The 72089-nt window shown below is 33.6% G+C and overlaps 3 protein-coding genes across 3 annotated transcripts; 2 read left to right on the plus strand and 1 right to left on the minus strand.

The window, feature by feature from the left end:
• Positions 1 to 11468: 11468 nt before the first annotated feature.
• On the minus strand, positions 11469 to 12934 carry LOC105771723 (zinc finger protein 11). Its single transcript, XM_012593127.2, has 2 exons — positions 12445 to 12934; positions 11469 to 12306 (listed from the first exon to the last, which is right to left on the minus strand). The coding sequence occupies exon 2, from the start codon at positions 12289 to 12291 to the stop codon at positions 11695 to 11697; it is 597 nt and encodes a 198-aa protein (XP_012448581.1). The 5' UTR covers positions 12292 to 12306; positions 12445 to 12934; the 3' UTR covers positions 11469 to 11694.
• Positions 12935 to 25344: 12410 nt separating this feature from the next.
• LOC128042428 (uncharacterized) lies at positions 25345 to 26706 on the plus strand. The gene is made up of 3 exons (XM_052633465.1): positions 25345 to 25536; positions 25633 to 26148; positions 26254 to 26706. Exons 1-3 carry the CDS (start codon positions 25345 to 25347, stop codon positions 26704 to 26706), a joined length of 1161 nt encoding a protein of 386 aa, XP_052489425.1.
• Positions 26707 to 28174: 1468 nt separating this feature from the next.
• Positions 28175 to 29755, plus strand: LOC105797480 (uncharacterized). The gene has a single exon (XM_052633466.1). The coding sequence runs from the start codon at positions 28175 to 28177 to the stop codon at positions 29753 to 29755; it is 1581 nt and encodes a 526-aa protein (XP_052489426.1).
• Positions 29756 to 72089: the final 42334 nt, after the last annotated feature.

The following is a 72089-nucleotide window of genomic DNA, read 5'->3' on the forward strand; positions in this document are numbered from 1 at the left end:
GACAGGGATCAAAAAGGTATTTACACCAATCTGTTATTTGAATTATTCGAGTTATTCGAATTGTAAAATTTAATCCGATTCGAACTCTAAACTCGAAATTCGAATTTTATTCAAGTATGTATAACCAAGTGGTGAGGAAATATGTAGGAACCTTCCTGCATTATATATATAAATTTCCCCCTCATATAAGTAAAATAATGTATATTTGTAGTTTGCATTTGTCGTTAAGTATAAGCTTTTTGCACCATAATTAATGGGGAACACATCATCTATTTTGCCATCACAATCACCTTCATTTACGATCTTAATTAATGGGAGCACGAATTAGCTAACCACTCTGCTAATTATAAACCCAAAAATACAAAAAAAAAAAAAACTAAATAAATGATCAATCATCTTAAATACAACGTTGTGATTATCTTAAATTTCAATTTGCAGGCCGAGTATTTTAAATAGAAGAGTAGGTTGTAAATGGTAAACAGGGCAGGTGTTTTGTTTGGAATTAAAATGGCAGCTACCACTATCAAATTTCCACCATTTTTATCATTTTTTAATCACCATTTTGATGGAACCATATGTCCATATTACCACCATTTATAGAAAACCAAAGTGGCGAAAGCGTAAGAGAGAGGAAAAAGTGAAGCCTGCATTTTTTTTATGCGAAATATCATACTTATAAAGGTAATTATTTAATATACTTCCAAAAATGGGTATATATATATATTATAAAACATTTGTTATACTTTAAATTTATATATAGTCCGATTGATTCTTAGTTTGATTGGTATGGATATTATTGCTGAAATGTATTATCTTTCTATTTATGAATTGGAGAGGATTTATGGATATATAATTCTAGGTATTGTGTCAAAAAGAGCACATATGATCCGAACTATAATAAAATTTTTTGTTTATAAAATTAAAATTTTCATTGAATTGTTAAATTAGAATTCTTATCATAAAGAATATTGGAGTTCTCATTTTATTAACACAAGGTGCGAATGGGACTTGATATCCTTGATTAAGTGGAAATTTTTTATTTTTGGACATTCTAAAAAAATAATTTAATTTAAGTTTTTTTAGCTTTTAATTAAATAAAAATATATTTTTGACCTCTTTTAAAAATTAATTATTGCCGATTGAGTCTTAACTCGATTGGTATGGTTATTGTTGTTAATGCAAGAGGATGTGGGTTCAAGTGCGCTAAAACACATTATCCTCCTATTTATGGGTTAAGGAGGGGCCATGGGTAGTTAAAGGCATTGGGTAAAAAAGAGCAGATATGATCAGAACCTATAATGAGGTTGTTAAACAAAATTAATTATTCAATTTAAGTTTTGTTAACACGATTTTTAGATTTAACCCAAAACTTCTATAATTCTATCTTAAACTCCCTCAATATAAAATTTTTAGCTCCATCTCTAATTTTAGTGGATGTTCACGAATAATAATATATTTATAATAGTGATTTTTTTTTGGGAAATTGATAATTTGATTTGTTAAAAAGGAGAGGGTTTTAAGTATCTTACATGTCTTGAATTTGACATAGTCTTTCAGGAAAATTGTAACCTACACCAAAAAAATGGCATATGAAGACAATGGCGAAAACCAGGACCACAATAACATAGCGCTTTCCTACTAAATTCGACTCCGGGAATGTATCATTTTCAATTACTATAATGCTATTAATCAATTACAATATTGAATTGTGTAAGACTCACGAAAATATTACAACAAAAAAATCATGACGGTAAAACTTACATGATTCTATATTGAGATGGATAATTTCAGAGTTTAATGCTTCATTTTAACTATACAAGAACAAATCCACTCATTGTCAGGAACATCAATGTTAGATATAAACTAGAATACTTTATTTGGGAGAGGAGGGTGGGAGAAAAATAAATATTAGAGAAAGAAATTTGTGTAATCTGAAATAAATATTATCATATTTTTGTAGTTAAAGTTAAATATAATTGTTGATAGAGAGAAAGATGGTGGTTCACACAGAGGTAAGTTGTTGAGAGTTGTTGAAACAGAAGAAGTAAGAGGTACAAAGAATGTAGATGGAAAGTTGAAGAGGATCCCTCTTAAGGCCAAAGATAGGCATTTATAGGTGAGGGTGACTATCTCTCGACCTAAGTCTTGACAAGTGGCTTGTGCTAGTCTTGTTATGGTTGGCCACTTAGGGAGCATAATATACTTTTAGATAAGCGGAGACGAGATTGACATAGACCAAGTGAGACTCCATGTGTGTTCCATGTAAAGGGGGACTTGACATGTATACCTTCCTTTTGTGAGGTGGATGAGAAAAATACCGTGGATACATTCATGATAACCATAGTTGACAAGGTGATGCTATCGAAACAAGCTTTGGGAGCAATGACTCGAGTAGTGGCCACCGCACTTGGTACAACATAGGTTTTATAACTTGCCTTATTTATTGACATGTATGACCAAAATATCTTGGTTATTTACTTGCATCTTTTGGAGAATTTTGTGTGGACAATCTTGTGTGTTTTTTTGTTAGAGAGACCAAATCAAACAAAGTTATTTTCAAGGATTTTTATGTAATCTACTTACCTTATATATTGAGATATGCAATCTAAGATAATATGGGCTAACTTTATGAAGGTTTATCTCAATCCTTTGGATTCTTATATGAAAGGTAATTAATTTGATAAGATTTGGGCAGATCGTGATGGATTAAAGTTTACTTAGTGAAGCTGGATTTGTACTCCAAATATGGAAAGCTTGTTCAACCTTGATGGAAGTTTTATTGTTGAGGGGGTTATGAGAGGAGTGCCGACAGCAGTACCTACTATTTGGCACTTTTTAGCTTCATAACTTCCCATATTTGGATTTGGAATTTTTTTGTAAAAAAAATATTTGGGTTATGATCTTTGTTGATATTTTGGACTTATGTGAACCCATCTATTATATCCAAACCTTCTATGGAAACATATCTTGAAGATTGGTTCGGATTGAATCAAGCAAATCGACTTTTCTATGTTGATTATCTTGCTACTTTGATAGGAAAGTTGAATGTAGTTGATTTAGTGTGTTAGCAAGTCGAATCATTATATATTGAGGAGACTTGTACATGTGATGTACTAAATATTGAGAGAACTTATTTATTCATTGAGGAACATTTTTTTTTTGAGTGCATTGAGTGTGAAAACTTAGAAAGAGATCTAAATCTTAGGTGTAAAGATGAGTTTGCTAATCATTGAGTGTTAGAACTTATAATAACTTGTTTTAGAAGTTGTTAAGATAGAGGATTATCTCACTGGGAAAGTCTTCCAGATGTAGGGAAATTGAACTATATAAACATACTGTTGTGTTCATTTTTGTTCTTCATTAGTGCCTAAAGCAATTGACAGTTCTCATAGGACTACTTCTGGCACTGTTCAATTTCCTTGCAAATGACATTCTCAGTCTTTACAATTGGTATCAGAGCTTCCCATTTAACATAGCTACTGATGTTTCCTGGTGTCGGTAATTACTTTTAATGGAATATTCTTCAATTTCATGTTCCCCTATATTCGATGGATCAAAATATTCCTATTGGAAGGCATGTATGAGAGCGTTTATAAAGTCAACTGATGAGAAGGCTTCGAAGGATATTTTATCAGGTTGGGAGCCACTTATGGAAAAAATAAATAGTGAACCATCAAACCTGCAACCACCTAGGCCGCAAATGAAGACATAACATCCAATTTGAACTTAAAGGCTTTATATGTTATCTTTAACGGTGTAAGTCCTCAAAGATTCAAACACATCTCCAATTTTATTTTATTTTTGCTTATAAGGCTTGGACCATTCTTGAAATAGTTCATGAAGGAACCAACACTGTAAAGTAATCAAAGCTACAAAAGCTGACCACCAAATTCGAGACATTGAGAATGCATGAAAGTGAGACTCTCGGTGAGTTTTATGCCAAGCTATGCACTCTATCAAATCATACTTTCGCACTTGGTAATGAATATTCATGCTTGAAGGTAGTGAGAAAAGTCCTTAAATATTTGCTTGAGTGTTTTTCCATCAAAGCAACTGCAATTGAAGAGGCCAACGATATTGATACAATAAAAAATTATGAGCTCATTGGATCTTTGCAAAAGTTAGAAATGAATCTTGATGAGTCAAGGTAGAACAAATTAAAAGATGAGAAGAGCATAACCCTACAAGTTACAACACCAGTGGCAACTGTTAGTAACATTGCTTTGCTTACTCGAAACTTCAACAAAGCTGTCAATGAGATTCTAAAAGAAATAATGTGTGATACTACCAAAAAAAGTGTAATGATCAATGAAGAGGATTAGAAGCATGTTGCTCTTATTGTTAAAATTGGAGGTGTTGCATCCAATATTGCAACTAACTTTGAAACTGTCAATGATGGAGATTTTCGATTAGCAGAAGACTTTATGGAGACTTACAAAACCATTCTTGAAAAATAGGATCATGTATGTGAAATTAGTTTTAAGGTTGCTGGTGAGAATTTTTGTGCTTAAATAGAAAAATCAAAGGTTGTTGAAAAACATTAAAGAAAAAGACTCCCTTTTAGCAAAAAAATAAAAAAGAGCCTACCTCAGTGATGCTCTAAAGGAGCTTGCAGCAACCTAATCTACCTTGAAAAAGATGGGATCGATAAGCGAAAACATCCTTTATACTGCCAGAAGAGAACCAAGAAAATATGGTATTTACTATATTGAGAATAAGGGAAAAGTCGTGATGAAATGGCCAATTTTTGTCAAAGCTACAAATATTGTTGATTAAATTGAATGCTGCAAGAAGCGTGTTTTAGTTCATGATAGAGAGAATGGAATCTCTAATAATCAAGCTATTTGTCATTATTGTGTAGTTCCTGATCATAACAGAACTAGATGTTTCAAAATGTTGAAATATCAAAGGTGGAAGCATGTAGTGGCAGAACTAGTGCCTACTACACCTGACATTGCTCGAGGTTAAAGGCAAGAATCTATATGGAGGAAAAATGAGAGGCCATATCATGGAATAGAGGAGGATTATCTACCATTATTGTAGTATGATTGGTTATATCATGTCACATTGTTATAAGATGTTAAGTGACTTAAGATGGGGAACTATTACAATATCAGATGTAACTCAGCAAAGATACAACCATAAACTAATGCAAGAACTTTTGAAAATGAGTATGAAGATACTTCTACTCCCTTAAGATCTCATGGTAAAAAACCTTGTTGTTCCACGAGTTACAACTCCAAACTATAAAGTTGTTGATGAGTTAACATCCATTTCACCCCCTACTGAAACATCATATTGAGAAGGTGCGTGTTAATATGCTACTACTAAGGGGGAGTCTGTTGATGGTCTTATTAAAGGGGAGTTTCTTCTTTTTTATGCTTTTCGTTGGTGTTATTTGTTCTATTTATACATGATACTACCTACATGTTATTATTTTGTGTTGTTGATGAACCCTCAACATATGTAGGTGTTTCTCTAGCTACAATTACTTGTAAATGCTTTGGATTTTTATCTAAAAAGTGGGAGAATAAGATGATTTTAAGGAGGAGATGGAACTTGATTGTAGATGTTAAGTGTTATATTCCTTGCTTGAGAAAATTGGTAACATGGTTTTTGGTCAAAAATGCTAAAGAGGGAGATTATTGAGGCAAGTTTTGGTAGCAGTGTCTCAAATAGTGACCATTGCACTTAACACTATTGGAAGATTGGGTTTGGAAAACACAAAGGAAAATAGGTTTAAGGGAAAACCATAGTTTTAATTTTTTTTTCCAAAACAAGAACTTGGTTGTGTTATCTAAACTAATAAACACTTAATCAAAATTCGTACAATAATTTCTTCAAAGAATTTTCTCTCCATAACTTTTTCTTAAATTCAAGTGTATGAGAATAATGACTCAATCCCTCTTTATATAGGGAGAGTTTAGAGAGGGTTCAACTAGTATTATAATTTATCATATTAATAAAATTCTATCTAGATAAATATTTAATATATCATATTAATATTATATTAATAATATACTATCAAGATAAATATTAAATTAAATTAAATTGTAAATTTATTAAAACAATATTATTTTTGAAAAAGTTAATTTGAAACCAAGTTACCTGATAGAGTCCCATTAAGAGTCAACTGTTTCCATTGCTTTACTGCCAAAGAACCACCGTCACCGACCACCCGCTAGCAGCCGGATCATCACGGTGTAGCCACCATGCCTGGTGGTGCCATCACCGATGCTGCTTTCTCTGGCACCTCGAACTATCACCATTTTGGCTGAATGGGCCTGGTCAGTTCGATTGTTGCCAGTTCAGTCCGGGCCAGTGACGGCCTGACCAGTTCGACCCAACCATCAGTTGGACCATCGACCCGGTTTCATACACAGGGCCCGATTTAACCAATTTTGGGTTTCGATCTCGGGTTTTGGTTCTCACGTTCAATTTTCAATTTCGGGTCAAATTTTCAAGTTCAATTACCTATTAGGCCAATTGTATGACTTGAAAATTAATTTTCAAAAATATCATATTTATTTTAATTAATTTGATTAATTTAATTTTACTTGATCAAAATTAATTTTTCCAAAAATATTAAGATTTTCCAAATTAATTTTTCAAGAAAATTCTTTAATTAAATTCTTTAGATGAACAATTCTCACGACCGCCAAAACAATAATCAGAGAAGCCATAGGGCATATGAGTGGTAACCCAACTAGAATAAGACACAGGAAAGGACGCACTGGTAATGCCTGGTGTAAAGACAAACGAGATAAGATGTATCTGAGGATCGCAGTTAATGATCCACCATTATGGATAGGGGGCGCCAAATGAAACTTGGATGAGAAAAGAGATGCCCAAAAAGAGTATCCTAGTGATAGATATGTTTGATAATACTACTACTCTTTAAGGAAAATATATCGCTAGTAAAATTGTCTAAGAGTTAATTCTATAGGGAACTATCATGTAAAAGAAATTGTAAACTCGAATGATTGTTCATATAACAGTCTGATGAAAACTGGAGGCTCAAGCGGTCCAAAGCAGATATATATGATACACCTTAGAAGCAAGGTAAAGCAAATAAGGCTGATTACAAAAAGTAATCTAGTGATATTTCAACCCGAATGAAAGGTAGTAGTAGGTAGGACGAAATGGGGTTAAGTCGACCGTAATGGCACAAATTGTATTGGTAATCTCATCAGGGGGCTGTTAGTGAATACACTAGTATACTTTGAGATAAGAGAATCAGCAAAGTGGATGCCACGTGACAGAAATGTATTTAGGAAGGTACAATGTGTAGGAATGCGAAGATCCACAAGTATGACAGAAGGTTTAGGAACCGCCACAGCGTGATGGCTGATCAGAAACTTGACGGAGTAATGGTTGTTAAACGATCAATCCGCCAAGAAGGAAATACGAAAATTGTCTCGAAGTTCATCACTCTGGATAAAGCATGAATGTCAAAGTCAAAAAAGAGTAACGTATTTGTTCCTTTTCAATTAAAAAGTCAACAAGATGAGGTTTAGATATATGCATTTATATATATTCAACCTGGTAAAAAAAACCCACTAAGTTCTTTGAACTTTTAGGATTTTGGTCCGTGGTTGCAAGACTAATTGGGAAATCGAGGAGCTCAATGAGGGACCAAGCTAGATAGTGTTGGATTAAGAGTCAACGTTAGTAATGTTTCATGCACATAGGAAAGGGGTACCTTAGAGGCTTTGCCTCGGGGTTGATTATATTGTAAGTAAGTAGTTACCTTAGAGTTCGGAAACTTGAGATAGAAACTCTTATTTGAATTTAAGGATTCTGTTGTAAGATATATATATATTTTAATAAAGTCCATCTTAAATTTATTAAGTTTATAAATTGATCTTTAGTTCAAATCGGGTCCATTTGTGACACTCCACACCCGGGTTCGGCTATCGGGTCGGGTAAGGGTGTTACACTCAAGCTCCTCGATTTTTGCGTTCCAAGTCGTCACTGTGGCTTCATTTTCTTCTTTCATAGCTGTCATCTAATCTTCAAGAGCATTATTCTTTTCTGTCAGCTTACCTATAGCAGTATTGAAGAGCGCTTCCACTGCGTCCATATTGGAACTAAGGGTCTTTTCCATATATTCCTTGAATTGCTCTCTCATCGGGTCTAACTCATCAATGCATGCCTCCACTACCTCGAGTGTTTCCTTTACTTCTCCTATGGATTCCTTGAAATGGACCACTCGACTTTCCAAAGCCGACAAAATATCCCTTGATCTTCTTTATTTCCTGCCTTTCATAGCACGAGTCTCCATCGAGGCATTTTGCTCATCTGCCCCTTTCAACATCTCAATGGTACCTTCGAACCTTAGCTTTGATACCAACTGTCACGGGGCTAGACCTTTCGTCTCACAATTTGTGCGACCTTAGGCGATTCATTTGCTTTGAATGCACCTAAGTCAACCTAACTCTCGCAAAGTGAAGATTCTCACAGAATTCTTCTAAGGCACCAAAATATAGTGAAAACAATCTCAAAAATAGAAGAAGCTCAAAAGAGTATAATAGCCACAGAAAAACAATTTAGACAAAGTGTTTTAGTAAATGATCTCAATATATTCTTTAACTCAAAGAATAATGGATACAATGGATGATTACAAATGAGGGGGAGGCTCTCAATTTATAGTTGAGCTCCCCCAAAATCCAACGGTACAGATTGATTTACATCAGCGACTAAGATTAGCTCCCATCTATAATTAAGAGTCTTAAGGGATTTAAACTCTATACAATCTTATTCATTTAGGATTTACGCTAGTTTACCCTTGTAACTCTAGTTTTATTGAAGTGTTTCATTGGATCACCAAGGCTTCAAGTAGAGGGCTTCTCCACGGGTTCCATGAATTGGGCCAGTTCATGTGGGTCAAATGAGTCACATTTAATAAGTTGACCTCTATGAGGCATTTTGTGCGCAATAGTCATGGGTTTTGACACACGACCCGTGACAATAAGATCAAATTAATACAAAGTACAATGAACAAAGAATCGAAAAGAACTGAACAAAATCAAAAAACTTTTAAACAAAATCCATATATAATATACACATAATGAATCTGGAAATTTACACATTACAATTATGTATTATGAAACTCGAACTTAAATAATTAATAACCCAAGACCAACACGATAACCAACAATATCAAGTTGTCATCTGCAAACTTAAGACTTATAAATATAAAAACGAAAATTTATTTGCAAGTTTCTAAAAATGAAAAATTGGATGGGCGTGCTTATGGAGTTGACATGGACTGAAAGGTCCATTACATAATTCCAGCCCATTTGTTTGACGGGCTTCCAATACTAAATCGACATTTTTAGGGCTTTTATTCATGGTTGTTGAAAATTCAAGATTGAAATTTACTGGAGGAAATCTCATAATATAATCTGTCAAAAGATATTATTAGACCATAATATCTTAGATATATTATTATTCTGGGTGATGTGGGCAGCCTATTAACAACATTAGAATAAATTTTAGAGTTTAGCTACTACAAGTTTAGCCAAGATTGTTAAGTATGGCAAAAGTGCAAAAGGGCAAGGGGACTTGACTTTGCGAACAAGAAGGAGAAGAGACGAGACGAGTCGTGTGGCACTGCCAGCCTTAAAATGGTGACGTGCGCCGACTAGCTTTTCCTTTTATCCCTCCATGCCTGCCTCTCCTATCACTCATCTTTTCACTTAAACATGCACTTGGGTAGGAACTGTTCTTGAGTCTTTGACCCACCCTAAACGTCTATTCTTTTAACCTTGTTAGTATTATTTATTTACCTTTGGGGAATGGCTCCATTTTGATCCTTTCTCATTACCTTTTCTCTGTTTCTTCTCCCACAGTCCACTCATTCTCACCCTTTCTTAATTGCTAGGTCACTCGGGACACAGTGAGAGACAGATATGGAGGTCAGGGCAGAGTTCGTAAGTGTTGTTGTTTTGGTCGTTGTTTTCTGGGTTGGGAAAAAGAAGGTTGGGTTTCTTGTTTAAGAAAGGCCATCATGCACCATCTGACATGCTCAAAGACATTTGTGGGGAACATGCAAAAGTTTCAGATGTTGGGAAGCACAACTTCCCTCCCTATGTATGCACACATACCAAAATGCCTCTTTAAATTAGAAATCAATGGACACATGCCAATGGACTACATTTACTGGTCACTGCCTGCTACTACTTCAATTCTTACAACCATCATTCATGCCTTCTTCAGTAATGCTATGTGATATTTGATCATCAATACGACAGATGTCGAATTACAGACTTTTTTCTGCTGACTCTAGTTAAAATACAAATTTGACAATCTCCTATAAGTTTACATATAAATATTATAGTTTGTTTATAAAAGAAAACTTTTTTTCTAACAGTGCTAGCTATTAAGGTAATTTGGGCAACAGAAACATAGTTTAATACAGATATTACAATTAAAAAAGGTGATTTTGAAAAGTGCTATACGAAAAAGTTCAGAATTTCAAGTGATTAGCATTTCTATAAAGAAAAATAAATTTTGTAAATTTAAAATGTTTATTTTAATCTAAAAAGTGGATGGCATCGCATTATTAGTCTTATGGTATTTTTAAAGGAAAAATCTAATCGTGAAAGTATTTGAAAGTTTTTAAGTTGATACAATATTTAGAATTATTCATAGCTCATCTTAACCCTTAAATAAAAAGATAAACGCACTTCACGGTCAAACACATGTCCTCTTGCATCGACAACAAAATCAATACTAACCAAATTAAAACTTAGTCGACGTTAATTTTAAGATATATAAAACAAAATTTTGAAATGCTTTTTAATTAACTGTAAATGGAAAGAAAAGCAAATTTATAATTTCCACCCTAAAGGGAACTTGCAAAAGTCGAAAGTAGAATTTTTCAGTTTTTATTTTGGATTAAAAAACCAATTAAAAGTTAAAAACTAAATGAATTAATTTAATTTTTACTTAATTGATATCATTATTATTTAAGTAATTATTATCCTCGGTGTTATAACAATAGAGTTGACTATTGTTGGTAATGGTAGCATAGCACGTAGATTCTCCTCCGGGTGCCTTACTATCAAACAGTGTAGCAGTAAAGGGCTACAGTTGGACGCATGCTTAGATAAGGTTGATGGGAATTCTCATCTTTTCTTTTCTTTTCTTAAGATTTTCCTTTCTTTTTCCCAAGATCAAGGAGTGAGTATAGAATTAATTAATGAGAGCCATTAAAGAAAAATGACGTACGTGTTTTTTTTTTCTTCTGATTTTGCATCAGAAAGAACGCAAAAAGAACATTCATTAATTGAACAAACATCTCATCTGTCCATACCAGACAAACAATTTCACTTTCGATTAATAAATTACGATTTTCAATCCAAGTAAACTGCCTGTTATGATGATCCTGGTATTGACAGTTAACGCATAAAAAAGTATTCGTGGAAAAGCTGATGACAGATTGATTAGATCAAAAAGTAAGGTTATATATATTTGCTAAAACATTAATTTTAGTCTTAATATCAGTATAATATGGCTTGAACTTTGACACCTGGTGGATCATGGATGAGAAAGCGATGGGGAAGGAAAAGAGAGAATCTTGCAGTTGTAGAGATAAAAAAGAAAAAAAGGAACAGGAGACAAGTAAATAATGCAACCTAGATGATGAAATAAGATACATAAATTGGAGCCACAATACCACCATTGCACTTAAAGATGCCCTAGTCGAAGATCTAGATCTAAAACCTCCTTTGTATCTCCGAACCCTGTGACCAAGTCTAAACCAGTAACCCCACCGACCTCAAGCTTATAATTTGGTGCATGCACCTTCAAATTTTCAACCCCAGCTGGGAAGGGTGTCATGGTATTCTCCTGTGACAAATCTCCAAGTTGAGGGTTCAGAGACATTTTTGGGTTTTCACCATAGGTTAGAACTGAAGACGAAGGAGTGGGGAAGAGTGGAGAAAGCAAAGAATGATGGGGATAGACAGAGAAGTCATCAGATGGAGAAGAAGAATTAATAGGGTTAGGGTGATTAGGGTTAGAGTTGGGTTTATTAGGGTTCTGGGATTCTAAAACCCATGAAGAAAACAATCTCAACCTGGCTCTATCCTTCCTATGAACATTCATATGACCTCCAAGGGCTTGAGCTGACCTGAATTCTCTCTTGCAAAAGGCACAAGTATAAAATTTTGGAGGCCATGGTGACTTACAACATGAGTACTGCTCACCCTCCAACTCCACCAAGTCCAACCTGTTAAACTCCCACTTGCCCATCTTGCTTGTACTCCAATCACTCCTTTCCATGCTTGCTTCTGTATTCTAAAAACATTTAAAAAGAAAAGAGTAAGATTAAAAAGTAAAACCCCCAAAAATGTTGGTTTAACTGATTAGAAGAAAGCCGCAAGAAGAAGACAGAAAGTGAATCAAAATTTACAGAGAAAAAGAAAGCGAACGTACTGATAATCGATCTGCGAGAGATACAGTTAAGTTAAAGCAGGTGAGACGAATTGGGCAAGTATTATATCTGCTTTATAGATAGCCGCTACTGAAATTCTATTCGCCACAAACAAATCATATTTATTCTATTAAATTAAATGTGCTCACCAGCAAATGTTGGTTCTACTTCTGGATATTAATTACTTGACAGATATATCAACCCACCCATTTTAACCCCCAAAATGGCAATTTATGCCGATATGTACTGAAAATGCATATAGCTTTAGTTATCTATACTATAATTAATTTTGAATTGTTTTTAAAAAAAAGTATTTATATATGTTGATAGAAGTGTACAATAAAAGAGGAGATAAGAAGGAGGAGGTGGTGTGATATGAAGATCGATTCACCTATATAGATAAAGAGCTAGAAAATAAGGGAAGTAGGAGAGAAGTAAGGTGGCTACGAAGGTGAGGGAAACTGAGTGTTGTATGTAAATGCTTAGGGTTGTTGAGAGGGTAACCCATTCTTTCATTGTTTTTTTAGGTATTTATAAAGGAAGTTCTCATGCGTTATCCCATTATTGGTGGTGCCACATCATAAACAAATACGAGTGGTGGTCCACTCGTGTGGTCGGCTAGGCAATAGGCCAATTGCCCTCAATTGTGGTATTGCTCTAACATTCCCTTAGCTGAAGTAGTACGAAGTTGTTATGTCCCAATGGTCTCCTCTTAATGGTAAGTGTGTTCCTACTAAAAAGCGGGTAGTCTAATTGCGAGTGGAGTACATGGGTGGCTGGTCAACTAGTGACTAGCTAGGCTGTGCAAGCTGCGAAAGACCAACCAGGAAGTGTGGGGTGAAGCACCATTCACGGATGCTTCTCAAATAGCCTCTCGAGATGTCACGTGTGTAGGAGGTATAGGGGTATAACAATATTGAAATTTTTATTATTTGTATATTCTAAAAATAAATTAATATGATTTTAGAATATATAATAGAATTTATAGAAGTTTAAAGCCATTTTCATTAAACCCACATTCATTTCAAAATCGATTTGTATTATACATAAAGCAAATGTTGCTTAGACTACCAAACTAATGCAAACCAATACAATATTTTCTTCTTTTAAAAAATAGAAAAGAACAGAAAATATAGTCAATAGTTATATATGGAAATCCGGAAAGGTTATACAACATATATATTTCATCAGCAAGTGAATTTTATTAAATACAAAAAAAAAAAAAAGTGTTTATGAAACAACACCATAATTGCAAAGCACGAGATCACCTCAAAATATATGTTCAAACCAATTATACCAAAGATCTCAAAATAAAAAACATAACCAAGACAAAAAGAAAAGAAAAAGCCACACTAGATGAAAAATTAGACAACTCAAAACAAATACAACTCCAAACATTCAGACGGATAGCATCAATAAACAGCCTTTGATAGCCTTTTTTCCATTCTTGCATCTAAGTTGTTGAAACATTGGTTGCCTGTACTATTACCTTGTTCTATTTCATGTTAAAATAATAGATAGAACAACTAGTTTTTGGAACAATGAAAGCTTTCGTGTTTGGTTGACATATTTGACTTATTCAATTAATATGGTTTATTTCTAAAGTATTACTAACCAACAAATGAAAGAGAATTTCATGGTAGAGTATGTTATGATATTCTTATTTTTTTATTGACTTGGAGAAGAAAGGAGTAGAGTTTGAGTTGGTGAAGAATTCTATCCTTATCTTTTAAGAGAGTCTAAACCTATTGGGAGGTTAAATTATGAAGAGCCTTATTTGATAAATACTTAAGATAATTTATTTGATAAAATTAACTTTTAAATTGAAGACAAAGTCTTACAGAAATTCGGCTCAAAAGACTCTTAAAGAGGCCCATAAATAGGCAGTAATACTGCACATTGAAGGCATGGTTCTTAAGTGTCTAAGTCGAGTATTTTGTTTTTGTTTGACACTATTATTTGGAGAGTTCTATTATTTTTATGTGAGGATCTTTTGGGGAGAATGATTGTAACGATTGGGTTCAACATTAGGCTAGCCATTGTACGTTGTTGTAACAATAAATTAGGCTTAATCTAATAGGTGATCCAATGCAATTGTTGAATATAATCATTCCTTGAGCAAAGTTTCGCAGACTAAAATTAGTGAATTCGAACTACATTAACAAATATTGCTTATTGGTTTTCTCCTTACCTTACTCTTTTTTTTTATATATATATTATCTTATACTATTTGTTCCAACTCAAAGTTGCACCTGTTCCAACAATAGTTTATAAACATTAAATTGGAACTTTTGCAAACTAAAAGTCTTTCCACAAGTCAAAATTGTTGTGGCAAAATGCAAATTTAGGAGATCCTTCTTCCACTATTGACCGCCTATAAACGCACTATCATTTATAGTTTAAATAAAACACCAAAAAATATAAGAATTAAGAATGGCGATGTTCGCAAGTGCACAAGTCAAATTGTAATATAGTTGTACAACGAAATACTAGAAGTATTTTGAGTATCGTACCCAAGGGAGGATGGAATAAGTAATGAAAATACTTTTACAATAACAAATCTAAGTAGTAGTAATTATTTCTTATATTAGGATTAACCATAAAATAGATTAATAGGAATAAAAATAAATAAATAAAAAGACATAAATAACGAGAAATAAACAAATGAGCTAAGTCGATAAACCAATCAGAAAGATTAACTTGCTTCAAGGTTTGTAACTAACTTCAAATTAGAGTTTTAGAGTGGATTAGTAATCGATTAACTATTTATTACCTCCCGGTCTCTAATTAACTAATTGTTTGGTTGATACTTGCTTATCTCTCGACCTCACTTTCTCAGCCATGATAAATTACGATTTACTCTGTTCGACTTATCTCTCGACCTTGTCTAGTCTATGATAACTTATTAGGGCTGTCAAGCTTAATAGTTTAAGAACACATAATTTATAACAACTAATCCCTCTCAGGAAACCCTAAATCCTCCGTTAATCACATCCCCATCCACTTGTTAATCTCCCCTAAGGGATTTAGCCACTCATCCTATTCATAATCTTAACTTCAATTGAACAAATCATGTAAAGAACACAATTGATTCGGAGAAGAAAAGAGATTTGAATAATCATGGATTCAATATCGAATGGGGAATGGAGTAGCAAATCTCTTGATTGGAATACCAAAATAAAACGAATGCAAAGGAAAACAAAAACTGAATACTTTAATTAAATAAGCAAGTTCTTGAATCAAAATTGATTCAAGAAGAAAAACAAGTTATGAAAAGCCAAAAAGAAAATAAACTACAACTACTTCTAAACTACGAGGGTTTTTTAAGGTGTCTTGGGCGACTTTATTACATTCAACCTATAATGTCTTATTTATAGAGGTGTTGGTAGCCCAAATTAGGTCCTCAGTACATTCTAGGTCTTTGTATAAGTTTGATTGTGTGGACGAAAATAAACCTGAAATATTTGGGCAACACGTCAGCCTTGTGTCGCGCCACACCCATTGCATGGCGCTACACGACACCTAAATACTTCATTGTGTCGTTCGTTCTGTGCTTTGACATCCTAGGAAGCTTGTGCCTCACTCGACCCTTGCTTCCACTCAATTAGACCTTTATATCTCCATCCTACACACTCCATTAGACCAATTAGCACAACCTAAGGCCCATGTCGGCCTATTAGGTCACAACACCTACAAAATATGTTAAAAACACTTATTTTTATTAACTTTTAATCATAAGCCTAACTACTAAAAACGTAAATTAAAATCCTAAATTACTTAGAAAACAAGTTCCTTAAGTGTAGAATTGACCTGAATTGACATCTACATTTGACGACAGGTCAACTATCAAAGATGAAACGCCATCCGAGATATCATACCCTTAGCTTTACCCACATCAACAATTATGTAAAGAATCCCAAAATAGACCAAGAATGTAATATTCATAAAAAGAAAATAATGACATGTAGGCCAAACATATAACATCATGCAATATTCAATAGCAACCAAAATAGCCAAGAAACCAACCAAAATAACCAAGCCAAAAATAGCCACTAGAACTAGCTTAGGTGATGTTGTGCTCAAGGATTAGCACCTATGAAAGAAAATCTCAATGAAACAAAACATCGCCCAAATATTTCATAAACGATCAATAACAAACTCTATATACCCTTTCTGCCGACCAATATTTGACCACACCTTACTCACAACTAGTCATTTCCCTACACAAGCTCAAATCAACCATTAGACTCCCAATGACACAATTTTGCCAATTTAGGTCTCAAAAGAAATAAAATGCAAGAAAAATATTATTAATTCTAAAACCTAAAAATCAATAAAAATCATTATAAAGACTCGTAAATCGCTTGAAAACAAGCTCATCAAGTATTCGAGAGAGTCAAATTTGACATGTCAAATTACGACAGATCATGTATTGCTCCCCCTAACTTTGATAATCCTCAAACGACATTATATCTTACCAATCTTTGCAATTCTCTAAAGTGTACACGGCCAAGTTGTTGGATCAGATGCCCTTAGTGTAGTATTTTCATCTAAGTACACTTGTAATTTTTTCGAACAAATTGATTAATAAAATTATTCATGAATTAAATTAATATACTTTGTATTATTGTCCTTAAATGGTTTTTTCATGCAAAGCAAACTAGAAGCAAATGTTGCTCATTGGTTCTCTATTGTTTAAACTAATACTAAGCGGTATTACGTGGTCGGATTGTAGTACGAAAAGACAACTTGTATTAGTAGACGAACCTAAACAAGTCCTTATTCTAATCGAAAATGAGCAAACCGATTGAAAGACTAATATATCGTCTATCAAGTCTAATTGGAAATATGCCTTGCCTTGGGCATCAGAGCAGATGAAACCCAAAAGATAGAGACATAAATGTGATTGACTAGAGTAACAGTACATTGGATAGGACCCAAGCAAAATAAATCTTGAATCCCTTTATATATTTATTCACTTGTGACATTCATAGTGTGACATACCTAAATCTTGAGTGGATGACGGACTATGTATGCGTGAATAAGTAAAAGCCTAAGCTCAATTAGATAAAGAATTCATAGCCCAAAACATAAGTAAATGATATCCTCTCACTGACATTACACAGTTGATGAAAAGTAAACGTAGCCACGGGCCGTCTATCTTTGTGATGGATGACTTGATCACTATTTGATAGTGATAGACTTTTCACGAATGAAGATGTAATGGTTACCATGAGATAAAATAGGATCATATTGGGAGAATGAATATTATCCCAAAGAGATCACGGATATCCTATGAGGGTAACACACTTATGACAAGGTCATTGGATGATCACTAAGTAGTTGCTTTAGTAATGGTATGTCATTGGGGAGAGCTCAATCGCGATACTTTAGTGGAATGATTTCGTGACTAAATGAGTTTATAAATAGTAGGCGAAAAGCTGAAACTTAACTATAATTCATTTGAGCCTCAACTTCATATGTCCAATCGACCCCTACGCTAGCTTATTGAAAATAAAAATGAATTGTATGTTTAAATAAAAATGAATGAATTGAATAGAAAAAGAGAAATAGGAGACATTCAGGAATGGTTATGGCGTTTTCTGAAATAGAGAAATGGAATCATTTGGAAATAAATGTAGGTTTCCAAAATTAGAAATGAAAATGAAAATGGAAATTTGCAATTCTATACAGGATTACTTGAAAAAATTATGGAAGAATGAATTTATGTTTTTGGGCTGTTTTAAAGCTCGAAAATGAAAATAAACCATTCGGTCATAGTGGTCATGTTGAGTTGTGACATATTGAACAAATTTTCTCAAAATTTTACTAGGGTAAAATTGTCAAAATTTTACTTGAGTAAAATTGGGATGAGAAAATTATTTAATATGTAAATATTAAAGTTTATTTTGGGAAATAGAAAAACTGAACCGAGTTGGATCACATTACATAATACTGGATCAAAAAGGCCTAGGAAGTACTCGTAATTGACCTGATGTGAGAAAGGCCTAAAACCCTTATATAACATGAAGGGAGCGACAACCCTAGTAGAAATACAAGGGTGAGTCGTTCAACCCTCTCCTACTCTAAGTAGAATGTTATTTTTCTATTTAAAATAAACCTCTACAACTTTATACGGGTTCTACATTCTCTTCCTATGAATAGATGGCATCAGTAGAGCTATTAACACTGCTTTTGGGATATTGTTATTTTGTTAAAAAATAGAGAGAATTTATTCTCAAATTTTAAATATATTTTTTCAGAATAAAAATTTTACTGATTTCTATTAAAGAAGAGAGAATTTCTATTTTTACACCAAAAAGAAAACTTTTTCTAGTTATGGGTTTTGATTTAATTAGTTTGAACCCTCACTCGAAGTAATTCGTGGTACGAGAATAACAAAAAAGATCGTTTGGTTGAAATCCAAAAAACATCAATGATCCACTTATCTGAAAACACATGTACGTATTTGATTAAGATTTATTGTTATAAATATCATAAACTGGGTCAGTTTTCAAATTTTTAATTTTTTACTGTGCAAGAAAACCGTTTTTAAACTAAGATTTTTCCAACACAAGCCTCTCATGTTGTAGCTCAAGATCTAAAGAGCTAGCTAGATTGCAAGAGAGTGGTTTTACTAGCCTATAGTTGTAACACCCTTAACCTGTATCCGTCGCCGGAATAAGGTTACAGAGTATTACCATAAAAATGTAACTTAAAATCATTCATTTCTAAACATTTCACAAATCATAGCATAATATATTTAAAAACATGCATATTGTCCCTTATTCAAGCCCTCGAGGCATTAGAAACACTTTAAAAATGATTCGGGACTAAATCGAGAACACTTGAAACATTAAGGAAAAAGTTAGAAAAATTCACACTGCTGGGGTCACACGGTTGTGTGGCCAGGCTGTGTGACTCACACGGTTGAGACACACGCCCATGTCTCAAGCCGTGTAACATTCCAAATAGGGACACACGGCCGTGCCCCAGCCCGTGTCTGTGCCTATGCCCGTTTAACTCTTTGACTTGGGTCACACGGCTAAGCCATACGCCCGTATGCCAGGCCGTGTGTCACATACGGCTGAGACACATGCTAGTGTCTTAGGCCGTGTGGACAAGAAATTGGCCAAAATCAAGCCATTTCTTTCACCCATTTCCAACAAGTATCTACAAGTCATATGCATATATGATTAAGGCACCAAAACATGCCAAAACATACACAATATGACCATTTCAATATACAAACAATTCATTCAACCAATATGCCAATAAGGCACCTCCAACATAATCTATCAAATTTACTTAAACATATTCATATTTTAGCCATTCATCAACCATTCATATCTAAACTATTTCCATACCAAACTTACCACATACCAAATCACATCTTAAGCTACCAAATTGGTTATTCAAAACATACATTCACTTATCCATATCGACACCAACCATCAAAGCATCAAAGTGCCAAAAGCACACCAACCATATTACCATATATACATGCCAAACATATCAACTAGATCATTAAACATAAGTCTACCTATACATGCCATTATAACCATGACTAAAACATCAAAATCTATCGATATAATCGTTGGATAGTATGATAGGTCTTCGACAAGCTTCCAAACCGATCGAGCTTCCGATAATCTATAAAACACAGGAAAGATAACTACGTAAGCATATAATGTTTAGTAAGCTCGTAAATCATGAACATAACTTACCATTTCAATGCATTATCTTATAAAATAGACATGAATAAATGCAATATAAGTTTGGCACAAGCCTAAGCATCAATCAACAACACAAGTTAGTGATTAAACACATAACTTAGCAAAATCATCACATGATACGATAGATTTCATGAACATAGGACATTTGAATTCATACTTTCCATAAACATGGTTATACATACTTTGATCATCAACAACTATTACCTTTTTATAAGTTATTAACTTAACTATCAGAACACTTACCGTTCCTTCCCTTTTCATGCTCGTTGAACCACTTGGAATAATGACGGATACATGGGAAGCTCACACAAATTGTGCTAAACATATGATCAAAGCCATTTCCTTTCCTTTTCCTTTACATCGATGCTCACTCGAGCCATAAATGGGTCTGCTCACACAAGCTGACAATCGGAATGTAGTTACATGATACTGCTCACACAAGTTGACGAGTATCTGCAACAAACGCCAGAACTCAGCTATCGGTAGGGCATTCAGGACCAGCACCCGAAACATGGTAACCCTAATGACATGTTATTTGTATCCTATATATTCCTAAGGTTCAAACGGGGCTCGATAGTCATTGTAACATCGTTGGATTTTTGTCGTAACATGGTATGATAAATAGCATTGTAGACACCCGTTTTTGTCTGGGCTCGATTGGGGGCCATTTAAATTTTTGTTCTCTTTTGGGCCATTCGAAGCCCACCCGGTTTTGGTCTATTTGAGGACTTTATTTTTCTTTTCTTTTTTTCTTCTTTCCTTTTTGGGTCTGTCAAAGGCCCAAATTATTATTATTATCATCACTACTATTACTATTATTAAATATTATTATTATAATTTTTTACAAATAAGCGAGATTAATATATATATATATATATATAAACATGAAAGGAAAAGAAAAAAAGGAGGAGGTTTTTCATTTTTTTTGTTTTAAAAGAAAGTTGAAAAAAAAAACACAGCAACTACAAGCATTCTATTTCTTTTTTTCTTTTCTTCTATCTTTTTTTTTCCCATAGGCATGTCATGAGGGATCGGATTTTGGGTTCCGATGAAGGGGACGTCACCAGACTGTCGGTCCTCTGCCCCTAGAAGCCCCCAAAAATCTTGTTTTTTTCCCTCCCCTTTCTAAAATAAAAGTTTCTTTTTTTAAATAAAAAAAAGATTGATTTTAAGAAAAGTTTTGATTTTTTAAAAAAAGAGATTTTCTCTAAAATAAAATCTATTTTTCTTAGTTATTTTAAAGGAAAGTTTAAAATAAAATCTTTAAGAAAAATAAAATATATTTAAAATCTAAAATAAAAGTTTAGAAGCCCCAAAAATCTGTTTTTTTTCAACTACATCAAAATAAAATCTTTAAACTTTAAGAAAAATAGTGTTTGTTTATTAAAAAAGGAATCAAAGTAACATGCATTTTATTTTAATGTTTTATATTTATTCACACTTGTATAATTTTTATTTATTCTTATTTCGTTTTTATTTATTTTCATGTCTATTTATAATTTTTTACACATTCCCTTACATAAATTTTAATATTATTTATTTATGTTACTTTGATTCTTGTATTGTATTATGAATAAGGTGTATTATTGTTATTATCATCATCATCATGTTAAGGTCTTATTTATTTCATTTTTCTTTTATTATTGTCATTTTGAAAGAGTTTTAACTTTTCATTAACTTTAGCCAATTTAATTAATTTTCCTATTTTATTACTATTCGTTTTAAAAGAGGGAACTTTAAGTCATTTTTCCATCCTATAATTGTTGACATGAAGTTAGTTAAGTAGGTGTTATATTTTAATGAAACCATAAGATTTTTACATTTTAATTTAGGTTAGTCCTTAAGATCTTACCTACCATTTACCTTAGAAAATTATAAATAATATGTAAGATATTTTTATGATTTAAATTAGTTTTAAATATCGTATATGATTAGAATCTTAAGTTAATATGTAAATATTTTTAGGACTTTATTCAAGATTAAAACTAAAGATTTTTGTAGGTGAATTGTAAATCATGAGTAGGTCTTTCTAAATATTTTATTTTAGAAACTTTTTAAGAAAACTAATAAATGTTATTTAAGATTTATTATTTTAGGATTTTGACGAACATAAATCTTAGATCAATAATTTTAAATAAGACAAATCATAAATCCGACATAGGATACTTTCGTAAGATCTTGATAGGTTCAACGCTATTAATTAAATCTTTTAAATAATAATAAAATATCGAATAAGTTGTAGATGTATTTTAATATTTCTCTTAATTCATTGGTAATTTATAGGTTTTTTTTAGAATTCTAAAATAGAATTTGTAATGCCCAATTTTTAGGCCCAGACCCGCATGAGCAAAATAAAGCAGATTTAAATAATTACAAATCAAAATGGGGCCCAAATAAGTAAAGCCCAATGGCCAAAATTGCTAACCCTAATCAGCTAGCCCAAAATACAACACAGAGAGAAAAGAACCCTCCACAGCCTTGGCGCCGCAGCAACTGTCTTCGCGCACGAACGCACCACAGCCCCGCTTATCGCGCACGTCACCCTTGCACACGAACTCTTATCTAGTGCACCTGTAAAACCACGAACATCATTAAGAGGATAAACGGCAAAAAACTTGTAAAACGATTGAGGGAAATATAAAAGGGGAATCAATATATGTAAAGAGGGGTGAGCAAATTTTTGATAGAAAAATTAAAAAGAAAATACAAGAGAAATAAAAGACATTTTTGAAGGTGACGACTGGTTGTTTCTTTCTTCTGTTCTTTTACCATTTTCATTTTACTTTTGTTTTTCTATTGTTTCTAAAACAAAAGAGATTAAAGAAGGGGAGTAAAGGAAAATTTACCAGCGTGGCATCGTTGAAACCTCGGCGCAATGACAAAGAAAGAAAGAAAATGGTTTTTAGGGTTTGAAAAAGGGGCTTTTAATTGGTTTTAAAACGGTGTTGTATTTGGTGTACCAGAATGCCAGTGCGACCCGACCCATAAACCCGTTTGGATCCGCTTTTTTTTTTAAAATGGACTATTTTCGCCATTAATCCTCATGATTTTTGGTGCTTTTAAAATTAGCTTATTTATTTATTTTAAATCTTACTGCACATTTTATTTTTGTTTCAAATTGGTTTGATGGTGTGCAGCGTTTTAGGGTGGGTTGGAAAATTACTTTTTCGGTCCTTTATCTATTGCACCGGTTTTAATTTACTCCATTTCTTGTCTTTATTTTCAAAATTCGGCATTCAACTTCTGTTTGATATTTTAATTTAGCCCTTAATTTGTTTTTTATTTTATTTTTATTATGTTATTTTATTGTTTATTACTGTTAATTATTATTATATTATTATTATATGTATGTATGTATGTGTGCGCATATATATATATATAATATATTAAATGTTTTAAATATATATGTAGTACATATTTTATTATTATTATTATTATTACAAAATTTTTTATATATAGTTTATATACATATTATATATATTCATATTTTATAATTATTTATATTTTCATGTTTCATGATTCACATGTTTATACATTTTTATAATATGTACATATTATAGATTTTATTATTATTTTATTTTTTAGCCTTATATACTTTTAATATATATATGTTTTCTATATTTTATGATCCAAATATTTATATATATATATATATATATATATATATATATATATATACGTTAACATAGATATATATTATTCTATACCTTTATAAATATATTTTAAATTTGTTTTTTATATATACATATATCCATATTTTTGATAATTACTAATATATTATGTTTATACATTATTATGTTTATTATTATTATTTTTAATGCATGTACATTGAATTATTGATTCATTTTCGTGATTTCAGATATCGCATATATGCACGAGCATTTCATCATACTTTTAAAGAAAATTTATTTTGGTTTCGTTAGCATCAAAAGTTTTTTTTAAAAATTTTAATATTTGGCAATCATGATTCTCGAGAAAGATCGTGTCCTAACTTACTGGATCGTGATCATTTTTTTCGATGAATTTTGAAAGCTAAGTATTTATTTCACAATAAATTTGCAATTTTTAAATTAAAGCTTATTCTCGGGAATCCAAGATGTCAAGTCCTAACTTACTGGTCGTGATATTTTTTCATCTCGAAATAAGAATTTCTAAAACAAAAAGCAATATTCGGTATTTTGAAGATTTAAAATATTGTGCCCTAACTTACTGGGTGTGGTGTTTTATTTCTTTGAAATGAGAATGTTTTATCATTTTAAATCCTCACGGGTTAAAAATTTCTATTTAAAATCTTTTCAAATTTTCGACATCAAGACATAAAATAATCCAATTTGGTACCAATTTTTGGGCGTTACGAGGGTGCTAACCCTTCCTCGTGCGTAACTGATTCCCGAACCTGTTTTCTCAAACTTTGCAGACCAGAATTGTTTTTTTTGATGAGCCGATCACACCTTAATAAAGGATCGGTGGCGACCCCAATTTTTGTTTTTAAAGTTGATAACTTATTTTTGTTTTCAAAAAAATGGTTTCGACAGCTTGGCGACTCCGCTGGGGACTTCGAGAGTCGAGCCATAAAATTGATTATTTGGTGTCTTTTTGTCGAAAATTAAAGATATTTTAAACCATGATTTCCTTTTTGCATTCATTGTTTTTTCATTGTTATATGTTTGCTTGATTAGCTTAAGGCTGTTAGCTTATTTGCATTTTGCATTTCATGATTGATTTTACCCCTCTAAGTGGGAGTGAGAAGCTAGTTCTTTGTGAGGTTTTCACCTCCGTGCAGGGTAGTGGATCGCTTTCGGGATACATCTGTACCTATGTCTTCGTGAGATTTTCATCTCCGTGTAGCCATAGGAAATGTGTCCCCTGAATCGAACTTCGTGCATATGAGCCTATAATGGGTGAAGATCGAGGAATCTGCTAGTTTGGGTACCTTTACTCTAGAAGCCAAAACCTCATATAGTGAACCTTAGGAACCTACCCTAGGTAGAATTACTTTGAACCTTAGTAGACATCTAATTAGGAGTTTTTACTATTTCTTGGTTGTATTGTATTTAATTGTTACTGATTTCTTGTGTTTTACTCTGATTGCATGGCATTACAATTACATGGCATTCCATTATAAAGGCGTTGGTTCATATTCGGTTGCTAAACAGAAAGCTTACCATGGGAAATGGGTTTCTTGATGGAGTGGAGGACGATGCGGCTGTCCGAACTTGGGCTGAGATGACACAACACGAAAAATGTGATAGTTTGGCCGAGGGATACGTATCAGAATTATGGGACTTCACCCGTGTCAGCGTAGCTCAAAATAACTTGCAGGAGTTGAAGGAGATTTGGGATCAGTGGAATAATGAGGTTAGGCAGTTATTCTATTCAAATTATGGGGATTTACCTTATTTACTTGATATGAAGGTAGACAAGCGTCTTTTTCGAGCTCTTGCCCAATTTTAGAACCCGGCCTACAGTTGCTTCCCGTTTGGAAAGGTTGATTTGGTGCCTACAATAGAGGAGTACGTGGCATTACTTCGGTGTTCGAGGATTCAGGTAGACAGAATCTATTCGAAAGCGGTAAATGTGCCAACCTTCTTGAGGAAGCTGATGAATATAACGGGGATGAGCGAGCAATGGGTTACAGCTCGGATTAAGCAAAAGGGGGATAGCAGGTGCATTCCTTGGAAAACTTTGAAAGACCTCATTTTAGCGCACCCAGACACGAGGAAGAAGGTAGATATCTTTGCTTTAAGTATTTATGGTTTGATTGTGTTTTCTAAGACATTGGGGCATGTTGACGAGGCGGTTACTGACTTATTCGATCGGCTTGATAAGAGAGTTACGTCAGTCCCGGTAATTTTGGCAGAAACCTTCAGGTCACTGAATGTTTGCCGAAGAGCGGGAGAGGGTAGGTTCATTGGATGCACGCAGCTCTTACTTGCTTGGTTCCACAGTCACTTTTGGAAGGAGGATAAGGTTTCATATCGGGTCTTCTCTGAAAGCTATTCACCATTGAAGGAGATAGTGGCTACACCTAGGAGAGATGACATCTCGGAGGAGAAATGGATGGTAATTTTTTAGAATTTGCAAGAGGAGGATATTGAGTGGAGAGCTCCGTGGTTGCTTCCAGATGAGGTTCTATATCGGTGTGGGGATTTCGACTGGGTTCCTTTGATTGGAATTTGGGGAGCTATTGGTTATGCCCCACTGTTAGTGTTGAGGCAATACAGGTCAAGACAGTTTGTGCCTGCAACTCATGGATTGGCTGAGTGTGAATTCTCGTATAAAGATGATGGTTACAAGAGGAAAGCTCGTGATATGGCCAATGCGTGGAATCAAACTCGCCGAATGAAGAGATTAGCTGTGGGTCCAATGACAAATCTCGAGTACAATGAATGGTGGGTTAAGAGGATCAACGATAACATTCCTGGGCCAAGTCTGGAAAATAGTCAGTCGATAGAAGAGCATTTGCGTGTTGTCCCCACTGAACTGGAGATCATAAAACAGGACTTTGAAAGGAAGAATGCAGAATAAGAGAAGAAAATAGAGCAGATGGAGGAAGAAAAGGTGAATTTGAGACTGGATGTAGATGTTCAGAAACTCGAGGCTGATAAACTAAGAAAGGGGAAGAATAAGGCTGAGGAAGAGCTAGATAGCTTAAAGACCGACTATAAGAAGCTGCGTTTGTCGATGAGAACTGCAGGGCTCGAAAAAACTTCAGAGCAGTGGCGTGAAGAGATTCGAGAAGAAAAAATAGGTCAGATAGGTGGGAAAGAAAATTCCAAGAAATGCAAGCACGAAATGAAGCCTTAGAAAGGAGCTTGTCAGAGAGCCAAAAGGAAAAGGGAGAACTAAAAGATAGAGTAGCTGAGTTAGAAGGGTCTCTTCGTCAACATAGAAGTCGAAATTCTCTAATAGAGCTGAAAGCAAGCCTGAGTAAGATCAAAGAAATGAAGGGTAAAATAAAAGAGTTCGAAGCAGCATTACAAAGTTGTGAGGGTCGAATCAAGCATCTAGAGGCAAAGGAAGGTCGTCAGAATGAGCAGCTTCATTATTTCCAGGATCAAGTCAGAAATAGGGATCACGTTATGGGAGAAGCTGTGGTGCAGATTCGTGAAGTGGCAGATCACTTGCAAACTTTGGCGGTACAAGCCGACACGTTGAGCGTAAAGTTTGAGCTAGAGTCAGATCGGGGACAAGAGTTAGCATCGTTGCTTAAAAAGATCAAGGTTTTAAGTATTAGGGCAAAGTCATATTTGTAGCCTATTCTATGTAAAGAGATATATTTTCTAATAAAGTTTCCTGAAAGTAATTGAAATTAGAATTAAACGCCTTTTCTGCATTGCATTTTCATACATCGCATTGCATGCATTAGCAAATTATCAAAGGGTTCTGATTAATCAAAATCATTCCTCGCTTAACTGAATCTAACCACCAATTCAAAGATCGTTACTAGACACGAGCGAAATCAAGAAATATGGACCAAAGGTTGGAAAAGCTCGAAGGGTTCCAAAAAGAAATGCAGGATCAGCTTCAGCAGCAAATGAAGGAACAACTCGAGAAAATTCAACAAAGTTTGATGGATAAAATGGAGGAATCACAAGGAAGTATGATGACAAAGTTAACGTGATTGTTGACCGAAGGGAAAGATAAGTGAAAGAACTCTGTAACAAATATTGAAGAGGAAGACGAGGATGGACTCCAGTATCCTCCAGGCTTCACTCCTTTACATGTGCAGCACCAAGTGAAAGTGTACCCGCGTAAATCTTCTGTCACGATTAGGCCTCAGCAAGTTCAAGCCGATGCTTCAAGGTCGATGAATTTTCAGGTCGGATCAGGTTCCAGTCCTGAGAATAATACTGCCAATCATATTGTTCCTGATTTCGATGAGGCAGTTGAAAAAGAGAAAACAAAAGAGGAATTACCAAAGTAATTGAAAGAAAGATGGAGGTGGATTGAGGAGAAATTCAAAGCGATAGAGACTACTGAAGGATGTCATGGGATGGATGCTAAGGATTTAAGTTTGGTACCGGATTTAGTGCTTCTGTACAAGTTTAAAATGCAAGATTTCGAGAAATATAATGGGACCACCTGCCCTGAAGCCCACATTACTATGTTTTGTAGGCGAATGACTGGGTATGTCAATAACGACCAGTTATTGATACACTGTTTTCAGGATAGCCTCACGGGGGCTGCGTCAAAATGGTATAATCAATTAAGCCGTGCTAAGATTAGCTCTTGGAGGGATTTAGCACAGGCTTTTATGAAGCAGTACGGTCATGTAGTAGAAATGGTTCATGATAGGATCACTTTACAGAACATGGAGAAAAAGTCGAATGAATGTTTTAGACAATATGCTCAGAAGTGGAGAGAGGTGGCAGTGCAGGTCCAACCACCGCTTCTTGAAAGAGAAATGACGATGCTTTTTTTAAATACGCTAAAGGCCCCTTTCATCACACACATGCTAGGCAGTGCCACGAAAAATTTTGCTGACATAGTCATGAGCGGTGAGATGATTGAAAGTGCTGTAAAAAGCGGGAAGATAGATGTTGAAGATAATAACAGAAGACAAAATTCAAAGAAAAAAGAAGGTGAGGTAAACAACGTGAATACACATAGCAAGTCAATTACGGTGAATCAGCCTAGAAAGGTGGTGGCAGGTCAACAGGGTTCATCAAAACAGGAATCTGGTACAAGGCCAAGTAATGAGAGGCCTCAGCTTACACCCATTCCTATGTCGTACAAAGAGTTGTATCAGAATTTATTTAACGCGCATGTTGTTGCCCCATTTTATTTGACCCCCTTACAGCCTCCATATCCTAAATGGTATGACGCAAATGCACAATGTGATTACCATGCAGGTGTTACGGGGCACTCCATAGAGCATTGTACTGCTTTTAAAAAGCTTGTTGAGAAGTTGATTCAGATAGGCGTTGTCAAGATAGATGATTCATCAGGTACAGAAAATCCATTACCAAAACATACTGATGCAAGGGTAAACATGGTAGGTGAAGTTACGGGGAAGAAGGTCAAGAAGAATATTGAGGAGGTAAGGATCCCTTTGAGGAGGGTTTGGAAGGAAATGGTAAGAAGAGGGTTGATTGTTTCGGATGTGGTGGAGAGTGACGAGACCCAAAATTATTGTGAGTTCCATCATGAGGTAGGACATGAAATTCAAGTATGTGAGAAGTTCAGAGCTCTGGTCCAGAGCATGATGGATGTTGGAGAAATGGAGTTTTTTGAAGAGGAAGAAAGAAAAGGAAGTATATGCGTATCGGAGTCAGAGACGAGGATTCCGAAGATTATCATCTCGCGCCCTAGGGTTACTGAAGTCAAGACATGGGTGACACCGAAGATTGTTATTCAAAAGCCGACGAAGTTTTTGTATAAGAATAGCAAGAAAGTCCCCTGGAATTATGAATGCGAGATAACAATTTCGGGGAAGGAAGCTTCAATTAGTGTTGCGAAAGAAAACCAAAAGACAGGTATTCGTGTGAATACTGAGAAGCATGGTAGTGGGATAAATTCTCAGGCAGAATCAGTAGAGGGAAAAGTCTTTGCAGCAGAGCAAAAGGAAGAGTAGAAGGCTGAATTAAGGCAATTGATTAATGAGCCAATAAAAGAAGAAGAAGCTACTGAATTCTTGAAATTTTTAAAACACAGTGAGTATAGTGTTGTAGAGCAGCTGCATAAACATCCAACTCGTATATCGGTGTTGGCCTTACTCAAGAATTCAGAGGTGCATCGAAATGTGCTGATGAAGGCGTTAAATGAAGCCTACGTGGCAAGTGATATTTCTGTCAACCAATTGGATCGATTGATCAACAATATAAGCGCTGATAATTTTATCTTCTTCAATGATGACGAAATACCATCTGGAGGTATGGGGTCCACGAAAGCTCTGCACATTACTGCTCGGTGTAAAGGAAGCCTGGTGTCGGGAGTTTTAATTGATAATGGGTCTGCATTGAATGTACTGCCCTTATCTACTCTCAATAGCCTACCTGTGGATAGTTCACATATGAAAGCATGTCAAAACGTGGTAAGAGCGTTCGATGGGACGGTAAGGAAGGTTTTGGAGAGGATTGAGATACCGTTGCTGATAGGCCCGAATACTTATGAAGTAGATTTCATTGTAATGGATATCAAGCCTTCATATAACTGTTTATTAGGCAGATCTTGGATACATTCGGCAGGGGCCGTGCCTTCAACGCTGCATCAGAAGTTAAAATTGGTGACAGAAGGACGGTTAGTGACAATAAATACCGAGGAAATTATTATTGCGTCAGTGACCAGCAATGCACCATATGTGGAGACGGACGAAGAGGCGGTGGAATGTTTTTTCTGGACTTTAGAGTTTATTAATACAATATTTATTGCTGAGGGGAGTAGAATTCAAGTACCGAAGATATCCAAGACTACAAGAATGGGCCTTCAATTAATGGTGGGAAGAGGAGCTGTACCCGGAAAAGGTTTGGGAAGAGATTTGCAAGGAAGAGTTGAAGCACCAGTGATGAAAGAAAAGTTTGATCGCTTTGGTCTGGGCTATAGACCGGATATAAAACAAAGAAGAAGGGAAATAGAGAGAAGACAGGAGAGAAGAAAGGTACGCCTGACTGGAAATAAAGTTAGTTGGGAGCCTATGGTTTTTCCTCACATATCCAAGACCTTCGTTTCAGGAGGGTTTATTCATCCGGAACAAAGAGTGCTTGAGGTGTAAGGTGTTGAAGAAATATTAGGAGATATTCACATCAATGCCCTAGACACGATTGAAAGAGAGACTTGGCTAGAGATTCGCCCTTACGAGCCTGGAAGTGATCTGGCCAATTGGACAGCGGAAGAGATTCCTGTAGTTTTTAGAGCTTGTTCAGAGTAAATATGCGGAACATCCTTGTCGATTTGACTTAAAATATAATTTCTTTATGGATTAGGCACATCTTGGATATTATAATAAGTATACTTTTCGTATGCATTTTTGAGCCAGTATTCTTTTATTCTTTTTTCAAGTAATTATTCTTTTATTCTTTTTTGCTACATCATTCTTTATTAATTTCATAATCATATTTTGTTCATAAATTCATATATTCTTTGTATATTCTTTGGCACCTATAATAGGTCCCCAGATATCAATGATATGAGTGACGCTGCTTCAGACTCAGAATCACCTTTCGAACGAGATAGATGTTTAGAAGGATCACAGAATTTTGAAGATGACGTAGACTGTGATGTATCTCCGGACTTATTGAGAATGGTAGAAGAGGAGGATAAGCAAATCTCACCTCATAGAGAATCATTGGAGATTGTGAGTTTAGAGGAAGGAAAAGAAGTAAAGATCGGAACTGACATTTCTGCCAAGACAAGGCAAGACCTCATTGAGTTACTCCGTGAATTCAAAGATGTCTTTGCATGGTCATATCAAGATATGCCTGGGTTAAGCACTGATATTGTGGTGCACCGTCTTCCCATAAAAGAGGATTGCAAGCCAATTCAGCAGAAGCTCAGAAGAATGAGGCCTGACATTGTGCTAAAGATAAAAGAAGAAGTCAAGAAGCAGTTTGATGCCGGGTTCTTGCAAGAGGTTAAGTATTCAGAATGGGTAGTTAATGTTGTCCCTGTCCCTAAGAAAGATGGGAAAGTGCGAATGTGTGTAGATTATAGGGATTTGAACAGAGCTAGTCCAAAAGATAATTTTTCGTTGCCTCACATTGATACTTTGGTAGATAATACTGCAGGTTATTCATTGTTTTCTTTCATGGACGGTTTTTCTGGATATAATCAAATAAAGATGCACCCAGAAGAAATGAGAAAGACCACATTTATCGCTTTATGGGGAACATTCTGTTATAAAGTGATGCCCTTTGGATTAAAGAATGTGGGGGCAACTTATCAAAGAGCTATGGTAACTTTATTTCATGACATGATGCACAAGGAGATTGAGGTTTATGTTGACGATATGATTGCGAAATCCAGAACGGAAGAGGAGCATGTTCAAGTTCTGCGAAAATTATTTTTGAGACTAAGAAATTTCCAGCTCAAGCTTAATCCAACAAAATGCACCTTTGGAGCTAGGTCGGGGAAGTTGTTAGGCTTCATAGTCAGTGGGAAATGAATTGAATTTGATCCAGACAAAGTCAGAGCAATACGAGATTTGCCTCCACCACACACACAGAAGGAAGTACGGGGTTTTCTGGGAAGATTGAACTACATTTCTCGGTTTATCTCACAACTGACTGAGAAATGTGATCCCCTATTTCGTCTCCTAAAAAAACATAATCCAGGCGTATGGGATGAAGAATACCAGAAGGCTTTTGACAAAATAAAACAATATTTGTCTAATCCTCCAGTGTTATCACCACCTAATCCGGATAGGCCATTAATATTGTATCTAACAGTATTTGACAATTTTATGGGGTGCGTGTTAGGCCAACATGATGAGACAGGGAGAAAAGAAAGGGCAATATACTATCTCAGTAAAAAATTCACTGATTGTGAAGTGAGATATTCAGCTATTGAGAAGTTGTGTTGTGCTTTGGTTTGGACCACTCGAAGATTACGACAATATATGTTGTATCACACGACATTGCTAATTTCAAAGTTAGACCCCTTAAAGTATATGATGTAGTCGACTGCTTTGAATGGAAGGATGGCCAGATGTCAGATCTTGCTTTCTGAATTTGACATAGTGTATGTGAGTCAGAAGGCTGTGAAAGGGAGCGCAATAGCTGACTTCTTAGCTAGCAGAGCCTTGTAGATTATGAGTCTTTAAACTTTGATTTCCCAAATGAGGATTTGATGTATGCGACAACCGTTGAAGAAAATCCCCAAATGGATCAGGTGTGGAAGTTAAATTTTGATGGAGCCTCAAATGCTGTGGGTAATGGAATTGGGGCAGTCCTAATATCTCCAAGCGGAGATCATTATCCTTTTGCTAGCAAGCTGGATTTTGATTGTACAAATAATATGGTAGAGTATGAAGCGTGCATTATGGGCATTCGTGCAGCCATCGAGCGAAAAATCAAAGTGTTAGAAGTGTATGGGGATTCTGCACTAGTGATATATCAACTCAAGGGAGAATGGGAAACAAGGGACTCTAAACTGATCAGTTATCAAAAGATGGTTCTCGAATTGATGGACGAGTTTGATGACATTACTTTTTGTTATCTTCCACGAGATGAGAATCAAATGGCTGATGCGTTGGCTACCTTATCCTCCATGATCCGAGTGAATAGGTTAGAGGACATGAAGCCTATCCAGATGAGTATTTTTGAAACCCCGGCTCATTGCTATAATGTCGAGGAAGAGGGGAAGGATAATCATCCTTGGTATTTGAATATATTGCGATATGTAAAGAATCGTGAGTATCCAGATCAGGCAACGGAGAATGATAAAAGAGCACTGAGAAGATTGGCTATTGACTATGTTCTAGATGGAGAAATCCTGTACAAAAAAGGAAAGGATCAAGTATTGCTAAGATGTGTGGATGCAGTAGAAGCTAGAAAAATTCTAGAAAAAGTCCATGAAGGTATCTGTGGTACACATGCAAATGGTTTCACAATGGCCAGTCAGATCATGAGATTTGGGTATTATTGGTCTACTTTGGAAAGGGATTGCATCAGCTATGCTAAGAAGTGCCATAATGCCAAATTTATAGTGATAAAATGCATGCACCTCCTTCACCTCTTCATGTTATGACTTCTCCATGGCCTTTCTCTATGTGGGGTATGGACGTCATTGAGCCAATATCGCCCAAAGCTTCTAACGGGCATCGCTTCATCTTTGTGGTTATTGACTACTTTACCAAATGGGTGGAGGCGGCTTCATATGCAAATGTCACGAAGTCAGCAGTTAGCAAATTCTTGAAAAAGGAAATCATATGTCGATATGGAATACCTGAGAGGATCATATCTGATAATGCACTGAATTTGAACAATAGTGCAATAGCGGAGGTCTGCAGTCAATTCGGGATCAGACATCATAACTCGTCGCCATACCGCCCAAAGATGAATGGTGCAGTAGAAGCAGCTAATAAGAATATCAAGAAAATTGTGGGAAAGATGACCGAGACTTACAGGGATTGGCATGAGAAATTACCATTTGCTCTCTTTACTTATAGAACGTCTGTCAGGACGTCGACTGGCGCAACACCTTTCTCTTTGGTTTATGCCATGAAAGCAGTTTTACCTATTGAAATAGAAATTCCTTCTCTCCGAGTATTATCTGAGTTGAAATTGGATGAGGCAGAATGGGTTCAATCTCGTTATGATCAATTGAACTTAATTAAAGGGAAAAGGCTAAAAGCTGTTAGGCATGGTCAAATGTATAAAAAGCGGATAATGCGGGCCTAAAACAAAAAAGTTCATCCTAGAGAATTTAATGAGGGGGAGCTGGTGTTGAAAAGAGTCCTTCCTATACAAAAGGATTTCAGAGGGAAATGGATGCCAAATTGGGAAGGTCCATATATTGTAAAGAAAGCTTTTTCAGGGGGAGCTTTGATTTTGAGTGAAATGGATGGCAAGGACTTACCAAACCCTGTAAACTCGGATTCAATTAAGAAATACTTTTCTTAAAAAAAAAGGAAAGAAAGAAAAAAAAGAAAAAAAAGGAAAAGGAGAGGCCAATGTGAAAACCCGTAAAGGGCACTTTGAGACAAAAGGGGATTTGAGTTGAAAACCCGAAAAAGGGCGGCTCAAATGCTGATCAGGTGACACATTCGGTGATCTTGCAATGATTGAACCAGTAGGAAAGGGGACGAAACATCTTGGGGCATCGACAAAGTACTGTAAATCTTCTAAGCACATGTCGGATTCAGAGTGGTCTTCAGGAAGTCTGTGCAGAGAAGTTCAAACTGCGATATCTAGGACACCTAGTCTTCATATTATTTATATTGAATTGCTTATTCTTTGAATACTTTATTCTTTTCCAAGATACGAGTCAATTCCTCTTTTATTTTCAATATTATTGATAATTTATTCATTTCGAGTTATGCTCTCAATTCAATTCTATCTATTCATTGTTTTTTCTTTTGGCAAAGCATGTTGCATTAGAATAACGATTAATAGAGTAATAAAATTTTTACAAAGGATTTTGTATATTACTTTGGAGGTTTCTAAATAATATGGGAACCTGAAACAGGACTATTGTTCAGAACACACCTGGTTTAAAGGTGGGAAATCTAAGAGGGAAGAGTCTAAATTAAGACTATCTCTTTGGATTTTGTTGTCAAAAACATTGATTAAACAAAATGACAAGATGTCGTGTTGGTGACAAAGCGTCAATAAACAAACAAGAAATGATCACTTGCAATAAGAGGATGTTTTCTCGGAGAAGAAAATCTTTCATTTGTGCATAGGCATTTGGTATGACACCCTGAGAATGGTATAGAGGTCCAAAGTGCTTCATATTGCGATAAGAGAAGATCGAGAAGTCATGTTTTTCTACCCTTGGGTTACAGTGAAAAGATGATACAAATTTTGTGTCCCAGTGGATTAAACTTTAAAGTTTACAGTAGGGGGCAATCTGATTAAGTTTTTCTTTGGAGATGTCAGCCAAGCAAGAATGCGTTGTAGCACGTCGGTGATAAAATCTTAGTAAACTTTGAGTAATGACAACCTAAGCGGGGTCATTCTCTAAAAATAATATTTTACATCCATTCATACACGTCTAGTTAGGAGCATTTGATTTATTCTGATCATGACATCCTAATCATTAGGCATAATTAGGTTCATAAATTGAATTATGAAGGTCATGTTCCCCAGAGAACAAACCGGTGAAACTTCAGTCTTATCTCCCTGAAGTTGCAGTGGAACAGACAGAAGAAATCAATCCTATCTCCCTGAAGTTGCAGTGGAGCGGATTAACATCCAGATCTTATCTTTCTGAGGTTGCAGAGAGCAGATCATATCCAGTCTTATCTCCCGGTTTGCAGTGGAGCGAGCATGAAGAAATCAATCCTATCTCCCTGAAGTTGCAGTGGAGCGGATTAACATCCAGATCTTATCTTTCTGAGGTTGCAGAGAGCATATCGCATCCAGTCTTATTTCCCTGAAGTTGCAGTGGAGCAGATAGAAGAAATAAATCCTATCTCCCTGAAGTTGCAGTGAAGCGGATTAACATCCAGATCTTATCTTTCTGTGGTTGCAGAGAGCAGATCGCATCCAATCTTATCTCCCTGAAGTTGCAGTGGAGCAGACTAAAAATAGCAAAATTTGATCTTTCGAGAAGCTACAAAGTACAAATCCTATCTCTCTGATGCTGCAGTGGAGTGGATCGAAGCACTAATTCCTATACTTCTGAAGATGCAGTAAGAAGGACTGTGGCTACTTGAAGAAGAAGTGCGTCAAGGTCCAGCATGACTGGGAAAAATTGGGCTTTTTAGTCTTTGCTCAGTTCCTGTTACACAACAACGAGCAAAGAGGGGTAGCTGTAATGCCCAATTTTTAGGCCCAGACCCGCATGAGCAAAATAAAGCAGATTTAAATAATTACAAATCAAAATGGGGCCCAAATAAGTAAAGCCCAATGGCCAAAATTGCTAACCCTAATCACTAGCCCAAAATACAACACAGAGAGAAAAGAACCTCCACGACCTTGGCGCCAAGAAGAATCGTCTTCACAAGACGAACGCACTACAGCCCGCTTATCGCAAGACGTCACCCTTGCACACGAACTCTTATCTAGTGCACCTGTAAAACCACGAACATCATTAAGAGGATAAACGGCAAAAAACTTGTAAAACGATTGAGGGAAATATAAAAGGGGAATCAATATATGTAAAGAGGGGTGAGCAAATTTTTGATAGAAAAATTAAAAAGAAAATACAAGAGAAATAAAAGACATTTTTGAAGGTGACGACTGGTTGTTTCTTTCTTCTGTTCTTTTACCATTTTCATTTTACTTTTGTTTTTCTATTGTTTCTAAAACAAAAGAGATTAAAGAAGGGGAGTAAAGGAAAATTTACCAGCGTGGCATCGTTGAAACCTCGGCGCAATGACAAAGAAAGAAAGAAAATGGTTTTTAGGGTTTGAAAAAGGGGCTTTTAATTGGTTTTAAAACGGTGTTGTATTTGGTGTACTGAATGCCAAGCGACCCGACCCATAAACCCGTTTGGATCCGCTTTTTTTTTTAAAATGGACTATTTTCGCCATTAATCCTCATGATTTTTGGTGCTTTTAAAATTAGCTTATTTATTTATTTTAAATCTTACTGCACATTTTATTTTTGTTTCAAATTGGTTTGATGGTGTGCAGCGTTTTAGGGTGGGTTGGAAAATTACTTTTTCGGTCCTTTATCTATTGCACCGGTTTTAATTTACTCCATTTCTTGTCTTTATTTTCAAAATTCGGCATTCAACTTCAGTTTGATATTTTAATTTAGCCCTTAATTTGTTTTTTATTTTATTTTATTATGTTATTTTATTGTTTATTACTGTTAATTATTATTATATTATTATTGTATGTATGTATGTATGTATATATATATATATATATATATTAAATGTTTTAAATATATATGTAGTACGTATTTTATTATTATTATTATTACAAAATTTTTTTATATATAATTTATATACATATTATATATATTCATATTTTATAATTATTTATATTTTCATGTTTCATGATTCACATGTTTATACATTTTTATAATATGTACATATTATAGATTTTATTATTATTTTATTTTTAGCCTTATATACTTTTAATATATATATGTTTTCTATATTTTATGATCCAAATATTTATATATATATATATATATATATATACACGTTAACATAGATATATATTATTCTATACCTTTATAAATATATTTTAAATTTGTTTTTTATATATACATATATCCATATTTTTGATAATTACTAATATATTATGTTTATACATTATTATGTTTATTATTATTATTTTTTAATGCATGTACATTGAATTATTGATTCATTTTCGTGATTTCGTATACGCATATATGCACGAGCATTTCATCATACTTTTAAAGAAAATTTATTTTGGTTTCGTTAGCATCAAAAGTTTTTTTAAAAAATTTTAATATTTGGCAATCATGATTCTCGAGAAAGATCGTGTCCTAACTTACTGGATCGTGATCATTTTTTTCGATGAATTTTGAAAGCTAAGTATTCATTTCACAATAAATTTGCAATTTTTAAATTAAAGCTTATTCTCGGGAATCCAAAATGTCAAGTCCTAACTTACTGGTCGTGATATTTTGTCATCTCGAAATAAGAATTTCTAAAACAAAAAGCAATATTCGGTATTTTGAATATTTAAAATATTGTGCCCTAACTTACTGGGTGTGGTGTTTTATTTCTTTGAAATGAGAATGTTTTATCATTTTAAATCCTCACGGGTTAAAAATTTCTATTTAAAATCTTTTCAAATTTTCGACATCAAGACATAAAATAATCCAATTTGGTACCGATTTTTGGGCGTTACGAGGGTGCTAACCCTTCCTCGCATGTGAATCGACTCCGAACTGTTTTCTCAAACTTTGCAGACCAGAATTGTTTTTTTTGGTGAGCCGATCACACCTTAATAAATGATCGGTGGCGACCCCAATTTTTGTTTTTAAAGTCGATAACTTATTTTTGTTTTCAAAAAAATGGTTTCGACAGAATTAATTTATGGAATTGAAGGTTTACTGGAATTATTTACGTATCCTTTAGTGTCCCGTTAAAAGTAAAAATCTCTAATTTAAGTTTCAAATTAGATAAGTATGGTGAACAAATCTTAATCGAGATACAAGTAAATTGGAGGCGTTTCCTTTAGAGTTTTTATTTAAGATTTCCATAAGATTTTAGCTTAGCTTAAGACATTAATATGCTTAAATAAAAAAATCTAGCTCTTAAGACCCCATAGGACTATCCCCGAATAGGCATTGTGGGGGTGCTTCCCCACACGTAACCGTACTCGCAAACCCGAAATTTGGTGATGAGATCAAGTCTAAATTTTTAGGATTTTTTTCGTTGTATTAATTCTAGATTTTTAGACAATAGGTGGCTAACCAACCTAGCCCGAATTGGTTAGTAGCGACTCTACGTTAATTTAGGCCCTTCGTGTCTAGCTTTGCTTACTAGGCCCACGTACTCTTATGTAGGCAACGTTATGACAGCGTGTGAGGCTTTATCTTTTCCTCGATTTAAACATTATTTAAACATTCGAACTTACGTCGATTTTAAAGATGTCGAAATATGATCACTAATTCGAGACTTTATATTTTCTTCAATCTATATCAGTACAAGGCTTAACTTGATCTAAATAAGCAAATTCAATCCATTTAATATTCATTCTATTCAATTTAGCCCAAAATTCATACTTTTACAAAATTATATTTTTGCACCTAATGTTTTAACTTCTTTACAATTTAATCCTTAAGCTCTTAAATTAACATTTATGCAATTTCATACTTATATCATGCTTTTTGATTTACGTGAGGATTCATATCAACCCACACAAATCATCAATTCACAATTTCATCATGACATTTTACTACTTTTACACATAAGTCCCTAAATGATAATTTCATCAAAAATCACTTTACAAAAGTTGTTTATTTAACAACAAAGATTCATTTTCTTCCATTAAACTTCAAAAATAACACAAACACATTCATGGAAAAACCCTAATCCTTTAAAAATTTTGCAAATTAGTCCCTGGGCTAGCTAGATTAAGCTACAACGACTTCAAAAACATAAAAATCATTAAAAACAGGACAAAAACTACTTACATGCAAGCAAGGAGATGTAGCCAAATGTTCAAAGCTCAAAAATGGTGTTTTGTTCTTCAATTTTAGATGGTGTTTCTCAAAAAGAAGATGATATCTTCTTTTACATTATATTTACTTTCTTTATTAATTTACTTTATTAACCTTTAACTTAAACTACTTAAAACATCAATTTTATGTCCATCATTGTCCACTAAATATAATAATGGTCTAATTACCATCTAAGTCCTTTAAATTTAAAGTTTCATAGCTATTTAATACCTTTAACTAATAGAGCTCTACTTTTGCATTTTTACGATTTAGTCATTTTCACCAAATTAAGCATGCAAACGATAAAATTTCTTAATGAAATTTTTATACGACACTAATAACATAATGTAGATATTAAAATAATAATAAAATAATTATTTACACTCCAGATTTGTGGTCCTAAAATCACTGTGCCGATTTCACTAAAAACGGGCTGTTACAATAGCAATTTTTGAATGTTCTATCTCCCTCCCTCCATGATCAACTCATCTATTGTCAATCACCTTGCAGCTCTCTTCGGTAAAATTCATCATTTTATATTGGTCACAAAGTTGGCTTATGTTGATTAGCTTGGCTTTTATGCCTTTCGAAAGGAAAACATTCTAAAGCTTTATAATTCATTCTACATTTAACACACATTTTCCAAGTATCCAAACCTTTTTGCCATTGTCAAAAGTCACTTTACCTTCAGGGTTTGCTCGAAATTCCTTCAAGCACACTCTATTTCTAGTCTTATGCCTATAACAACTACTATCAAAATACCAAACATGATTAGTAGAGGCCTTCAAGAACTGTGAGCAACCATAAAGTACTTTTGACATTTTTTCTTTCAGGTAAGTTACTATTCTGCTTTCTATTAGTTGTAACTCGAGTTGCAATTGGTGATGCAACTGACTTTTTTATTCTAAGATCCTTTAGCGATTTACAACATTTGGGCATAATATTCCTTGGAACACCATAATAATGATACACCATTCTTTCCTTGTACTTCCGAGGTTTTTCACAAGTGTGAATAACTTTAGCCATCTTGGAGCTTTCAACAATTCCCTTTCCTTTCAAAAAAACTATTGAGGGGTCATTTTTCATCTCTTATGTCTACATACCCAAACCTCCATGACCATGTTCCTTTCTTCAAACAACAAGGACGTTATTAAACTTTCTGCTCTTAGAACCTATCATTTTTAAAAATAGACTGGGTTGCATTCAATTCCTTCATAGTTTCATTGAGTTTGATTCCATTTTTAGTCAAGAGGGAGTCATTTTCTTCAAGCTTTCTCAAGAGCATTTGATACACCTATTTCTACATATTTTTCCCCATCGGTGAAATATACATTAATTTACAAACCTTGTCTCGATTATAAAGAATAGTCTTGTAAGTGTCCATGAAATTTTCTATTGACTTAGCATCACTCATTCTGCTATTAGAATCTATTGTAACTCTAGTTTCCATTTGGGAATTGAAGGTAATATAATTACTTAGGTACTTATCATCACTCAATGTTACTCATAGGTACTACAACATGCTTAGCTTATATATGGCCATACCTCTCATATTTGTAAGATTGCATGTCTTTCTTTTTCTCTTTAGGGTTCTTCTTATCAACTATTGCTTTCCCTATTCCTTTATTGACATTTTGAACTCTTTAAAAGGCTATGTTTTTTTAATAGCTACTGGAGTACCTTGTTGAATTTGTTAGTGAGAATGGCTAACTGTTCATACAGATTCTTAATGTTAGTTTCTTCATTAGTTACAACTAAAGAAGCAACTTGTAAAGAATGTTCTTTTCTATCTTGACTTTTCCCCTTTTGGTTTCTTCAAAATCCTCATCGTGTTGATATCCTTAGCCTTCTCCATGATAGCCACTTTGATTAAAAATCATTAATTTAAAAGAGATATAATGACAGTCTACACCAACTTTGAATTTAAATACTCCTCATCAAAAGTAAAAGCTTGGTAAGAGATGTCATACAATTTTGCATAAAGACCAAATAATGTTTCATCTTCTAACATTTTGAGATTTTTAAACCTAGTTGTTAACATATGGAGTTTGAATAACTTCACAATTGAAGTCCCTTTATGTGTAGTCTTAGGAATGGTCCATTCTTTTTTAGTAGTGGTACACTTGGATATTCTCCTAAATTTTTGGGGTCCACTCTATTAAAAATGAAATTTAAAGCCAAGTAGTTATAATTGGCAACCTTATTCTCCCTAGTGGTCCAAGTGGTGCTTGGTTCAAGAGTGTTAACACCATCTACTACAACAACTGGTGGTTCCTATCTAGTAAGTATTTCTCTACACACCTTCTCATTTATGGACTTGATAAACACCCTTATATGTGTTTTCAAGTATGCATAGTTGGAGCCACCGAGCACAGGGGGTCTGGAGATCAATATTTACTCCATGCCTTAGCAATTCAATAGTAGTATCTTCACCAAATTCTTCTAGTGTCTAGCTTTAATACTGATTGTTAGTGTTGAGTTGTTGGTCCAATTGTATTGTGAGTTGCAACTTAAAAAAAATAATAGAAGCAACTTAAAGAAATAATTAAGATGTGAAAAGATAAACAATGAAAACATGAATTGCTTGCACAATTCAAAACCTTTTTCTATGCTTGTAGGGCATTACCTAGAGAGTAGTATACTATAATTCAACAATACAAAAGATGATTCAAGCTTTAACTCACTGAAACTTGTTACAACTTCACTCCTTTGCAATTATCTAGATTCAACTTTCCCACCCATTCTTTCTCCTATGAAAGCTTAGTTATAAACCAATAAACCAAGTTGTTTTACAATACAATTTGCACTTCTAATTAATAGTTTAGTGCTTTCTCGAACTCATCCATAAAATAGTAGTTTTTAATATATATATATATATATATATATATATCTATAGATATAGATATATGTACTTTTTTAGACTTGTGAAACTGAACTAGTATGATAAATCACTTAAATTACGCCCTAATTAGACTTCTTGTTATGGTAAGAGATAAAAGAGATCTTCACTTTAACTTATTCTATTGCAATATCTCCTTAAACAAGTTAAGTGAATCATATTAGAACTCTGCAAAATGCCTTTGCTTGAGTAAACATCTTCATCAATTATGATAATGAAAATTGCTGCTAAATATTTCTTAAAAAGATGCCCAAGACTAATATTCTTAATATGGTCGAAATAAGTCAACAAAATAGACAAGTAACAACTAATGTAGTTGCATGCTACTGGCATTCACTAACATCGTCATTTTTTTAATGGTTGAACTATGTATTTTTACTTTGTTTCTTTGTGCATGACTCAGCAAATAAAAAGACGGTTTCCATGATTTGGTGGAAGAGAAGCATTTGCGAGTTGAACCTTTGCCCGACTCAACTCGAAGAGGAGTGACAAGGATCTGTAACCTTGTATGTACTCCTATTATATGACTACAAAATATATATATATAAGAACTCGACTCGAGATCCAACCTAATTATCTATCCGAACTACTCATAGTTTAAGTAACCTCAAGCACTTCATTTGAGAGGGGCTTATTCTCTATTTTTTGGACCAGAACACCAGCCCTCTCCATCTTAACCTCCAATTTTGACGCCCATTGATACCGTATATCAACACTTTCATACCATATATATATATATATATCTTCTTATTGAATTTTATTCCATATAATACTCTTAATGTATAAATCCCTAACGTTAACCTATGAAATACAAATCAATTACAACTTTTACTTAAACAATCTAATCAACATTAGGTTTTGTGAAGCTAGGGGATAAATAACTATAGCATTCTACTTCATAATGCTTTGACAATTGCTTAGCACTAAACTGTATATTTGTAAAGTTGTAGCCACTTGCTGCTTCTGGATAATACTTATCCAAATTTATTATTTATTTGATGTTACTATATTTAATACTTATTTATCATTAGTTTGGTAAGAGGTTGCAGTCTTTTCTTTTGTCCAAGTCTTCCCATACACTTTGTATTTCTTTCTTTTCCCCTAAAACCTAAGGTCAACTCGTTTGTCAAAAGATTCGGTCTAAAGACACTAAAACAATGTTGAAGCAGTCAGACGTTTTTATCCCCCATTTCCTGAACCTTCATTGTCTCTTTCCTCATGGTGAATGACTGAATTTTCATTTTCCCCAGAAAAGAAATATTTTCGTGTAATTTGAAAACATGTGACTCAAATTTCAGATATATTCAAAGAATTAAACCTTAGTAGTTACGTGTCCCCCAAGATTCTTCACCTTCAAAAGTGCCCGCTGAGGAAGTAACGGAACAGATACCATGGGCCATGCAAACAGAATCTTCATCCCAACCAAGTTTGTCTTCGCTTAATTAATATTTCTTACTAAAATGAGGCAGCTATGAATATAATCGTATCCATTTAATATTTTTTATCTTTATATGTAAGCCAATGAACGATGGTCATCACTTTGCTGATATTTCCACCAGTCCGGGAACGTTAAAAAGCTTCAGAAGAGAAAGCATAGCTGACCAAGAAAACCCCAAAGTCCATAGCGCAATCCACATGCCAATTAAAACAGATTTATCTGATTTTATAGTTACGTGACGACGCCTCCTACTTGACATATGCATCCTTTTTTTTTTTTTACTTTGAATCCTTTGGTTCAATTTGTAAGCCATGGTTTTCTTCAGGTCATGAGTCAAGAGCCATGTATTCTAGTCATTCAAGTTGTGATAAACACATATAAATAGGCCTACCTTACAATCTAATTTCCTCAAACTTCAGGGCTAGATACCATATACATCAAAATGAGCAATCTACATTTTCTTGTCACCGCAGCTGTTATTTTTCTTGTAAGCACTCATCTATACGAGGCTTCCGGCCGTGTTCTAAATGGGTATGATCTTGTCCTACAGTCTGTCCAAAAGGGAGAACCTACCCCTCCTTCTGAACACAATGGCTGCACCAACATTCCTGGAAGTAATGGCCCGCCTTGCACCAACCAGAAGGCCTTTGTAGGCCGAGTTATGGCTCCACCACGGCTACCAATCGGACCAAATGATTCCATTTAATGCGGCAGCCTAATCTCAAATGAATTTTTTGTTGCAGCTAGCTAGCAACTGAGTGCTACTTTATTGATTTAGTTGTTAGTAGTAACATGACGATGAAATTAATGGGAACATTTCGGATGGCCGATTAATGTTCTCTTTTATTTTTATTTTTGCTATAATCATTCTTTTGTCTTTGTTTAAATATGTAAGGAATTTCCTAAACACAATATGAAATGTTAACACCGAGATTTAGCTTGGGAGGAACCTTTTTATCCTTCTATTTAAATAGATTTTGTATAAAAATAAAGTGAAATGTTAATAAAAGAAAATCAAAAGTTTCTGCTTCGTCTAGCTTTTTTGGGGGGCTATTAAAACTTGACATGGCAATCAATATCCCCCATGTGAGAGCAACTTGGTGCAATCAACATGGAGTTCCACATTTCCTTGGTGCTGTGCTTAGTTGGTCTAGTAATAGAAACAATATAGGAATCATTAAAAAGGATTTGAAATCTACCAACATGCTAAGAGAGCAAGTGTTGATACTTCAAAGATCAGATTGAAACTCAGCAAATGTCATCCACTCCTCAAATTGTAGATTGCGTAAACTGTAGAATCTACCAAAATAATAAAAAAGAAAAAACCTTTGGAAATATTCAAAAATACCCTTTTAGAAGCGCAAAAGCTTAATCAAACTAATGCTACTAATTGCCTGCAAATTTTTTATTTTCTGAGTAGAGCATTAGCAGAAAATAGAAGATACCTGGAATTGGATGAAATTCACCCGAGGTTCAGGCTCTATGTTTATTCTACGGCTGTGGTTTGACTCAGACTCAAAGTATGCGACTTTGACTAAGCCATGGTTTGAAGGTTGAAACGAGGAAGAACAGCTCAGCAACACGTAAGGCAGCTTCAATCACAAAAAGTCATAAAAAGTGGGAGCATGGACAAATCTTTGTTTTTATCAATTATTACTCGAGTATGGTTTGATCAACATCTGTCAAACCCAACCTGTTATAAAATGTGCTAAAAAGAATTTCATACGTACTGGGAATCAGCTAACGACAGAACAAAGATGCGTGCAGGTGAGGGTGATTATTTATTTTTTTAACTCTAAAAATTTAAATGTTAGAATTTGCTTCTTCGTAGGTTTGAGATTTAATATTTATATTTTTATATTTGAAAATTTAATCTTTTTACTTTTTTTCAATTTAAAATTTTAAGTTTATTTGTTAACACGGTCAAAATTCTTTTGTGTCGGTGTAACATTTTGAAAAAAAAAACTTAGCATCCATCTAACAAGAAAAATAACATTATAATGGACTTGAATTTAATAAAGAGTAGAATGTTTTGCCCGCTATCGTCGAGTTTCAATTTTTAATTATAATTATAATTAAAATTATCTATGCTATTTATTAAGCCCATGATTGATTGGTGTCACCTCAATCGGATCACAAACTCTAAACAGAAATTATGAAAATGTATTTCTATAATTAAAAATATTATATTATTCGAGGGTATTTTAGTTTTTCATTTTAAAAACAATTAAAATATACATATGGTGAGATTTAAATCCGGACCAATTGAATTACTAAAACCTTAAATTTACCACTCAATCAAAGCTTCATTTTGATGTATTTTATATTTTTGTTTAAATATGCTCAATTAATTATCTATCCCAATTGTATAATTAGTTTCAAACCATACGTTTTATTGTTTATTATATGCTACTTTCAAACAAACATATGTGTTTTAGATCTTAGGTTTCCACATGCATACACGCGTGATAGAATTTATAATATTATAATTATTTATTAAATGCTTATTAAAATTTTATTATATATATTTATTAAAATAATTATGATTCTAATTATCTTTATTCTATTAAGAATGTTTTTATAAAATTTTAATTTTTTATTAAATCAAATTATAAATGATCATCTTTAAGTCGAATTATGATTATGGTCCTTCTATCATGTCTAAATTTAGGATTTAACATCTATGCTTTAATTTGACATAATTTGGTTCTATTTTTAGATAGTCAAAATAGTTTATTATTTCAATTAAAATGTTGAGGCCAAAGTTTCTCCTAAAACTACCCTTTCCAAGCAGATCAAATCGAAATAGATTTTTTTTGTTAGAAATGTGTACTTATCATATTAAAATAGATTTTTTTTGTATGTGTTAGAATGTTGTTTCTAAGTAAAATTCATGACCATATTTTAACCGAAATAGCTAAAGATGTTAATTACTTAGACTAACTAATGTCATTGATAAAGTAGATGACTAAATTATGTCAAATTAAAATATAAACTAAATCCTAAAAATTTAGCAAAGTAGATGGATCAATACTAAAATTTTACTATTATCTTATAGGGCAAAAAGAGAAAAGGACACATGTGATGACAAAATATCTTAGAACCTTCTTTTTATATATATAGCTAGTTAAATTATAAACATTGAGGTAACAAATTATGTAAAAAAATAAAGTATAAAGATTAAATCTTAAATTTTAAATTTGAGCATAATATAGAGATCAAAATTGAAATGTGATCATTTTATGTAATCTAATCAAATAAAGGGACCGAATTGAAATTTAACCATTGATGTTATATCGAAATAAAAGAGAGAAATAGATAGCATTGGATAGTTGTCAATGAAGGAAGAGTTAAGGCCTTTCTTTTATATATAGTAGTATATATTTTAACGGTGCTAACAATTTTAAAAATTCACATAATTATTTTAATTAGAATAAAGTACTTAGACTAACTAATGACATTATAAAAGTTGAAGTATCAAATTATGTCGAAATTATGTATATAAATTAAATCTCAAATTGTATTGTCAAGATTATAAATTACATGAGATTAAAAAGTTGTGTTGTCAAATAATGTTGTTTGGAGTTGTGGATTAAAAAATAATCTTATTAATTTATTATGTGAGTTTACTTTCGGACTAAAAAAGTATATTAATATTTATATTAATTTTAAATAAAATAAAAAGGTAAATTATACCCATAGTCACTCTAAAATAGGGTATGTCCTATTTTGATCACTCTTTTTTTTTTCTCAATTTAGTCGCTCTAAATAAAATGTGGGCTACACCCACAATTCGGGTTTTGCCATCCTTAGAAATATATAATGTTAGCTACAATAACTGATATATTTTATTTTTAACTTTTGTCTATCAATTATATAATTATTAGTCTTGAAGTTGCAAAATTGTGATCCCAGACTAAACTCTTAATAATATATCATTATGAAAACTTATTAGAAAAATCTTTGTCTAATGATCTTATTATATGTATGCAACTCTTATATGATATTCGTGATTGTTGGAGTTGTTATTAGAGTAGTTACAATTGTGCTTGCAACTGATCATGATCTATAAATTGCCATATTTGGAATTAGCAATCTTTTGAACCAAAACATTTGAGACATGGTTTAAGTTGATTTCATGGAAGTGTGTTAGCCTATCTATACAGATTGGTCTAATGGAGAAACAAAACATTGAAGATTGGATCTATATCACCCTTATACTGACCCGACTACCGATTCAAATATAAGAATGTCACATTAGGTGCCAGAGTATTCCTAGCTAAATTCATATAATCCAACCCTTTTCTCGTTTATATTTTCAACTTATTAATGGGTTATTTTCATATTATAATTGTACAAGACTAAATCGGGTTAAATTTTCAGTAAAAATTCATTTCAAAATCATATTTTGTACAAAATAGGGCCTTGGTATCGATACCTTTAGAAAAGTACCAATTCTTGTCACCAAGTATCTACACTTTGTACAAAGTATCAATACCTGACATAAAGTATCGATACCCATTCTTGGTATTGATACTAAATTGACATTTTGTGTTCCAATTTAAGTCTGGGTTAATTTGCACATTTAGACCATCACATTTTGTTCATCTACCCTTTTTTGCTTGACCATTTTAAGCTATATCAATTCATATATCTACTTTGCATTTTCAATTTCCCATTCCTTATTCCTAACAATTTAATCCTTTCATACATTTTTAATTTATTTCTCACTTTTCTTTCCTTTTCTCCATCACATAATATTTAATAAACACAATCAATTTATTATTTATGTAACGCCCTCAACCTAACTCGATTCACTGGGTCCAGATCTCGGGTGTTATCAGGTAAACCATTTAACAAATTTTGTAAAACAATTAGCAATTATATCTTACCTAAAACATCTTTCTTATTATTTATTTAAAAACTCCATATTAAAGAACAAAGGCAAGTATTTAATACATATTACATCTGACTTGTTATAAATTATTAGAACACATAGGCTTACAAAAGATAGACTCTTAAGGCGTAATCTTACTAAACTTCAATTTTTCCAAAGCATCCATTGTATGCATAGTATCCTGTACACCGCATCTCTGGCACATTCTTAGCATTGTCCCTCCTAGCAAACTCTCTTAAACCTTTCTTGAACATCACATACCTTTTAACCTTTCTTGATAAATTCATCATCTTGTTGGATTTCCCCATATTTGTCTTTGGCGGAGACCTTCACCTTATTAGTTATATAATTACTTCTTATACGCCGCTTATCATTCCTAACATATCATCATTCATCTAACTACTTGGTTGACTCCAGATCATTCAGAAGATTTTCGCACAACTTACTACAAGACATGAGACCCGCCATGATAACGAACAACTCAAATTCCATCAAATCACAGATCAAGACATGATACTATTCAAATACAATGAATATTATATAACTCAGGATCCCACCTTAATGACACAGATAAATCAAACTGAAGGACTCTTATATCGAATACGCCCATATATTAAACTGACAGATAGCTACGACGAATACCCTATTTGAACATACTAATTCATACTTATTTTCAAGAAACTTCCATTAAGACTTATTCTATTTTATCATAGAACTTCTCACACCAAATAACGTCGAACATCTCATATCTTTAACATAGACTCATCAGAGTATACCACAACGGCTAGACAAAATACGCCACAAAGGTTATCAGAGTACGCCACAAAAGCTATCAGAGTACACCACAAAGGCAACATAAAGAATACGCTACAAAGGCTAACAGAGTATGCCACAAACGCAACATACAGAATACGCCACAAAGGCCAAAGAAAATGTCACCCAGGCACCCCAAATGAATTGTCGTGTTTGCAATATGGATTTGCCTAAACTCACAATCGCGTAAGGTTTGCCCATCATTGCCCTAGGACACGCAGAAATCCTAGTCAATAAATGAGGCTCATCCATCCTTTCCAGAATGTGCCATGACCATGGACTTTCTTCAGATTTATCATATCATAACTCATTTTTACTCTTCCAAAGAAATTCTTTGAAAATCGCCGCAATGTTAAAACTCACATATCAAAACCTCTCAACACTCAATTACACCCTATCTCCCCATCTTTATCAATCACACCTCTTATATCTAACATAGGTACAATTAAAATAGACTATACTCATTTTCTTAATCAAATCATGCTCAATACATATTTCACACACACATCACATGATCACATATTACAGTATACATTTCAGACACACAAACATAGTTGTTTCACAGAATCATATGCATCCATACGTACAATCCATTACATACTGGACTCACTAGGACACTATATCAAGATCTCACATATTTTCAACAGTCCCTAATCATTACTTTCCTTAATTATCTTCTCCAATAATTACCATTTTACCCTTTAGCTTTTCCTATAACAGATGATTCATTTCTCCTTATGGTAATTTTCACCTCTAGTCCCTTCTCCTCTTTTCTTAATTCAATTTAATCATTTCCTTACCAAAATTTCCTTATTTTAGACTCAATACTTTTCACTCTCTTTCAATTTAGTCGATACCCCAGATTTGTTTCTCTCAATACACAATTTTTTTCCAAATACCTTCATCACATATCCTCACTGTCTCGTAACACTGAAAATTTCCAAATTTTGACTTTCTCAACTATGACCGATTTATCATTTATTTTCCATTTTTCCGTACTCTGAGAATTTTTTGGATGTTATAGGATCGATCCAAATCATGCAAATCAAATTCTTTGCTTTGTGGAGATTAGCACGAAAGTTTTAAAGGAATATCTTAGAGAGAATTGTCCTAAACTTTACCAGGATGCCAGTAGTCATGTTTTAGTGGCTATTTTGATGGGGATTATGATTGTAATTGATTTGTATATTAGTAAGTCCAAAAATGCTTATATACTCGAGACTTGATAGGATAGAAAAAAAGGGTTTTTAGCATTAAACTTGTTCATTGGGCACCTATTTTAGTGAATGCATTTTGTAAGTAAAACAAGTGATTCACTTGGTTTTACAAACTAAGTTTTTTTAGGGAAAACTTAGTGGAAGGTATCTAGATCTTAAGTACAACTGTGAGGTTGCTACACTAGTGAGTGGGAGAACTTAAATCATTCATTCTACGTGGTTGAAAATAGTGGATTGACTCTCTGAGTAAGACCCACAGGCATAGGTGATTATCAAACTGCGTGACCTATTGTTTTTGTGTTGTTGTTCTTCAATTGTTATATGCTCCAGTTATAATTGCTTCTTTACAACTTGCAGAAATAAATTGCTTCCACAATGAACATTTAGGTTATATTCGTTCACCAACTTTGATGACATTTTTCTTAAATTTTTAATACATATTCCATGATGTATGTAATCAGTTAACTTGTTAATGACTTAAGTCATTACAACACGACCTTCACTTAATTTTCATTTACATCAAACATTCAACTCCTTTAAGAAGAGGATATTATTAACTTTTGGTAAGAGTTATGATTCTCTATCTATAAGCAAAGCTACACCATGCATAAGTGTCATACTTGAAATACAACATATTCGCTTACTACTTTAAGAACATTTTAATCTGTCGTCCATCAAAGTTTTATGTTACTTAGTCAAAATAAATTTAAATAAAAGCCCAAAAATATTGAAGCTAACCAAAAGGTTAGATAACAAAAATAGTCAATACAGAAAATGCAAACCATGGCAACATTGCTTCATCCTAGAGGCACTCAAAAAATCAACAAATTGTAATAATTTGGTTTGTGAATGATGAATATCAAAGTATACAAGTCGTACATGTGCACAAATTTGTATGGAGAAAGTTTTCATATTTAAAGTGCTGGAAATTTATTGAACCAATTATTTGGGGTATACTAATTATATGGTTGATATTTAATCCACTATGGAAGATCATATTACTTGGGAATTTTCTATTAGTGATTGGATTGGTTTGAAGTCACCCAAGACAATCCCTTGGATCGTGAATTTTGAATTGGATTGTGATTCTTGTTGTCGAGCTGCCAAGAGTCCATATTTACATTGCCTAGTATTATTATAATGTATTAAACTTATTTTATTGTTGGTTCAGTGAGATTGGTATAGATCTTTGTATGTAAGCAAGTCTCGAAATCAAGTCTAGATATTTGAGAGACTTACATAGATTATTGTATCAAGAGTTAAACACTTAATTTGTTCTAATGGGAATATTTTTGTATGAGTGCAATTTGATAATAAAACCTTGTGTTGAGATTTTATTTGTTGTATTCACAAGGGGTGGATCCAGTGGTAAGAGGATCGAGTTTTCAAAGTACAAGGGTGAGTGAAATTATCACGGGGTGTGATTGAGTAGGTTCACTTTGAGTAATTGTTGAAGAGAGTGGATATTTCTCATTGAGCTAGACTCGGCAGACATTTAGAAACCGAACTACATAAACAACTCTTTGTATTCTATGTGTTTACTATTTTACATTTGGGGGTTGAAAGAGTGCCCATTACCTTAGACACCATTTCACTTAAATTGTTTGATTCCCAGCAAATAGTTAAGTTATTTCAAAATATAACCAAACCAATTTTCTTGATGCACGTCTAGTTTAGGTTTCAGGAAATTGAAAGCAAAACTAATGAAAACCAAGTAAATCATTCTAAGATTAAAACAAATTAAAACAGTGAAGAAATAGAGTTTAACCAAATTGTTATTTAAAAATGTTTGGGTTAGAATTTGAGTTTAAGTTAGTTTTATGTCTTAAAATTTATAACTATAATACATAAATATATATTTAAAATATGTATAGTCGGATTGAGTCAAACATTAAAAAAATTGTCCAAAGCTTAGCTCCGTATAGAAGACGAGTCTAAAGTTTTACCCAAATTCAATTTTTGAGCTTTGTCTATTTGTTCAAGCCCTCTTATATTTCAAGCACACCTTTAGGCTTGGAGCATTAGTCTAACCCTTGGGCAACTCTACTTGAGATTCTCTCCTACTCTAATAGCTAACAAAAGCTATTTCCTCACTATGGCTTTAGACAACATAATAATTTTTACATAAGTTACTTGCTCCTCATAACCTCATGAATTATGAATTACTTGCTCCTCATAATACTTCTTACATAAGCTATTATGAGCCCGTTACAATCTTTTGACCTAATAGCTAGAGCATTGTACTATAAAGCATGAGAACTTGAGTTTAACTTCAAGCAACCCCATCTCATATCAATAAAAAAAAACTACTTATATATAAGGGGTGAAATTAAACGAAACTCTCAACTAAAAACCATTACAAATTCAATTTAAAATTTTAACATCGTTACAATTTTACCACTTATGTAACATTAAATAATATCTAAAAGTCTTTATAACACAAAGTAATTAGTTTTATTAAACATGTCGATTTATATTTAAAAGTTAAAAAAATATCTAATATTCATAAATATTAAAAGATTAAAAATTCAAAAAATAAATAAATAAATAAATTTGAGATATCGTCCTGACTTTCCTACTCTTTGTATTTCTTTCAAGTCCCCTAAAATTTGGAAGTCATAAAAAGATCGAAAAGATGTCGTTCTAAAGATACAAACCCAATGTTGAAGCAGTCAGTCGTTTTTAATCTGGCATTAGGAACGGGTCTCCGCTTCTATTTTTCATTGCTGAAGCTTCAGTTTCTCTTCCCCCATGGTGACCGACTGAATTTCCATTTCCCCCAGCAAATACTTTGATTTTTAGTGTTTCAATTTGCATTTTTCTATAAATATAGTTTATATGTTTGATAATGTTATTATGACTTTGTGCAAGCAATTTTGGATATTTAATAAATGGCTTAATACCTTTTTCTGACTATTATATTATACTTAAATTAATCAATTTTTTATTACTTTGATATTTGTTCTTTAATTTTATTATCAGTTTGGGTCCTGTAATTTAATTATGTAATCTTCCTTACTCTAACCTAAATTCCTGTTAACAAAATTTTTATAGTATTTATTTTACTTAAAAAACTCAAAATTCCTTGAAAAATATAAAATATTTCATAAAATGCAAAATAAATCCTTAAAATTTCCAAAAAAAAACCAATAAAATTCTTAAAATTTTCATAAGATTCTAAAATTTTCTAAAATCTAAAATTCCAAACAAACACATTTTAAATTTTTTGAAAATTTTCAAAATTTTTCAAGTTTTGCATACTTTGCCAAATTAGTAATATATGCCAAAAAGTTTATTGGTCAAATAGGCGAATTTTTAAATATTTAGGAAATATATTATTTTGGAGGACCTTTAAACCTGAGACTTAAGGATAAAACTTATTTCTCTAAATTATCAAAAAATTAGCCTATTTACCTAATAAACTTTTTTTTGGCATAAATGGCTTATTTAGCTCGCATACTTATAATTTTTTTAATTTTCAAAAAATAAATTATAATTTTTGTATTTTTTATAATATTCTAAGTGTTAATTTTTTTTATTTTTTGACAAGTGGCAACATATCATTGGTTGGTTTAATTTTTCTAACGGAAAATTGAGTTTGGGCAACGGGCTATAAAGAATGAAAGTAAAAGGGCCAAATTGATAAAAAAAATAGTACATGTACCAAAGTGATAATTTAGCTATAATACAGGGGCCAAAAGAAGTATTAAGCCTTAATAAATCAATAACCCTGTTTACTGTTTGGGTCTTTCTTATGCTGTTACTTGGAAAGCCCAAAAAGCGGCCTATTTTCCCATTGTACACCTCGTTTTCCTTATCGTTGAATTCCGAGCTTTCCCCGTGCTTAGCAATTTAGGCATACGCCGTGAAAAAGGGTTCACAGACACATTGATCTGGAGACCAGAGTAAGCGTGTCTCTACCATTCTGGTAACGTTAAAACCTTCAGAAGTGCAAGCAAAGCTGACCACGAAAACCCCAAAGTCCATAGCCCAATCCACACGCCAACTGGCATTAGTGTTTGATTAAGAAAATAGTTTTTTGATTGAACAAGTGCTTATTTTATAGTTACATGACGATGCCACCTTGACCTACTTGACATGCATCCCATTTTTTACTCTTAAATCCTGTGATTCAATTTGTATGCCATTTTTCTTCCAAGTCAGCCAAGAGCCACGTATTCTAGGCATTCAAGTCACGATGAACAGACACAATACACATACATATATATATGCCTACCTTGCAATCTAATTATGTTCAAGTTCAGGGCTAGATCGATCTTGAGTAATTATATTGCTTGCTAGCATTTTGCCATATACACTAAAATGAGGAACCTACAACATTTTCTTGTCACTACAGCTGTGATTTTTCTTGTAAGCAACCATCCATTTGAAGCTTCTGGCCGGGTTCTAAAAGAATATGATATTATCCTACAGTCTGTCCAGAAGGGAGTACCCGCTCCTGGTGGACACAATAGCTGCACCAATATTCCTGGCAGGAATGACCCGCCATGCATCAACCAGATGGGCTTCGCAGGCCATGTTATGGCTCCTACACGGCTGCAACCGGACCAAAGGATTCCGTTCAATACAGCAGCCTAATGTCAAAAGAATCCATTTCGTTCCAGCTAGAAACCGATAAGTACTTTATTGGTTTAGCTGTTAATAGTATGATCATGAAATTAAATAAGGGGAAAATTATCGAATCCCAGTTACTGTTCTCTTTTAACACTATGAAAATTCTTTTTCTTTGTCTAGATGTGTAAAGCATTCGCTAAACATATGATGAATTGTTAATAAATTATCGAAGTTTCTGCTTCATATCAAATTTATTGGGCTGTTAATACTTGCATGTCAGTCAATATCTGCCTATGTCAAAGTGCAACTTGCTGTGGGGTTTTTTTTTTGGGGGGGGGGGGAGGGGGGGAGAAGGAGGAGATGACGGGGTTTAAATTCATGTAATCTAGGTACAGCTTTTTCATACCGAAACAAGCATTGGTGCAATCATATAAACTGAAGCATGGAGTTCGAAAGTAATAATTGACCTTAATTAATCTTATTAAGATTGCCTTTGTAGGCAAGACAGGAAGTTAAAAATACGAAAAAATGAAAAGAAGAGAAGTAAGTTTCATTCAGTGACATTCTTGATTGAATAATTTAGTTTAGCGATCATCTTATCGTATTAAAAGTATTTAATTAGTTTCTTGTTCAGAGGAATGAACCTTGTATATAGCCTCTATTTAAGGGAGATGATTCTGAGTAATAAAACAAGAAAAAAATAATCAAAAAACCTAAAGAAATCTTGATCTCTCTCTAAGAGTCTCCCTTCGATGAGCTGAAAGGTTTCAATCTCTCCTGGTTGAGCTAAACTATATATCAATCGATATAACTTGTGGCAGGCAGAACTATGCATGAAGCTCAAGCACTTTTGAACCCCAATAGAACAATTATGCAAGCAGCATGGGGATGAAATTTTTATTGAGAACAAGGCTCATGTGTTTGATAAATTTCTTAAAGGAATGGATAACATGATGGCTAATAAACGGGTTTGCAACTTTGGAGTATATACCAAGGTAGTCCTCTAATTGAAAAACCCATTAATGGCGACCTCTATCAATCTCTCTTCCCTATCCTATGCATCAAGCCCTCCTAAGTCCATCTCGAAAAAAACCATGGCAGCCACAACCAACTTCACTCCCTTGTCTTATTCATTAACCCCTTCTAAACACATAGTCAATAATCGATATTTTTATATAAACCTATTCAGAAAACCTTCAACTCTTTAGTCTTTAGTGAAAAGTTTTATGGGTCTAAACTTACTAGGTTATTTTTTTTAAAAAATTGAATGTTTGAGAGAAGTCTGAAGAGATTTATTCAAAGGTGTTGATAAATGACAATAAGCTTGCAAAGACCTATGATCCCTGTCCATTTCGATGATCAGTAATGGAAGGGACCAGGGATTTAAATAGCGGTCCGTTACCGAAATAGCAGCCGTTATATAGCGATAGTGGCACTGTCCGAAACCGCTACCGCGAAAACCGCTATTATATTTTACAATAAGTTGTGTGAATTTTTTTTAAAATTCACGACTGCGATACCCGCAACGACCGCAATAGCATCCGTTATGTCCGCAACCACGATAAACGCAATGCGACCGAAAACGCGGCTGCGACCGCAATTTAAATCCCTGGAAGGGACCTTTCGCCAAGGTTATCCTGTCTTCAAACAAGAGGACAAGCTCTTTCTCTAGGAGGGGGATAATGTTATTGTTGCCTTTTGTGGGTAAAACAAGACGGCAAGGCGCAAAAAATGGAGATAGGGGATAGCGCAGAGATTCCTTGAGAAGTTTTCGGGTTGCTAACTTTCAATCGAATAATCTTCTTCCTTATTCTTGAACTTTCAGATGCCTAAAAAGTGAGTTCCAAACCAAAACATTTAACACAAGGTAATCGAAATAACCTCAATTATGGTTCTTCTCTCTCCTATTGTCACTCCACAAAGATACTAGATCTCATATTCTTAATACAATTAGCAATTATAGTCTTCACCTAATTTAGAAACAATAACTAAAAAAAATTACCATTTGTTTTATACTCAAAGAAAATTTGCAAAAATAAAAATCTCCCTAAATTTTGGCAAAGTTCTCAAGGCCCTTTTTAACAAATTGAACAAGCAAACGGAAAAATATCTTAACGAAAATTTTATACGATAATACTATTATGTTGTAGATCACAAAATAACATTAAAATAATTTTTTTCGACCTTGGATTTGTGATCCCAAAACCACTGTTCCGATTTCACTGAAAACGAGCTGTTACACAAATGACCATTCACATCCTTAAACGAGAGTTTGTTTCTACCATAAATCAGAGTCTCCCTGAAAGATTTGTATGAAGAGGATAAAAGAGCACAATAATAGCATATCTGATCTTCATCGTCAATCTTAACCTCAACATTCTTTAAATCATTTAAAAGAGTAATAAATTGACTAATGTGATCTCTAAGAAACTTACCTTCGTTCATGCGAAACGTAAATAGACGTTGTTTCAACACTAAATGGTTAGCTAGAGACTTTGTCGCATAAAGTGTTTCTAACATTTTTCACAAGGCGAATGAGGTTTTCTCCATCACTACCTCCTACAATACTCTATTTGCGAGGCACAACTAGATTGCAAACAGGGTCTTCTCATCAAGCTCTTCTCATTCTGTCTGATTTAGGTTCTCAGGCTTTTTTTCAGTAACAACCTTTTTCAAGCCGGTCTGAACTAGAATTTCCATCATCTGAACTTGCCACAAAGTGAAATTTGTAACACCATCGAACTTCTCAATGTCAAACCTTGTTGATGCCATCTCTGAACAGGTTGACATATGAAAATTGAACTAGCTTTGATATCACTTATTGGGGATCGACTTGATTAAGCAACGAACAAGTAAAAATTAGAGGAAGAAATTGAGAAATTGAACACACAAATTTAACATGGAAAAACCCCTCCAAAGAGGATAAAAAAAATAACGAGCAAAGATAATTTTACTATAATGGAAAAAGAACGAAGAGTATAAAAGATGGAGATAAAAACTAAAACCAGAAACCAAAAAATAAAGAACCCTCTAACCGTAAACACAAACTTCTTCAAAAGTGTTATGAGTTCTAATCTTTAATGGGTGTGTTTTCTAAAGTTGTAAAAGAACCTATTTATAAGCTAAATCCGTAGGCCAAATAAATTATGCTAATAAATGCTAAATATATTATACTAATAAATAATAAATATTTTAGAAAGAAAATATATTTTGTTTAACTTAACTTTTAAGCAATATCTTAGAATTTGGGCCACATAACTCTAACAGCAACCAAAGGACATCTCGTATCGTTAAATACAACAAATCATGAATACTCTCATATTGTGTGTTATATTGTCCCAATTTGCAAGTTGGAGAAGCCAAATTCAATTTAACTCATACAATCGTCCGAAATCTGAACTTCCTTTAGTAAATTGATCATAACTTAAGCTACAAAAATCTAATCGAAAAAAATTCAAGATGAGTTAGAAACATAATAAAAAGATTAACAAGTTGTAAGTGAACCACTTGACCTTATTATGCTTGGATTGAACACCAAATCATGTCAAAATCAAAACCCTATAACCTTACAGGGTTTTTATCGATCTCTTCTTTTAAATCTTTTGAGATAAAGTTTCAACAATTTTATCTTCTCCATTATTCTTAAACCCACAAACCACTTAATGTGTGATAACTAAATCAAAAAATACCTCATACAGATCTATAAATCTGTGAAATTCTATTTCGATCAAATTCCTTTTCATTAAATTAATTCTTAATATTTTAGAATTATTGATACTTTTGATCATTTATAACAATATTTGTTACCAAAACTTTAATAGAATCAAATCCACAAAATAAAATAAAATAAAAGTTATTTGAGCTTAAGAAGATAGCTCAATGATCACGAAGAAATTTTAACAAAGTTTTAGGTTTTAATCTCTTTCATAGGATGTGTATATTGGTATAAGGTTGTATATTGGTATTAAAAAGTAAAAAATTTATGTTAATTTTCTTCTTCTTCTTCTTCTTCTTCTTCTTCTTTGAAAAAAAAGAGAGCAAGACAAATGTAAGAAATTAAACTAATCCCTAAATTCTCAATCAAAAGTAATCTTGTTCTTATGTCATGAACCATCTTAACGAGACTATTTGTGATTTTATTTTCTTCTCGAGGAATGTGTTGTATTCTCCAATGTCCTACCATTACCGAGAGTTGATGAATTCTCCTGACCAAAACAAAATTGGAACTCAAAATTTCATAATTAATTAAAATTTTACCTATGATGAACAAAAAGTACGATGAACTCCAGGTACAGCTTCAGACTATGATGAAGATGTTCCAGCAGTCGCAAATGCCGCCATCTTAGACATTTGTTTTCTTGTAACTTTTAACATTATTGTAAGAATATTTTGAATTATACTTCATTTATAATTTATATCATATATCTTTCGTATAATTTTGTATCATTTAGGTTTGCTGTTTTTGGTTGGATTTTCGCAAAAATATTTGCTGTTTTTGGTTGGAATTCATGCAGGAAGGGTTGGATATTGGTGAAAAATGTATACTGCAAATCTGCCCAAATTAGCGGCGTTTGTAAAAAAAGCGCCGCTAAAGACCGCGAATTATAGTGGTGTTTTCTATAAAAGCGTCGTTAAAGGTCATGACTTATAGCAGCGTTTTCTATAAAAGCGCAACTAAAGACAAAAAAAACGCCGCTAAAAATCTATTTTCTTGTAGTGCTACAAATAAATATAAAGTACAACACTATCACAGGCCAAGGAATTTCATCATCACTATCATGAAAATTATCTCTAAGTATCATAATTTTTACAATTTTTTAAAACTCTTATAGTTTTCACAATTTTAAATAATTTTACAAATTTTAATCAATTTTTTAAAAATATTAATGATTTAAACACTTTTAATTTTAAATAATTTTACATTTTTGAATATTTTTTATATTTTTATTTTAAATAAATTTAAAAAAATTTATAATAGTATTATTTATTTCAACTAATTTCTTTTCATTTACCATATTTTTCTAAATTTTATTTTAATAATTTTATAATTTTGTGATAATATTTTTTGAATTTTATTATATATTTATTTTTCATTTTATGCATATTTTTATTATTTATATATATGATAAAAGAAAATACTTATTTTTACATAAAGATACCAAGTGTCGCTATTTGATTGATCACCAGTTATTTTTAATGCCTGTTAAAAAATGGACTAAAAAGATAACGGATGCTCACTTTAGGTATCAAATTGGGAAACAAGTATATTTTAGATACCAAATTGAGCAAAAAAAATTAAAATACCAAAATAATATATATATACTTCAAGGGTCAAATTGTAAATTAAACATTTTCTTTGTCCAACATTGGGGTGAGTATTCGATCGAGTCAAGTCGAATCGAGTCAAAAAATTTCGAGTTAGTCAAGTTGACGAATCCTATTTTAGCAACCGAACTCAATTTGAATTTTTTTCGAATCGAATCGAATCGAATTGAGTCAAAAAATTTCGAGTCAAGTCGAGTCGAGTTAACGAATCCTATTATTTATACTCAATGTGACATTTACATGGACCGATTATTTAATTAGTAGACGAAGTATAAGATTATTTAATTACATAAACAAATATAATGGTTTTGCTTTTAACTTAATGAGTAAACATTTATCAAAACGACGTAGTTTTGCCTTTTATTATTCATATTTTCGGATAACTCGAATTGTGTAATTCATATTCGAGTTAAACTGAAAACTTAATTCTTTATTCGAGTTAATCCGAATAACTTGATTAACTCATAACTCGAACTATTTAATTCAAAATTTAAATTTTTTTATCAAAATTTTCAAATCGAATCGAATTTTGCTCACCCCTGGTCCAATCCTTAATTTATTTCTTTTTCCCCTAAAATCTAAAGTCAAGTTGCTGAAGACACAAACCCAATGTCGAAGAAGTCAAGTCATTTTTATCCCACATTTGGAACGGGTCTCGGTTTCTATTTTCCACTGCTGAAGCTTCACCGTCTCTTTCCTCAGGGTGTCTGACTGAATTTTCATTTTCGCCGGTATAATCTCAATGCTTACCATAGGAAACATGTGACTCAAATTGCAGATATATTCAAAGAACTAAGCCTAAGTAAATACGTTTCCACCAAAATTCCTCACCTTCAATAGTGCTCGCTGAGGAAGCTTTGGAACAGATACCATGGGTTCATCCCAACCAAGTTTGTCTTTGCTTAATTAACATTTCCTAATAAAATGAGGAAGCCATGTAGCCGTATCCATTTAATATTTTAATCTTTATATGTAAGCCAATGATGGTCATCACATTGATGATGTTATAGCAAAGATTATGGGATAAAACGACTTCGTGCTAGCAGTTTCAGATATTTAATAAATCAACGACCCTGTTTACTCTTTGGGTCTTTCTTTGTTAAATCCATGCTGCTGCTTGGAAAGCCAGAAAAACGGCCTATTTTCCCATTTTACACCTCTTTTTCCTTATCGTTGAATTCCCATCTTTCTAATGCTTGGCAAATTAGGCACACCCCATGACGAAGGGTTCACAGATATATTGAACTGAAGACCAGAGTAAGCATGTCTCTACCGTTCTGGGAACGTTAAAACCTTAAGAGGTGCAAGCAAAGCTGACCAAGAAAACCCCAAAGTCCATAGTCCAATCCACATGCCAAATGACAATATGTTGCTGATTTTATAGTTACATAAGGATGCCACCTTGACCTACTTGACATGCATCCCATTTTTTTTACTTCTAAATCCTATGATTCAATTTTTAAGCCATGGTCTTTCTTTCCAGGTCAGTCAAGAGCCATGTATTCTAGGCATTCAAGTCACCATAAACACACACAATATACATACATACATACATACATACATACATACATACATACATACATATATATATATATATATATGCCTACCTTGCAATCTAATTATGTTCAAGTTCAGGGCTAGATAAATCTTCAGTGGTTATATTGTTTGCTAGCATTTTTCCATATACACTAAAATGAGGCATCTACAACTTTTTCTTGTCACTGCAGCTGTGATTTTTCTTGTAAGCAACCATCCATTCGAAGCTTCTGGCCGGGTTCTAAATGAACATGATCTTATCCTACAGTCTGTCCAGAAGGGAGTACCCACTCCTGGTGGACACAATGGCTGCACCAATGTTCCTGGCAGTAATGACCCGCCATGCATCAACCAGAGGGGCTTCGCAGGCCATGTTATGGCTCCTCCAAAGGGTTCCGTTTAATGGGGCAGCCTAATGTCAAAAGAATCCACTCTTCTCGTCTTTATTATTTAGCCATTAATAATACGTGATCATGAAATTAAATAAAGGGAAAATTACCAAATCCCAATTCCTGTTCTGTCTTTTTTTTCGCTATAATAAATCTTTTTCTTTGTTTTGATGTGTGTAAAGCATTTTCGAAGCACAAGATGGATTGTTAATCAATAATCGAAGTTTCTGCTTCATTTAATTTTATTGGAGCAATCATATATACTGAAGCATCGATCGAGTTCAACATTAACAATTGCCCAACACAAATAAGTTTATTTTAAAAATATTCTTAATTAGAATAATTTATTTTAGTATGTATTTTATTGTATTAAAAGCTTTTTATTTTAGTTTTAATAATAAATTTTAGAAATAATATTTAGTATAACTCCATAAAATGATGAGAGGTGATAATTTTTTAAGATTGTTTCTGTATGTACCAACTGAACAAATCCATTCTCCGACTACCTCAATCAATCTCTCCTTTCCTTCTCTGCACCAAACCCTCTTAAATCATCTTGACAAAACCATGAGGGTCACAAGAAATGTATACGTTTATTTATTTTTTAAATTTTTTAAATATAACTTAAGAGAACCAAATAATAATCCTTACAAATTTGAAACATTTTTGTTGTCAATTAAAATTATAAATTAAAATGATAATTATAAAATTACCAATTAAAATATTATTGCTAAATATTTAAAGAAAATATTATTATTTAGGGAGAGATCTACTAATACGGGTGTAAAATTAACATGGTTTTACATTATTTCATAATTTTTTTACTATTGATATATTTCAACAATTCAACCGTTGAATTTCGCCTACCATTCATGTAGATCATGCATGTCAAGTTTGAAGTAAAGAAATTTTTTTCAACTATTTGTTTTTGCAAAAAATAAAATGAACTGTTATATTTATATATATATATATATATATTAGAGGTTTTAGACTCCACAAGTAGAATTGTGTTAACAATGTCCCACACGGTATAGTAAAATATTAAAATATATATATTAAAAATAAACGTCAATTTTTTTAAAACTATTTGTGAAATAAAAAAATATAATACCATCGTATCAATATATTTATATTTTCTAAATATAAATATTATATATACAATAAAATCAAGAGAAATATATATAATGCATCATTCCTTAATAAAAAAAATCACAGCATAACAATTAAATTAATTTTTTAATGATTATTTATTCACTACAGCAAAACAGGCTTTTCGCGGCGCTTTTTTAGGGCTATAGCGGCGTTTCTTTGCGCCGCAAATACTTTTAGCGGCGCTTCTATAAGCGCCGGAAAAAATGCCGCTAATGACTGCGCCGCTAACTATAGCGGCGCTTCTTCTAATAAACGCCGCTATAGATGAAGACCTATTACGGCGTTTCTTTTGCCGCGCCACTATAGATGTGGCTCTTTAGCGGCGCTTAGATACAAAACGCCATTATAGATCAGCCTCTCTAGCGGCGCTTATCCGAAAAATGCCACTATAGAGGGTGGGTCTATTCCGGCGGTTATACTCAAAACGCCACTATAGATGTGATCTATAGCGGCGCTTATACAAAAAAACGCCACTATAGCTTGGGTTCTATAGCGGCGCTTGTACAACAAACGCCACTAGAGAGAGGGTTCTTTTCCGGCGCTTATACAAGAAACGCCACTATAGATAGGGTTTTTCTCCGGCGCTTCAATAGGAAACGCCACGATAGATAAGGTTCTTTTCCGGCGCTTATGCAAGAAACACCACGATAGATAGGGTTCTTTTGCGGCGCTTAGTCTAAAAACGCCACTACAGACGGGGATCTTTCGCGGCGCTTATGCAAAAAAACGCCATAATAGGCTGTGTTTTTAGTGGCGCTTATCCAGGAAACGCCGCTAATGTTGGCAGATTTGAAATTTTTTTTTTATATTTTCAGCCCTCCTGTAAAAAAAATCAGAATAAACCAAATCTAATCCAGCCAAAAGTAATACATCTATATAATATTTAAAATAAATGTCAATAAATAAATTAAAATTCACATTATTCTTACAAAAATTGTAAAAGTCAAATTGAAGTATATTTACACGATAGTCTAAGACGAAGGTGGTTGCGACTGCTGAAACATCTTCATCATATTCGAAGTCTGCTTTGGAGTTCATCGAACTTTTAAGTCGCTCGCTTCCCTCGTTTTAGCCTCTAATTCCCTCGCCGCAGCCTCTCGCTTCTCTCGTTCTTGATCTGCTTTAAGTCTTCTTTGAGTTCTTCGTACTTTCGTTGAACCTCGCCTTCTCTCACCTTGCCTCGCTTCTCTCGTCAGATCTGCTTTAAGTTGTAGCTGGAGTTCTTCATATCTTTTTTGAACCTCAGCTTCTCTCGATGTTGCCTCCGCTTTAAGTTGTGTAATTTGTTCACTTGTTGTCGCTTGCATCTGAGCTATCTGGTCTCTTAACCTTTGAACTTCAGCTTGAGCCTGACTCCCCAAATGCATGTATCGCTGCGAGCTGGATCCAAAATATTGGGATGGGCTAATAAAAGATCCTTGACATTGAACCCGACCATACCTTTCAGGACCCAAAACTTCAGTGATAATCCGGTTATCAATGTCGTCGATATGAACAGAACTATCACTTGAAGCAATCGCTTCAGACTCGCTTTTTGTCCTTCAGTTTTTCCTAAAAATTAAATGACATACTTAAGAAAGCAATATATTAAAAAACAAATGCAACATCCCTTAACAATATTTGCATCAAAGAAATGAAATAAACCATTAGAACAAGAAAATAATTAAAACAAGTCAAATTGTATTGCTTAACGTACCATAATTTCGCAGCTTCAGAGTCATAGGGTTTCCATCTTTCTTCCTATGTGTAATGTCAAAAGTTGAAGGCGTCCAATTTTTGACCCGACAAAGACTTCCTCGCAATACAATAGTAAAAATATTATTTGATATAAAGTAATAAATATCTGCCAAGATCAGATAAATCCAAAATACCTCACTGAGCTACACGCAAAACTTCTCGACCTTACTGTAAAGTGAATTTTGTTTCGCCTACTACTTGTTCCAACTCGTTCACGATCCTACGTTATCAAATTATTAGTACGTTAATTATTAAATACTATAAACCAAAATAATTACAAGATTTTTGTAGTAACACATACCTCTCCTTTCTTCGAAGTCCAAAATCTAACGACCTCTTCCCACTGGTACCTAAGCATTCCCGGCGGGACATTATCTAATTTCTCATCGAGTGTTGTCTTTGCCTTAAAATATTCTTTCTTTAATGTGCTCTTATGGTCTCTCCACCTTTTTCCTAATGCCTTCTTTAGATAAGCATCGGAGACCTCTAGAGCAAATCTCGCCTACAAAAAACACGTTTTGTTTTTATATAGAAACTAAATGTAAACGAAACTTAAACCCAAGTATTATAAATGACATACACGTTTTGTTACCTTAATGTTATCGAGAGCTTGGTTCTTGTTACTCTCGGGCACTTTGCGCCATGACTCGAAGTTAATTGGCAATATATTTGGATTCCGTGCTAGAATGCCCATGTATCCTGCTAAAAGGCGAGCTTCTAATCCAACAGGCTGACCAAAGCTATTACTGGATACTTGGACACGCTCGATTGGATCTAGATCGTATAAATCCCTCAGTAGAGTACGTCCGCGAACTCTCCGCGTCCCAACAGTTTCAGCTAGAAAATAAAAGTATTGTAATATAAGAAATTTAAAAGATAAAATAAATAATAAGTGAGCACACATGTAAGTTAGAAGTTAAATTACTTTCAGCTTCTATAGGTTCGTCATGTGGGACCGGAACATTCGAAGATCCAATAGCAGTTTGTTGTTCAGTGCTGTTTGTTTCCGTCGAGTTTGGAGTACCTTGAACAATGCGGTGCGCTCGCACGGGTCTTCTAGGCATTTTATCTGCAATACAAAATAATTAGTTGAAAACTTAATATACAATTACAACAATAATAATATGTTGTAAATAGTTCAAATATATATTAAGACCAATATTATGATATGATATTACATATGATTAAATAATCGTAAAAGCTTACTATATTATAATCCATAAATATCTTCATCCGTATCCTGGTGGACCCATTGACTGTGTGTACTAGTACTAGGGATGTTTTCGTTTAAGTTTTGTTCTGGAAATGACAAAGTTTCTGTTCTGTCGTCAATGCCATCTCTACTTCCACTGCCTATGTCAAACAAGTCCCTAGGGATGTTACGGAGTACAACGTACCAACCCTCATCAATTGGATCTTTTGAGTAAAATACTTGTTTGACTTGAGAAGAAAATACGTACGGCTCATCAATCAATTGTTGTCCTGTATGAATCAATCGATTGAAGTTCACCATTGTGAAACCAAATTGATCTTGCTTAATTCCACGACCAGTATTAACATCGGCCCAATCACCTCGAAATAAGACAACTTTCCATTTTCCGTAGTAATCCAACTCAATTATATCAGTAAGAAGTCCGAAATATTCGACATTTCCCTCGACAGGATTGTTGTCCCTAGCACTAGCATAACTAGTAATTGAGGAATTAACAACTATTCCAGAATTTTGCGTTCTCCTCAATCTCTCGCGATATTTTGTATGAAATCTGAAGCCGTTTATGAGAAACGCACTAAATCTTTTAACCACCCGATCTAGACCTTGAGAAAGCCATTTAACTTCATCGGTCACGTTCTTCCCACTCCAAACCTATTGTATGGAAAGTCAACTGAGTAATTAGCGATGTTATGAGAGAAGATTATTATTATATGTCGATGAAAGCTACAATTGCATACCGTTTGGGTTAACCATTCATGGAAAGATTCAATGAACAACTTATTGATGTCTCGAAGTTGTGTTCTTCGGGAGCGCGCACGAGATCTCAGTATTTGTTTGTACTCACTATGTATAAAATATATGTTCAGCTTGTTAGAATATAAACAATTTTTAATTGATGAATATTTATCAAATTTGTAGAACTTACTTGCGTAAAGGTTCCATTGATTCGTGGTGAAACAGAACATACCGATGTGCTTGTACCCACGAAAAACCATCTAATTCTGTAATTTCCACTTTGCCGATTGCTTCTCCAAAACTTTCGAACAAATAAGGATCGGCCAAGTTATGATCCGTGAGTCCAGCATTTCTATTTGGTCTGCTCAACCTTGTTTCGACATCATCCAAATATCGCGAATGAATGTCATACATTCCTCTCGCTAAGTAGGCTTCAAAGAATCGATCCTTCCGGATAACGCTTGTTGCGGCGAGAAGACTTTAATTTGGATAGGAACCTAAACACGAAATAATGTTATGAAAAGTTGTACTTAAAGGCATATAGGGTTTACGGAAGGAGAGTTTTTAAAATAAATTAACACCTTTCTATGGGATACATCCATCGGTACAAAACGGGTCCGCCGAGAATTCCTTCTCCCGGGAGGTGGATTATCAAGTGAACCATAATAGTGAAGAAGGAAGGTGGAAAGATTTTCTCCATGTTGCATAAAGTCAATGCGGCTCTATTCTCACCTTTCAAGTTCTTGAACATCCAGACTTTGCCACAAATGGCTTTCATTATATTGGATAGTTCAATTATACAAGACGTCACCTTCTTCGACATACAACATCGTAGAGCAACTGGCAGTAAATCTTGCATCAAGATGTGATAGTCATGTGATTTTAGCGAATACAGTCTTTGATCTTTAACACTAACACATCGAGATATATTTGATGCATACGCATCAGGAACCTTTATATCCTTCAACACCGTACATAACACTTCTTTCTCTGTCCTCGACATTGAAAAAATTGAAGGCGGCAACCGATATTTCCCATTAGGAAGTGGATTTGGATGAAGATCAGGTCGAATTCCCATTTGGACTAAATCAAATCGACTCTGAAGATTGTCTTTCGATTTTCCATCTACATTCAAAATTGTACCGACAATGTTCTCACAGACATTTTTCTCAATGTGCATAACATCAAGATTGTGTCGTAAAAGCTGATGCTCCCAATAAGGCAACTCAAAAAAAATACTTCTCTTTTTCCACAAGTCTGCCTCATTGGGATCATCCTCTTCATCGGAGTCATCATCAGCTTCATCATTTGATCTTCTATTTATTTGCGTGTTCGCCGGGTGGTTCATCTTTCCATAACTGAAATTTATATCTTTCAACATGAACAAGATATCACATCCACTTGTCTACGAAGGAGCTCGAACTCTTGATGCAGTCAAATCTCGAACTCGAAATCTAAATCTATGATTTTCCAGAACCACCGACGATGCCCCATGTAAGAGAACTTTTTCCCATTGTATAACCATTGCGAACATGTTTGTGCAAAGACAACAAGGACACGCAGAATCGACCCTTGGTACTCCAACCGGATAAATTGGCATAAGCGGAAAGTCATTAATGGTCCACATCAAAGTGCACGTAAATTAAAGTTCTCCTTTCTCACCACATCGTATGTCTCGACACCAGCCCATAACTGTTTTAACTCATCTATAAGTGGCTGTAAATAAATGTCGATATCATTCCCGGGCCCTTTTTCACCAGGGATAATCATAGATAAAATAAGGGAAGATTACTTCATGCAACTCCACGGAGGCAAATTGTAAGGAACAAGCACAACTGGCCAAGTACTGTACGCGGTACTCATGATCTTGAAAGGATTAAATCCATCAGATGCTAGCCCAAGCCTCACACTCCTAGGATCGCTTGCAAAGCTTGGAAATTTATTGTCAAATGATTTCCAAGCTAAAGAATCTGCCGGATGCCTCAAATTCCCATCATCGGTTCGTCCGTCATGGTGCCACGACATAGACTCCGCTGTCTAAGATGACATGAAAAGCCTTTGAAGCCTTGGTATCAGCGGAAAATATCGTAAAATCTTAACCGGCTTTTGTCTTGGTTGTACAACATTTTCATCATCGTTCCCATATTCTGTGTTTCTATTTATCCAACGTGATTGGCCGCATATATGACAGCACTGTTGACTTCTCCGATCGCCCCAATACAACATGCAGTCATTTGGACAACTATGAATTTTGGTGTACCCAAGACCTAAATCTTTTATCATTTTCTTCATATCTTTGCATGATTGAGGGATTTTTGCAAACGGAAACATTTCTCTCAAAAACTCTAACAGCATTGTCAAAGAGTTCACGGTCCACCCTCCCAAACATTTTAACTGAAAAAGACGAATACAGAAAGACAATTTTGAGAATTTTGATCCTTCATACAGTTCTTCGTTCATGTCATTAAGTAGCACGTAGAACTTTGCCGCTTCTCCATTCGGCTCTTCATGATGTACACTGCTTCCGGGTTCGGTAAAAGCATTTCCACCGAGATTACAATCATCAGATGGCACAAAGTCAGCTGGGAACGATTGTCCACCATGACTATGAATATTAAATGCTTCCGCAACATCCCTTCCATGTCATCCCTCTAAAAGTCCGATGGTAAGCGACTATCATAGGATACATCCATCCTTGAAGAGGAAGTACTACGCGGGCATTCTCCATGAAAAAGCCATTGTTTATAACCCCGAACAAACCCATCAACAATTAGATGCTCGTATACAACTTCACGATAATTCCAGTTTATGTTGACACACTTATTACACGGGCAAAGAATCATGTTCTCTTGGCTTGCATGTTGAAATGCAAAATTTAGAAAAGTCTCAGACTCCATTTCGATAACTGCCGCTACCTTGACAAATTCATCCAAGACCGGTCCATTTTTACAGTCTTGAAGTCCGATTTTCACCGAAATTACAAGGGTAAGTGTTCAAAGGGTAAGTATAAATGAGTTATGTAGGTATATCATATGTTACATAATTTATGTATTAAGTAAATTATGTAAGTTATGTACTAGTATAAGTTATGTAAGTCATGTATTAAGTAAGCTATGTAAGTTATCATAAATATGTATGTTATGTAAGTTGTAAGTTATTGTGTATTATGTAACTTATGTAAGTTATCAAATTAATGTATGTTATGTAAGTTGTGTTATTGTGTATTATGTAAGTTATGTAAGTTATGTAAGTTATGTATTACGTAGGTTATGTAAGTTATGTAAGTTATGTATTATGTAGGTTTTGTAAGTTGTGTAATATATTTAAGTTATGTAAGTTTTGTTTATATTTGTTATGTATGCTATGTATTATGTAAGTTTATATAAAATTTTATATAAGTTATGTATTATGTTTTGTAACATATAAGTTTATGTAAGTTATGAATGTAAGTTATGTATTATGTAAGTTATTTAAATTATTTAAGTTGTGTATTAAGTAAGTCATGTAGGCTATGTGTTATGTGTGTAAATTATGATATGATTGATAAATTTTTCAAGTATATATATAATTTTAATAAATATATTAAAACTTTATATAAATATATATATCAAAGATGTTTTAAAATATAACTTTGAATACATTTCATTTAAAATATACTTTTGTAGCTTTAATCTCCGGATAATTCAAATATCGTTACGATATGATATATGTTTTGTAGCTTTTATTAAATCAAAGAACAAATTATGTCAAGAAAAAAATTTAACATTGACTTCACATTACAAGATATAATTAATTTGTTTATATTTATGAAAACAATTTTTGTTATTAAAGAAATAATACTTTGAATTGCCATTACAAAATAAATATATTTCAAAAAGTATTTTTTATTTTAGTAGAAAATATAAATAAATATACAAATCTATTTGTATGTCCAAGATTATTAATCATTAACATAAAACCAAGTTGCAAATATAAGATCGATAATCAGTCATTAATTTGAAGTAAAATTTATAATTGCAACACATAATATCGGAAATCGATGATTTGCAAACGCTCAACCGATTAAACGATTCGCCCATAATTTATTCAATTACTCAAATATATGTAGTTGTTTAAGAGTTGTATTCCGAATTTTAATAGTTTAAAACAATTGCCTTTGCCAAATAGCAATTCTTAAATTTAAACATCAAATAATGTAATAAGCTGCAAAGTGAAATGGAAATTTAGCTAA

This window comes from Gossypium raimondii, chromosome 7, assembly GCF_025698545.1.
Source record: "Gossypium raimondii isolate GPD5lz chromosome 7, ASM2569854v1, whole genome shotgun sequence".
In the NCBI taxonomy this organism is placed as follows: Eukaryota; Viridiplantae; Streptophyta; class Magnoliopsida; order Malvales; family Malvaceae; genus Gossypium; species Gossypium raimondii.

What these genes read in the sequence shown, in the direction of transcription:
- LOC105797480 (XM_052633466.1), top strand. Translation starts at nt 28,175, where the DNA reads ATGGATGCTAAGGATTTAAGTTTGGTACCGGATTTAGTGCTTCTGTAC.
- LOC128042428 (XM_052633465.1), top strand. Translation starts at nt 25,345, where the DNA reads ATGGGAAATGGGTTTCTTGATGGAGTGGAGGACGATGCGGCTGTCCGA. An exon ending in GGGATCAGTGGAATAATGAG is followed by an intron (nt 25,537 to 25,632) that starts GTTAGGCAGTTA and finishes GCCCAATTTTAG; the next exon opens with AACCCGGCCTACAGTTGCTT. An exon ending in ACTTTTGGAAGGAGGATAAG is followed by an intron (nt 26,149 to 26,253) that starts GTTTCATATCGG and finishes GTAATTTTTTAG; the next exon opens with AATTTGCAAGAGGAGGATAT.
- LOC105771723 (XM_012593127.2), bottom strand. Translation starts at nt 12,291, where the DNA reads ATGGAAAGGAGTGATTGGAGTACAAGCAAGATGGGCAAGTGGGAGTTT.